The sequence below is a fragment of the Lepisosteus platostomus genome, chromosome 4 (genome assembly GCF_059453375.1).
Source record: "Lepisosteus platostomus isolate fLepPlt1 chromosome 4, fLepPlt1.hap1, whole genome shotgun sequence".
Classification (NCBI taxonomy): Eukaryota; Metazoa; Chordata; class Actinopteri; order Semionotiformes; family Lepisosteidae; genus Lepisosteus; species Lepisosteus platostomus.
Genome location: NC_142614.1, coordinates 1,612,715 through 1,669,934, shown reverse-complemented (window position 1 = coordinate 1,669,934; position 57,220 = coordinate 1,612,715). Strand labels below are relative to the sequence as shown.

Here is a 57,220-nt window from a genome sequence, read left to right as displayed (position 1 = left end):
CCTGTCCACCTGTCCTGATCAAGAGACAGCTGACTTTCAGTTCACCTGTCCACCTGTCCTGATCAAGAGACAGCTGACTTTCAGTTCACCTGTCCACCCACCTGTCCTGATCAAGAGACAGCTGGCCTCCCTGTGTGTGCCCTTCCACCGGAATTCCCTGACTGAACAGGATTCTTCAACTGAACTGGAAGGACCTGAAAACGTCAGATATACAGTATATTTAGACGTGAGCCACATACTGTATCCTCTAGCTCGCTCGCTGCAGCTGACTAATCTCCCCGTTCATTTACTGCGTGCTGACTTCCTGGAGACATTGTGCCCCAGAGGTCCATGTCATTATTGCCCTTTCTACCTGCCCACGCACTCACTTTTTTCTTTCCCACCCCTGTCCCTCATGTCCCTCCTCTCCGTCCTTCACACGCCTGGGCAGGGCTCCCCCAGCAAGAGTGCTGCAGCTTTGGTCCATCTTCTGATTTTGCAGTGTGCAGCTCCCTGCTCTACCTTGAGAACCGCTTTCACAAAGTCAGAGGGGAATTAAAAGGCTTGTGCTCGCCCAGTTACTTTCTTATGGCTTCATGGAAGTTTAACTTGGGGGAAAAAAACAGAGGTGAAAACAAGTTGAATGTTTTTTTTATTTTTTAATAGATTGAAAGTCATACCTGTGTGACACATGGATTACAAAACCATGATTTTCCATGGGTCTGCTCACTCTAGTTAATAAGGTTGTGTGCTTATTTGTGTTCGATTGTGGGAGTCTGGAACCAGCTACCCAGCCGTGTTGTTGAAGACGATGTCCTGGTTTCTTCCGAGAGAGCTGGATAAGATCCTCCGAGTAATTAACTACTAATTTACCAAACGGTAGTATGGTCGATTCGGAATTGGCTTCCTCTTATTTACGTTTCTGTGTTCTTGTGTTCGTGACAAGCTATCCAGGTTAAACCTGAAGTTTTAAACCGCAGGCAGGTAAACAAAGAAAATAAGCCAATTAAAATACAGCGTTGTTAAAAAGGAGTTAGTGCTTCCTGTGAGAAAGTGAACTTTTGTGCTTTTGTTCTCAGGAGAGTCAGCACAAGGTGAGGCCTTATCTGATGATTTTTCAGCTCTGAAAATAGAATCCAGTGAGGGCTGGAAAGTATTCTTTATTTTACATGTCATCACTTACTATGCAAAAAGAAAAACTAGGACAACGTACTGCATATACAGGGGGTAGATAACGCAGAGGCGCCTGTCCTTGCCTTAGGACAGTGTGTGGGGCAGGAGGTTGTTTTTAATAAGAGAGGTGATTTGATGAGTCTGGGTGACTCTTGATTGGGCTTCACAGCATGCGGACCTGTCACTGCTGGTGATACATTAAGCTTTGGAAAGCTGCCCTGAACAGGACCAGGGCCATATTAACATTGAGTGGATAAAGCTGTCCAGTTGTGTACACAGGGCTTCAACTGCATTAATTCCTACTGAATATACCAGAGCTGTGCTACTTTCACTTGCATTTTTTGTTCATATGTTCATTCTTGTTCATTTTACAGTGGTGTTGTCTAATTGCAGTATAGTCTGAATGATTTTAGAGTCCAGTGTTTGTTTCTAAAGACACACCTGCTGAAAGAGTGTGAAGATTCTGCAGGATTTAAAGGTGAGCTGTCTCAGCTATAGCAGTAATTAAGCACTGTTTGCCTCATTCCTTAACCTCTGGATAACCTGTAAATTGTTTTATGAAAGGATTACATGGAGAATTAAAATGCCTTGTCATGCCCAGCTCAGGCTAGAATCTTCCTACCACACACAACACCCATGGCCACGTTTGTCCAAACGCATGAAACAAGCAGCATGAACATTCTGGCTGTTGGATTAATTTCGCAAGCTAGCTTATGTCTGCATTTTCTTGCCAAGAAACAAAACAGGGACTCTGTTGCTCTTAGTTACAGTACTTGGTTATTTGAGTATCAAGTTGTTGCTGCCATGCAGCTCCTGACAGAGAAGGAATGGATTCACTGGCTTGGTTCTGTTCTGTCACACAAGGCTCGGAAGCAGGATTTGAGTTGTGTTGTACTGTACTGATATGCGTCCTTAGTGGGCAAGGGCAGCTGGCGATGAGTGGGTGATTACTGCCCACGCCAGGGCACTGGGACAGGTCTGCGTTTCACTGTCCTTTATTCCACTGTCACGCTGGCGTGAGGGTGGCGTTGGCACAGCTGAGGTGGATAACAACCGGCGATTCAAAAACAAACGGCATACGCAAATAAAAAAAAAGACGTTTGTGATTCCAAAGGGTACTTTAAAAGGGAGAAAAAGAAAAGAAGTGCTTTTGATGTTTTATTTGTTTATTTTACTGCAAGTTCTTTTAAACTGAGCCTCCTGATAAAATCTTAGACTTTGCCTAAATACCCAGGGTGGCCTCTTGCACATTGTGATGCTGTTGCATTGCTCAGCTGCTCTTCTCTTCTAGTTCTTTGAAGCTGGGCTTCTCTGAGGGGTGTACAAGACCAGAGGGATGGGATGTTAACTGTGCAGCCTGGCTTGCAGGTAATGCTCTGCATGTCTGTGATGATGGCAAGCTCACAGGCTGGGGTATGTCTGCACTTTGAAGAGGAATCGAGCACTGCAACAGAATCACAATGTACACACAGTTGCCCTGGGCATGTAACCTATGGAAAGACAGAGCTAGATCTCGTAGCTTGTGTTGCATCTGCTGTGCGGCTGATCAGTGCTCTCATTGCCTTAAGCTCAGATACCCCAGGTGTGGTCATGGGTTACCACAAACCAGCAGCACCTACAGAGCTGGGAAAAGATGCTCCAGTGAAGCCCGTAATTAATTGAAGTGGGGCATTAAGAACTGAGCTGGAATTAAACCCTTCCGGCAAGCCAGCCCTCCAGGACTAGAGTTGGCACCCCATGCCTAAACCACGAGTAGTTTTGCTGGTCAGGAGCACCAATTCCCTGTGCTGTGTGATAGGATGAGACGCTCACACACACACACTCATTTCTTCTGCACCTGCCTCTGTGGAAGCGCAGGCATCCTGTGTTCAGAGCCCGTTATGACCCACAGTGCAGACACACCCCAGCCTTTGTGCCTGCCATCAAAATAGGAAAAAGGTACAGAGCAGAGGCAGAGCATTATGAGCAAACCATGGTGCCCAATTAAAATTCTATCCCTGTAGTTTACCACTCAATACAGGCAGCTTCACAGAACTAGAAAATCCAATATTAAGAAGGATACTTCAGATGTGCATCTTAACGAGCCAGAAAATTAGATTTGAACATAGAAAATGTATAACTGCAGTGAAATAAGCGCATCGGAAATCAGCTCATTTCTCTTTCCCTATTAAAATGAAACATCTGCCAATGCAACTCATTCTTCACTGCGGCTGTCTCAGTCTGGCATTCTCACCAGAAAAAACATTATCCTGAATCTCATCATCACAGGTGTGTTCCTACGTTTGTATCTCCATTTTCGCTAAGTTACCTATTTTTACACATCTATGATTAAGCGTGAAACAATCTGTTATTTTCCATTGTTTTTTTCTTTTCCATAGTAGTTAATTACAGCAAGCTCACAAAATGGGCATTTAAACACCCTGCAGATCCATCACCATCATACTGTGTCACAGACCCGCAGGCGCAAGATTCTGGTACATAACTGGGCCCTTCATTTGGACCTCAAGACATTTGAAGGCTAACGCATATTCATGTCGCACAGCTTTGAGATCAGGGATGGGCTGGGCCACTCCAATCCTCCAGGGCCTGAGAGTTATACGGCTTGTACAAAACACCTGTTCCTCTTCTGTTTAGCATTAGATTCATTGCTAATTGAAAACTATTTGTCATATCATGAAGGATTCTAGATTAAGCACCATTATCTATACCAAGAAAGAATGTTTTATGCAGCTCAACGGGTATTTCTCTAACTGATGATCTGCAATTCTGCATGATGTCATGTTATTCCTGTTTTTTAATTCATAGACTATCGACAAACGGGCAGACAGCAGCACAATCTACAAGTACATACTTGTCACAGAAATCAGGGAATCCAAAACAAGCAGAATGGCAGATCATCTTCAAACTAATGATGGCTTTCAAAAACTGGTTCTGCTCTCACTGCATGTTCTAGAGGTAGAGAAACACAGGGAGCTGGAGAGTAAAAAACAGTGTGAGACATGAAACGCAGATGATTAGTAAAGGAACATGTTTTGGCTGTCGTTCCTATTTCTGTATCAATTTGTTTCTTCATAAGCCTTACCAGTAGGTTGGGCTCAAAACAGATGTTGGTGGAACCCCTGGAAAAAGCTGCAGCTAATTGCAACAAAGGAAGAGATTAAAGAAGAGAATGTTCACCCTGGCAACAAAAGCCATTTGCAGTCTCTTTCCATCTGCCAAAAGGAGCTACAGTTAGTCTGGACCCTGTTTGAGTTTGCAGGCAAAACACTGATATCCTGGGTTATAAATTTTAATGCACCGTGTAAAACTGTTAATGGTTTATTTATACTCAAGCTTACTAATGATCCTTTGTCAGTAATTTATGTGCAGATCCACTCGCTCACCCTTGGCGACATTAATAAAAGGGTTTTGTTTCGCCTTTTAGTTTATTTTGTCATTCTGTGTGAGGATACTAATAGCTGGAAGACCCCTGTAATTCATTAACTCCTCCCCCTTTAAACACATGTAAGAGCTACTACAATGAGATGACTTGGCATTCAACAGAAACCGCCTTTTTGGCACTATCCATGTTTTGTGTCAAGCACATATGGAGAAAATATTTTTTCAGTTAACAACATTAAAATGTATCCTCATAAATTCCTGCTGATGAGGAATTGATTTTATTTAGAAAAGACTCTGATTTTGTGGCATTAGAACTGTTGAATCCTGAATAGCCTCAGAACACATTGAATAGTCAGTTCTCTTGGGAGGAGCACAACAGCTGTGAATACTGTACATCTCTAATGTATAATTTCCCTTTTTCCTAACGGGTTGCTGCAAGGTGATGGAAAGATCAATTTTGGAAAACTTTTTTAGTTTAACCCTAAAATATCAGCCGAAGTGACTTTGACAAAGACAATTCTTCATGCACTTGGAGGTTAAAGCTACTGTACCTGCATGCTTGGTGTCGTGTAATCTTTGTACTGGAAATCGTCTGCTGCAGAGTGATTTAGCAGCTCCTTCAGAGGTTTTCACATCTTTAGGATAAAAGCACCATGACCATTACATGAGCTGTGTGGCTGAGATGTTCCAGAGAACAGTGCTGAGTTCTGCAAGCTGATGGAGTTTCAGCTTGAGTGTGTATGTTACAGGATTATTTCCCTGGTTCCAGAATATATTCCTTCACCTGCAGTAGATAACTGTCATCTAATAAAAACATTGGAGCTGAAACTGAAAGGAAAACATTTGTGTTTTTTATCGAAAATAAAATTCCAAGAAAATACCTATAATTGGTCTATTTGTCTTTGGATTGGACAGCAAAAATAACATTTCAGTACAGGTTTTGATCCAGAGACTTCCTTTGTGCCTTCACCCCACAGCACTGAGGATTAAAGGTTTCAGAGCCCACCAGTGTGAAAAACTGATTCCTGAATCGTTTTAGAGTCGGAGTCGCTACTTTACCCCAGCCATTTCTTCCTAACTCTTCCAGTGACAGAGTTCTCTGGCTGCAGCAGAACGAGAGAGTTTGTGTTATAATGGGCTCATCCCACTCACCTCTCCTGTCCACTGGGACACTGGACAGTGTCCAGATCTTAGCAATTACTGTCCCCATCTAATACGAGGAAGAGGATTGGCAGAAGGCTTGTGGGAGTATGGAGCAGGCTCCCCAGCCATGGTGTTGAACCCGCTACCCTGGCTCTTTCAAGAATAGCTGGACGAAGTCCTCGGGTCAGTTTTCGGACTGTACCAGACGGGCCGAATGTTTCCAAGCTCTCCTGTGTTCTGAGAAGCCAGGTAGCTGGAAGAGGCCTGCGCCGACATCCTGTTTGTTCTCTCCTGGTCTGTGCCGTTAGGGGGCCACGCAGAGTGATAACAAGTCACTTTGTATTGACTGGAGGGACTGTTTAAAATCGTCAGCAGTTCTGTGTAGACTCTGGGCAGCCAGCTCTGCTGTGTCCGCCTGGCTGGTGGGAAAGAGCAGAGTGAGGAAAAGAGAATCCTCTGGAAGACACTGGACTAGCACGATAAAGGAAGTGACTGCCCTTGTTTGGTCTCAATGGAGGTTTCTGCTGCTGGGATGGTTCCATTGTTTTTCTTTACAAACTGCAGGCTACCCTACCTTTGCCAAAAGAATGCGTTTTATTTCTCTTCTATTGTGGAAGCAGAACCTAATCCTTCTTTAGCACTTCAGAGAGACTTGTTGCATTGCTGACACAGGGGGAGGTGAGAGAGGGTGTTTAAAATGTCTGACCTGGGGTTGCTACAAGAGGTTTAACTGCACCTCCTGCCTGCCCCATGTTGCAATGTAGGGACTGTACTTCATGCTTGGAGTCAATAAATTATCCACAGAGCTCTGGTAAAGGCCAGGAGGAAATTTGGCCAGGACACCAGGGTAACACCCCTACTCTTTTTGAGAAACAACCTGGGATTTTTGACCACAGAGAGTCGGGACCTTGGTTTTATGTCTTATTCAAAGCGCCTTTTTTACAATCTCCAGTGGGCTGGGCTCCAGTGGGCTGCCAGCTGCGATATGGCTGCTGACTTGTCGAAGGGGCTCAGTCGTTGGGTTGATCATAATTTGGTCCTCCTTTGTTGCTGTGGGTCACGCAGGTAACAGGTTATTAACTGCCAGTCAGACACTGTGACAAATCTGAATTTGCTCTTAGTCAAGTTAACATGCAACTAGATCTTTTATTTTTTGTAGTTCAAAATCAGCCTTACACCTTACCTGTATCTTAATCAAAGAAGCAAGAAGAGCTCACCCTCTCTGTTTTAATTGAGTAGTAACAGAATTTTGATTGTGCATACAGTATGTGCAGTAGCCTTTGCTGTTCTGGCCTGATGTAACTTTGAGAATCATTCAGGACCATAAATCATTCCTGAAAACCACACAAAGCTGTCACACCTCCACATCATCTCCTCTCTACATTTCTTTTCAGATCCCATCAGAAACTGTCCATTCAGTCTTACCGGTCACAAGAAACCTACAGCAGCTGAGTGGAGGAGTACCTGGAATACTTTAATAATAATGTTTTCCATAGAAATTATTTGCACGCAATTAATTGCTCGCAGCAACCGCTATTAAACAAAACAAACAATCGCATGGCAGCTAACTGCGTAACACAAACACAACAGCCTATAGAAAAGGTATTTGTTTTTCTCTAATAAATAGTAAATAACCATGTTGCTTGGTAATGGTGCTGTGCAGGAATAGTTCTCACGGGGATGTACTCTTGCGAGCCCAGCAGTTAGGAGCCACAGTGGTATTGTGCAGCGATGTCGACAGCGCCTCTTGGTAACCACTGTCCTTACCTCAACCTTCCTCCTGCCCATGCTGTACTCTGTTCCACACCTGAAGGCCAAAACCAAGCCCTGCAGACTGCCTTCAGTGGGGGGAGCGATGTTCGCAATGGTTCTTCTTCAGCAGGTCAGATCTGCTGAACCCTGACCCTTGGAAACGAGCTCAAGGTGGATTGTGTCTTTTTATCGTGTCTTGGTAATGAGCCAGAGGGCAATGTGAACATCCCTGTATTTTCATTAAAAGAGCGCAGACACTGGGGAGCGTATCCAGACTAGGAGCAGTTTGGTCATCTTTAGGTTCCTGTTGCTTCATTTATTTGGATTACATCCTCATTCATATCCTAAGTATCCTCAGGAAATTGGTGCTGCTCTCACCGATTTGATTGACGTTTATTGTGTTAAGCAGTCAAGTAATAAATAGCAGTTTTTGTTCTGAAAGGCTTTTCAGTATTGACAGTAGAAAAGGGGATATGGACCATTAGTCAGTGTTGCACAGACATTATTAGATATAGAAAGAAGGAACCAAGTTAGCTGTAGACTTAAATTCTTTGAGTATAGAATCTGCCAAAAGTAAAACAAAGGTCATCATCCCACAAAAAACATATAACTGTCCGGCACACTTATACATTGGGTGGAGCAGTGGCTCTGTGGCTAAAGATCGGCGCCTGTGGCTGGAAGGTGGCCATTTCAAATCCCATACCCTGCAAAGAAATCCTACTCTGTTGTGCCCCTGAGCAAGGCCCTTAACCCCAACTGCTCCAGGGGTGCTGTACAATTGCTGACCCTGCACTCTAACTGCAGGCTTCTCTCCCCCTGTCTGTGTATCATGGAGAGCAAGCTGGGGTCTGTGAAAAGACAAATTCCTAATACAAGAAATTGTATATGGCCAATGAAGTGATCTCTTATCTTTGGGTATGCAAACAGCAAACAGCTGTGAAAAGACAAATTCCTAATGCAAGAAATTGTATAGGGCTAATAAAGTGATCTTATCTTACATTGCTGCCTGAGCATCTGCGTCAGGCCCTGCATGATGCACAAGGCTGTGCCTTACCAGATGTGGGCTGTGTCTCACTCTTCTTTTTCTGTTGCAGTTTTGTTATCTTGTATTTCGCCAGCTCTTCTCATATTAATTTGGCAGGTTCTGTCGTTATATGATGCCAGTTGATCACAGTGAAGATCTGAAACTGGATATTTCTAAAAAAAAAATCCAAGCTCAGCAAGAGGGGAGGTCACAGACAGATTTGGTGCTGTGTCTCTGCTGTGGACATGTCTGCCAGTGTCTGCTGGAGTAGTTCTCTCTAGCACTGATCAGAGGGGTGAGAGAGCTTCCATATACAGTACACTGCTGTTAAAGACAAGAAAAGACCAAGATTTGACTAATGCAGCATAATCAGAGGACTTGCATCTTATTCCATCAAGATCCTGGAACAGCCCAACGCGTTTAGTTTGTTTCCACTGCTTTCCTGAAATATAAGAGCTGAATTTAATTGTGTTGTCCGATTGGTGGACTAGTCTCTTGATTACTTGACTAGGATCTGCTTGCTAATCCAGGAATCTAGTCCAGGTTTTTCTGGAGGGAAAACACTGTCAGCACCACAGGTGGGACAGCATGCTTTCCAGATGCCAGTAACCTTTTGTCAAAAGAATCTCGTTCTTTTATATCTTTCTTTCTTCATTTCAAATGTGGATGTTTTTACCAGCTGACAATAAACCCTTCAGGAGTCCCGAGAGCAGAGGTCTTTATATAACATGCTGTATGACTCCGAATCCTGTTTTCACAGCTCTGATCTGGGACCGTTGCCTGCGTGATTTAGCTCTCAGAAAATGATGTGAGGACAACATATGTGAGGGAGAGATCATAAGGATCTGCACTGAAGCAGAAGCCATTACTATCCCGGAGATGAAAAGTGGTGCATTAAAAAAGTAATTTACAACAACAGAGCCAGCCGGATTGATATCCACTAATCGTAGCCCACACATTCTAATGGAGCAGGATGCGAATTCTATAATGCAGCCATTTGCTTCATCCTGCAGAAGTAAAAAAGAATTCTGAGTGAATAATCTTAAAGGTTGTGTTCTATATGAACTGTGTAAGATTGGACATTTGTTTTACCTGGTTTTCATCTTTGCTCCAAAGCTTGTGATACCATTGGACACCTGGCATGTATGTGAATATTTTTGTGTTACTTCTTCACTGGTGTTATGAGTATCCATAGCCCCCAAACTTAACAACCTGTCTTTAAATTGAAGATTTGCAGCAGGTTACCGTGGTAAAAAAAAAGTGTAGCCCCGCACTGTGACTGGTTGCAGAGAAGAGACTTGTGACACAATGATTTATGACACAAACCCGTGGAGCCAAGGCGCAGCACAATGAGGGCAGGGAATAATCCTAACTAATACCGCACACGTCGGTAAAAAGCAGCGGTAAAAAGTCAAAGCGCCGGGTGAGGAGGCGGAAGCACCAGAGTTAGCAGGAACCAAAAATAACACAAAAGGAGTAAAAAAATAAACAAAAAGGCAAAAAAACGTACCGCTGTGCCACGAAAAAAAGAACCGTTCACACAGCGGTGACCAGACTGGACTGACTCTGTTCAGCAGGGTCTAGTCTGGTGAGCAGCGCGCGTAAGGAAAAACAAAACAAGACCTTTGTGCGTATAGGACGTACAGTATATAGGACTACAAAGGTGAGGCGTCGCCCTTCGCCCAGGGCTTCGCCTCCACACTGGGCACACCCCCACGTAATGCCACATGAGGTAAACATTCATTAGCATAAGTCAGGGGTTGCCAGTTTCCTTCAGGTCCAGGTCTGTGGTACAGCCCCGCTTCGTTAAATGAATTTGCCTTTGTTTGAACACTTAACACACCAGCCTTGGCAAAACCCTGCAGCGCAGTGGACTGGTGACGCCTGTTCTGGGAGTCCATTGCCCCCGTGGCTGTAAAGCGGATTAGGAGTGATGAGAGGAAGCCACTCTGCCCCTCCAGCCTGTAGCGTAGTTAGTAGCTAATTAGTAGTAGTTAGTATTAGTTAGTGGTGCCCATACCGCCAATTTGCAAAAGGAGCCTGGATAGTGGCTTCAGCCACATGGTTGGGCGTCCTCTTTCACACTCCTACAACCCTTTAGGTAAAGATGTGCCTCCTGTTCTTGGTTTTAAATGCAGATTTACATTTAACAGTTTAGCTTAGCTTTTAAGATAATGGAACAATAACTTGAGGAGCTGCTGTGGAGGGGAGGTGGAGTAATCATGGCCTACATTTAGTTGGAGGGTGATGGAATCCCCAGGATTGAAAAAGCAGCTGTCTGGTGTGATTTGCGGTCACTGCTGAGGGCGCTGGTGCCTTGAATGGTAACGATCACACGTCTGGAGACAGGAGCGCCTGAATGAAATGAGATCCAGTTCGTTTGGATGAAAAAAGGTGGTTATTTGATGTGCAATGTGAGACAGGAGAGAAAGGGCGATGAATCCGCTCCTGACTCGTTCCCCCCACCTGGCTGAGGCACAGACCAGCTTAGGCTGTGAAAGGACGCGTGCAATACAGATGCTTACTGTTAGCATGCATTAAAATGTGCACAGCGTAAAGGTCAATTCATCAACAGGCACTTTACCCTATTTGTTGAAGCAGTAAAAGCTGTACTTCAGTTAGAGCATGTGACTGCTGCTGCCCCCTTAAATACTTTTGTTTCAAACAGGATAGACGAGCTAAATGGCCCGTTCGTCTCTGTGTCCTCAAAGCAAAAAGCCTTGATTCTTCATGAAGAAATATGCCCGTTGAAGAGTATTCCATAGTTTAGGTCTGAGACATCTGAAAGACAGATTTCCAAGGAGAAATGGAGGACAGTCAGTCAGTCTGATGGTTTTAACTTATTTATATTCCATGCTTTCACTTTAAGTTACTCTGCTTTCCTATAGTTCTGCATCATGGTTATTGACACCTCTCTGCGCTTGTGCCATGAACTCAGTGTCTTCTCCCACAGTTTTCTGTTCAACCCCAGATCTCCTGTTTTCACCCCCTCGTCTCTCGGGGCTCTCCAGCCAGCAGGCCGCCAGTGCTCTTGCAGAGATGGGGATGGGGATATTGTCACAATATTCACAGAGTAAGTGTCAGCTCCCTTGTCAGAAGCCACCCAGCAGGAGCAACAAGCTTCACGTTGAGACAGATGCCCTCAGAGACAGCCAGGCTTCTGCAGGGGCCGGACTTGGCTTCTCTCATGAAAACAGGACAGATGCCACACGAGCCTCTTCTTCACCGATGCCTCTGTCTGTCCTCTTTAGTCTTGCCACAGCCACAGTGTGCAGATAAGAGCACTTTCATACAGTGCAGGGAGAACTGCAGTTATTAAAAAACACCTCATTGCTGTGTCAGGTCAAAGAGGGAATGGATCATGGTGGCGCTCAAACCCTGTGTCTTCACATACATTGTCACAACCCACTTCAGCAGAACTGATTACAGAAAGTGTCAAATATTTATTGTAGTTTCTTTGTCCCACTTTCTTTGCCCTTTATGATATTCAAATGGCTTCCAGGCAGCAATAAATCATTCTTCTAAAAGCTTATAAAATATAAGTATAGCACTTAGAAAAATAGGTCTATTTCCAAACAGTGAAGACTGCCCCGTGCAGTCTGTAAATTGATACATGGTTGATTGCCGTGCTGGATTAAAATATCTTGTTCTTCCGAAAGCTGATTGTTTATGTTCAGTGGAATAGAACCAATTCACATTAAACAAAGTATTCCCTGTCTTCTCTTTTTTGAGAAAAACTATTATCTGAACATTACATCTGAAACATTTAGGGCAAAGCGCAGACCAGAAACAACTAGAAATTAATGAAATGAGAAAAAGCTCCAGATTCCCATCACATACTGTAGCATTTTCATCCCTTTCAGGTTTTACAAGATCCTGTATCAATCGCACCGTAGAAATGCACTCAATTTTATACAGTTTTATTTACTTCATACATTTACTATCATGCTGTAGTATCCTGCAAGGGCTGGAAAAATATTTTAACACCTAACTGTCACCTTGTTGACAGTTTTCCGCAATCTCGGCTTCAAAAGTACAAAATTACTCAGTTACAGTAGCTCACTTTTTAATCGCAGTTCTTGTGTACTGGATAAAGGGGTGTTACCTTTTACACCAAAATCCTGAAGACTGTGTTAAGCAGGTGCAGACTTTTCTGTCGTAGTTCTTGGTCCATTTTGAAATCGTTTTGCCATTGATAAAAGAGTTTTAACATCAACTATTTAGCAGACATGACACAGAGGCATATTCTTATTTCTTCAACAGCACCTTTTTTAATGTACTAGAAACTAATAAGGTTTAAAAGTCTGCCAGTGTACCAAAACATCAACATTAACTTTAAAAATGTCTTCTAAGCATTCTGACTTCTCTGTGATGCAATACGGGTTCATTTATAAAAATACCAAATAGCTGTAAAAATGTGCCAGTTTAAGTTTCTTATGAATATAGCCTGAAGTTTTTACCTCACTCTTCTTCTGATCCCAGAGATCAGACTTCAGAGGCATCCCAAATAAAGACATACTGTACAGGACTTTTCCTATAAGAGGTCACAAAACTGCTCAATACTTTGGATTAGCCTGTTTTGATCAACTTTACTGGTACAGTAATCTTCACCCATGTTCTTCCCAAGTTGTTTCTGCTGTTTTGCTGTTCTGAGACTCCAGTTCATGATCTAGGACACATACTGCATGACCAGGGGGCTCATGAAATTGAGAGAAACTCTGAGTGCTCCAGTAATCAGTCTTTTTCTTGAGATGTATTTTTTTCATACTGCTTGCTCATGCTTACTGATGTGTCTTTAGTTGTGTTGGCTGTCTGTTCAGGAAAACCTCCGCCTTTCCCAGACCTTTTGATTTGCATTCAGACAGCAAATAAGGTGACTGTTAAATCAGCTCAGTGCTTTTTGCTGCACCTGAATAAAACAAGCAGTCTAGAGCCGACAACAGAGCACTAAGCACAAAAAGGAGCAGCCACAAACACTTGGCCTTGCACATTATACAGAGAGAAGAAAAAAATGGACTTGCCTTCCTCCAGTCTGCCTCTTCTAGATCACTCTGAAATCCCATTGAGGCTGGCTGAGACATTGACTTGAATGAACCGTTCTTAGTTTTGTTTAAATAATTTAAAATGTTGTTTCTGCCTTTCTCTAGTTTGGGCTAATAAATTTTAAGGGTGCATTTGCCAGCTGACAGTATGTTGGCTGAAGTACTGTATGTAATTGAAGGAGCTTGCTGGTGTGATGTCTGGCAGTGTTTGGGACTAGTGTGGAGGAGAGGTCGGGATTATTTGACTTCAGCTGTCATAAATATGGAGTGTTGAGAGGACGTTGTCAAGGGATGTTGCCAGTTTGCAGTGGTGCCCTGTGTGTGACAACTAGCAGGTGACTGTGGTAAGTGGAGTGTTTCATGTTCAGTGTAAACTGTAGCCCCTTTCACACTGACTACGAACTTGGGCCTTGACAGACTAAAAGAATTATAGACTGTTACACCTGGGGAGCTGGTCACTTTGACATAAACAGGTTATTCTTAGTTCTGTTGCTGTATTTATTGAATGAAATGAGACACGCAGATTAAAAGAATTTCCTGATGCTTTACAGGAGAAGTTTTTTTCAAACCACAAAATAAACAATCAACAAACCTTTGGATGTTGGTGCATTGTAGCAATGGTCAAGAATGACAGCTCCTCCGCCTTGATATTGACATGAAAGAAACAGTCCACAGGTCCAGCAAACCAGAGGAATGATGCTGATATCTGCAGGGAACTGCAGTAGTTTTGTATCACATTTCATTTTTCACAAATGCACTCAGGTGTCCAAACCTACGCAGAGGTGTCTACAGAACTGTCGGATTGCAAGGAATTCAACACAGATCTGAACTTCATCCGTGCATGTTTTATTTTTTGCACGAAGGAAGAAAATCAGGTTGCCGGTGGTGAAGTTATATGACATACAGTATATAACGCCCCCACTGTTATCCAACAAAATGGTGGACTGGATATCTTGTCCGTGTGTGTGATCCTCTCTTTAAGGCCAGTGAAGCCCAGCTGGTTTTGTTGAGACGGCGGGTCGAATCCCACTGTTTCACAACTATCAGCTTCTAATGACATCTCTTACGTGTTGTCGTTCCAGTCTGAAAAGGACGAGTGTTGTTCATGAGCCGTGTTCGTCTTTAGCACAGACGCATTTGTTCTGTGAGCCGGGGAGCTGGGGTCCAGGAGCCGAAGAAAGAATTGTCCTGCGGGGGGCTGGAGAGAAAGGAGGGAGGGAGGTTGATTCTGTCCTGCCCTTATCCCACAGTACCAGTACCAGTACCAGTACCAGTGTACAAGCAGAGCTCAGCACTGCACAGGCCTGGGAAACCACAGAAAAACTCAGAAGAACAGGAGTCAATGCAGAAATAATCCAGAAGGGGGCTGCTTGTGGATGAATCGTGCATGGTCATTCTATGGGCAAATTGGCGAACTGAGAAAATGATTACCTGGGACATCTCATCTAGCAGGTGATTTTAAAGCCTTCGAATGAGGAGCTCTCCCTGGCGTGAGTAGTGCGCGTCGGAGGGAGAAGTTAGTAGGGGGTTAAATGTGTGAGGTTAGAGCTGGCTAAGGAGGACCTACAGTACGAGAGTGGAACAGTCGCAGCGGACAGGGAAGTTTGAAAGGAAATTCATGAGGGCCTCCATAGACCCAGATGAGGCCATTCACTCACAGGAATGGCCTCCAGGCCCATAAAAGGTTCTGACACGTGTTAATAGAGCTTTATAAGGGCAAAGAGCAGTGCTCGGCTTGACACAGAGCCTTCTCCTGAGCTCACTGGAAATCAGGTCCCCCAGTGTGCGAAGGGAGCCCAAGGCCTGCTCAGCAGCTAATTCCACACCGCGGGCGCGGGGGAGGCCGGGGGAAGGGCGACTGGCTCAGCAGCTGCAGTACAGCTCAGAATAAATAAGGAAGTACAGTGCTTCAGAGCAGGACAGGTCATGAAACATTGGTGTCGGGCTCCGCTTTGTGCACGTAAGATCCCGCGGCATGGTGTTGGAATTATAATTTATTATCTTTTTGCAAAGGAGCCCACAGTTGGGCCTTTATTAACCAGAATTGTATGCCATGTTCCACTCACAATGCAGGGACCTAAATAGCTTAATGCTTTACTTAAGGTGACTTTCACAAGGAAATGAATTCTGGGAAGGGAAATGTAGGTACAGTACATACTGTACCATACGTGACAATAATACAATACAGCAACAGTCTAATACCACAATACAAAACAACATTTCAGAACATTGCTCAGGACACCTGCCTTCAGACTGAAAATACATAAAGCCCCCCCACCACCAACCAGATAATGTGTCTGTTTTGCACCCCTTATCTGATGCACATGAGCCATTGGCCCAACTGAAGAACCCACCTCTGGTCCTGGTGGGATGGACTCAGTGTCAGAAACTGGAGTTTCCCTCCTCCTCGGGCCTCACCTTCGAAAGGTGTCTTGGGGAATACAGCACATTCTCTAATTCTTGTGGGTTTCCTAATGTCTGATGTATTCTCCATTTATAAATTCTCTTCTGCTTTCTCTTGCTGGAAAACTGAAGGTCAGTACACTTTCAGCCTTTCATGTTGATGACCCAAGTGTCACGATCGCAAACCCCTCCTCTTAAGGGTGCTCCAGCCCTTCCTCATTAGCCTCATTCCCCGCACCTGTTCCTTGTTCCTACCCCGTTTCAGTTCACCTTTAAAAGCCAGGCGCTTGAGGCTCTGCATCTGATTTCCATATTGTGTGAGCCTGGGACCTGGTTGTGCCTGGCTCTGTTATGTTTTTAAGTTTCTAAGTCTGTTCCTGTTCCCCTTGCCAGTTCCAAACCGGTTCCTGTTTTTAATCCTGCATTTGGATGGATCACCTGGCCATGGACTTTTGCCCGTTTCTTGGATTCGCCTATGGATTTATTCTTTGGATTGTTTGTATCGGCTACACCTTCCCAGATCACTAGCACTCTATGGACACACCCCCTGTCTTTATTCCCGTCTCCTGCATAACTTTTTCCCTTGTTTTCTCAATTTAACCCGGATTGTGTTGTCCGCATAGGGTCTGGAAAGAACTGTACCTGACACCAGGTTGCAGTTAGGCTGAAAAAGACTGCTGAAAACAATGAATTAGTGTGAACAGAAAGTAAAACGTGTTTAGACAGCTGCTTTGAGTTCAGATGTAAACAAGTGTGTTAAGACTGTGGGTGTTTAAGAGTGTGGGTGTTTTTTGAAAGGTTCAGTATTGTGTTTTAATGAATACCCCCCACACAGTCCTTCACCGTTCTTAAATTAACGCTTCAACTTTCTGCAGTATATTCACAGTATCAGACTGGCTCCACACAGCACTCTGCACTCATTCTGTTTGCACTGTTTCAGCTGCTGTGCCCTGTAAGACAGTGTCTGCTTTCAGGGGAGCTCTTGTTTATTGTATTACACCCCAGATTTAACTCATTATTTATTCATTAGAAATGTTTTTCAACAGTGCAACACTAAGAGATTCTAAATTTACTGACAAGTAAATGTGCCACTTAAACACATTTTAGGGGCGGAGAACAATTTAAAAAGGTCTAAAGCAGGCAGCTCCAATCCAAGCCCTGGATGGCCCCATTTCAGGATAATAATAATAATAATAAACTTTATTTTATATAGCGCCTTTAAAGGTGGCTTCTCAAAGCGCTTTACAGGATGACACCTATAATCATACAGGTCACCCGTTTCTAAACTTTGGGAAAGCCCATGAAATATTGATTAATTAAGCTAGTGATCTGTTCAACCCACTCAAACACAGGGGGAGCATACAAACTCCACACTAATGGCACCCCACATCTGAATTTGAACCCAGGGTCCCAATGTTGCAAATCAGCAATGTTTTACCACTGTACAGCCATGCCACCAGCTTATGTGCCTGTAAAAGACATATTTTATCTCTGTTTTGAGGTACCTTCATTGAAAGCTTTGTCACCATTGCAATACAGTTACTGTATGTGGCACTTACTGTAGTTCCCAGTCGCAGTCCTGTTCTGTAATATCCTTGAGCCACTTGTGGCAGAAGATAGCTAGACCACAGTGTTCCAGCAATGCCAAGCCATTGTGCTGAGGAGCACAGCATCAGGGCAAGAATAATGCAGTCTGGTTAAGACCATGCAGTAGATCCACTTGGAAAACGTCTTGCAGCAGTCTGTCAACACATGATTTACTCTGGAGCTCCTTGCTGGTAAACACCAGAAACTCTGCATTATTCTAAGGAATGCAGTAGGATCAATGTAAATCTGTGTAAACAGGATGGGCGCACAGTGCCAGTACTAACCTGTTTCAGATTAAGCCTGTTTTACGCAAAGTGGCACATGACCTTCTGCAAAGAAAACATTTTTTGACTATTTTGAAGTCAAACATTATGTGGCAGGGAAGAAGAAAAACCCGCAGATATTGTACAGATGACCAAAGTATGTCTGCATAGACTTACATGACCTATAGATACTGTACACATTTCCTTGCAGCTGTACAGACCCCTTGATATGAAAGTGAACTACAGTACCTTACATAACATTGAAGGTCAGCACTCTTACAGCCTTTCACTGTTGATGAGCCAGACTGCAGTTAGTTTGAAGAGACTGCTGAAAACAATGAATTATTATGAACAGAAAGTAAATTGCAGAGGCTAGTGGGTGCCCAAAATGCAGAGCACAAAATGTAGTGGACACAAACACCCCAGTATCTGTTTGCTTGTCCAGCATACAGAAGGCTGGGGTTCGTATCAAGGAGACGAAGGAGGACGAACCCGGCTTGAGCCAGTTTACGAGGTGGTCTTTGCAGTTTAAGCAGCCAGCTGACCTGGACCTGAGGCTACAGCACTGTATGTATAAAAGACTGTGCATGTGCTTCTCAGCGAGTTTGGTAAGAGCTCCACTGGTGTATTTCAGACTTGACAAGCTGCATGCCCTTATGTAACCCAGCATCAGATTGTGTGCTGTGGCTGGTTTACATTTATCTATGCAGATGTTCTTTTAGTAAATTTGTTCAAATACATGGAATGAAAATGTATCCTTTCCCTGTCATATTGTCCATCCATCCATTTTCTAACTGCCTCTTCCCCCTCAGGGTTGCAGGGGAGCTGGAGCCTGTCCTGGCAGGAATGGGCGCAAGGCAGGCTACACCCTGGACAGGACACCAGTCTATCGCAGGGCCACACACTTACACACACACCAACCAGGGCCAAGTTTCCCTTAAGCAAGTTAGCCTACCATACTGTTTCTTGCCTTTTGGCTAAGATCAAATGTAATATGTTTTTGGACTGTGGGAGGACTCCCAGAGAAAACCCACAAAGACAGGGAGAACATACAAACTCCATGCAGACAGTACCCCAGGGCCCCAGTACTGCTAGGCAGCAATGCTCACCACTGCGTCCCATCATACCAGTATAATTAAACATAAACTCATCTTGATCAAACTGGAAAAGGAATCAAACAGCTGGGCAATGGGCATTGCTTAGCTTACTGTTACAGAACATGATTTAATTTGCAATGGGATGTACAGAATATCTTTGTAACAGGATTTAGAACCAACCTTCCAGGCTTCTCTTACAGCTACAAGAACACATTAACCTAAAGCTTACCAGGTCTTGACACGACACTTACGAATCTACAAGAACTGCCTTATAATTCTCTGCTTGCTGATACATATTTCTGCTTGGTGCCGTTAAAGTCTTATATTTAGCACTTTCTAGAAGGAATCTCAGTTCACCAGGCTAAGAACTGCAGTTTTGCTTAAACAAGATAAATGGTTTGTACCTAAGTGTAGAATTACATTAATTAAGGGAAACAGGCATTACATTTTTAATTTAAGTTTAAGCATAAACTGGCATGCAGTTCAAACATGCAGTAAGACGTTTTGGTTCATTGTATTATTAACATGTTTAAGTAAAAAGCATAACTTTTAATACAAGTTTTAATACTACTTTTAATAATTGTAGGGGTGTAACCACAGTGTCCTGGCCAAATATTCCCCAGTCATGGCCTCCTAATAATCCCCCTCTCTGAACTGGCTTCATCACTCTGCTCTCCTCCCCACTGAGAGCTGGTGTGTGGGGAGAGGACTGGTGCATCATCCAGGTGGGGCTGCACACTGGTGGTGGTGGAGGGGATCCCCATTACCTGTAAAGCACTTTGAGTGGAGTGTCCAGAAAAGTGCTATTTAAGTGTAAGTAATTGTTATTATTATTAATACTAGTTTTTCATTTTCACTTATAATATTTTTCTATTTATTTGTCTTACCTAGTTTCTTTCCTACTTCCTCAGACTGTCAAGTACTCATTTTGCTCTTACTTCCCTGGTGCCTCTGTAATACAAGATCCTTTACAGAATCAGTCCAAGACTGGTCTCGTTGTGGTTACCAAAGTTTGACTGGTCCCACCTAGAATCACATTTAGGGTCCTACCCCCCAGGACTCAGGTGTGAATAATTTAGTCCACCTATTACAGCAGAGCCTTAGGATTATTGTCACTTTCCATTGAGGTTGTGTCATGGTTACAGGCCCTGCTACTAGTGTTCCGTAATGTTACAGTATACAGTATATTGCTGGTGTTTACATAGGTGGTGATTAGACTTGCAAAGCATTCCAGCAAAAGTAGTGAATGGAAATCCTTCTAAAAGTGCTCAAGAGGAGGACGTGATGTGGGGAACCTGCATCCAAGGCCTAAAAGCTCTGTATTATCAGTCTGCATTTTTCATTTTCTTCGTTCCTCCTGGGAGGCAGCAACCTTTTCAGATTAGACGAGCTCAGTTACACTTAAGGAGCTTTTGATGAAAGCCCAATTCGGAGCACTTTTCAGTACGTTTAACGTAATAAAACACACTGAAAAACACTTAGCCCATAACGCACAAGCATCAGATAGTTTTGGTGCCTGTGCCGTACTTCAGTAACATATAATAACAGAACAGAAAGAAAAACTTAAAAGATTTCAATTGAGATGCAGCCATGTGACCTATCTCGCCTGTTTAGTAATTAGTAGCTAATTGATCCAAGGATCTCATGCCGATGTTTCTTGAGCAAAGCCAGGGTATCAGCTTCAACACCATGGCTATAGGACCTGTTCCACACTCCCACAACTCTTTGTGTAAAGAAGGGCCTTCAGTTCTTGGTTTTAAAGGCAGTTCCCACTTTGACACTTCGATTCATATCTCACTGTTAATTATATACCCAGCCACCATCCTAAGGGCAGCAGGGGGTTCCAGCCCTGCTGGATCCTTCTAGGTCGCCACCAGTGCAGGAATTTCATGGAACTGCTGGGCTCATCTTGCTCAGGGGGCTGTTTGTACTGCAGCCCATCCCATACGGCCATTATGCGGAAAGATGTACTGTAGTTATCAACAGAAACGTGTCTCATCTTAATTTTATCTTCTTGTTCCCAGGCCTCTCTTCATTGCTGAATTGAAGCTGTATGGGTCGTGGGGTGACTGCAAGAGCACGTTTGATAATGTTCTAACACATAAGCCAAGTCCACTCATCGGCTTTTGAGTCTGAGACAGAAAAGAGTTGGTTCCAGTAATAGTAATGACTGTTGTGTTTGTCACAAAGCTCAGACATGCAGCCGATGTAGCTTACTCCTTCAGCCTGCAAATCTGCAGTCATTAGGCTCTGACTCCTACTGCCTGCTGTGCTATTTTCACACCCAGGTCTCTTGGACGATAATCCTAAATTAAGCTGCTTAGAACCATATTAATCTATCAGACAAGCTTCCTTTCAGCAAACAACATTAGGCTTTGGTAACACAAGCCTTATTTAAGATAAAGAGTCAGGGTCTGAGGATGTAACTTGTGAATTTAATTTTCTGGCCTTTCTAACCCTTTATTTTAAAAGGGCTCTCTCTAAATCTGCCTCAGGGCTTGAGAAGAATGCGCTTTTGCTCTCTGCTATGATGAACAATTAATCCCTGTTGTAAGGGTACCAGTCAAATCTGCACAATGCAGCATAGCTTGTTGAACCATCATGAGCAAATATTACAATTCCCCACATCCTACTATACAGAGTCATGCATTCAATTTCATGTTAAAATAACCTTTCAGAGCGAATGCCATTCATTAAAATATAAGAACATATGAATTTATCTGAGGAGCTAATTCAATCATTTATTGGTAGAACCTGACATTGACAGCATGGCTGCATAGCTTGTTCCAGACCCCCACAACCCTTTGTGTAAAGAAATGCCTCTTCTTTTCAGTTATACTGTAGTTTCCATTTCTGTCTTGTGGTTTGTGTTTCATTGTTGATGCTGTGAAAATCCACTGGTGCGACTCTGTCAAAGCCTTTAAGGTTTCTGAACATTGGAATCAGGTCAGTTCTGTGAGAAGCCCTCCAGTCACCACTGATCATTTTTAAGTTTCTGCAGTGTCAACTGATCATCTGTAGGAGCAGCAAAGGTAATTCAAAAAGTATTCAAGACTGGGCACACGCATAACAGATGATTTATAATGTAAACAGCAGGAGTGGTGCAGGCAGGTAGCAGAACCATAAGCTATAAATATAAGTTGTGAATCACTGAACTTAAACTGCCTAGAAAATGGATTTTCTAAAATAAGCAATATAATTGTGTGGCTGTTGTTTCGCAGTGTAACTGGAGCTCATAAAACATAAAGTCATTCCTGAAATGGTTTTAGTTACCTGCGTTTCTCTGCATTGTGAAGGAAGTGATTCATTTTCTGCCACCACAAAACTCAGAGACTACGTGTGAAACAAGAATGACAATTTTCTCTCTGCACAATGCAAATTGATATGATGAGTTGCTGTCAGGTTCGTCTGCAGTCTAAACCTGGATAGTAGCTATGGAAGAACAGCATTTTTTTTTTCATTTTCAGTCTATTATCATGCCTCTGTACCCTCAAGCATTCAAACATATTTTAGATTTAAAAACAAGAATCCTGCCTTGAATTTTCCTCCTTATCCCTGCTGCACTCTTGAAGGTTGGAGGACTCCTGGTTGCAGGGTGAGTGTTTCTGGGAGTGTGTGTGAGAGCGTGTGAGAGGCACAGTATCGCACTTCTGCAATAACCACAGCGACAGCAGGAGGGAAGATTAGAAAACAACTGTTCTTCAACCAAAACCTGTATTTGGGGAAATGTCGCCCTCCAGTGCTTGCGGACATTACTGCATGTGACGGATTGCACTCGTGAGCGCCCTGCGCTGGGGAACCCCGAGTGAGCCAAGGGGCGGCTGCACAGGTGGAGGGGGGGAGGGGCGCAAAAAAGACGAAGAACAGTGGCTTCTGGGTAACGACGTCACGATCACGAGTTACGGGCTCTGGAGGTGAAGGAGAACTCGGTTGGCATCATTCGCTCTGAATCTTTCATGGTGACCACTATTAAAACACATCACTTATTACTTTTAGCAGTAACCCGAAGGCCTTCTCTTAGTACTTTATTACTAAAGCACAGCATGCTGAGCAATAGTAAATGAGTGATACATGATGCGTAACAGAGACCTGCTGTAAACAGTGAAACATGGATTATTTTTTGCCTAATCTAGCTAGGCTCATCATTTTTATGTGCTAGTCTGTCTATCAACAGAGACCTGCTGTAACACACTTCTAAACCCTCAGACTCCTTCATGAGACGGCTGTGGGAAACTTCTCAGTCAGAATCGAAACTGCTCAGTACCAAGCCTGACTCGCATCCGATTACGTCTTGTGTTATAGCTAGATTTTACCGAGTTATTTTTCCTTTCTTTCAGTGCTTCTTCTTCTGCGGTAGTGTTTGGAGTCTCCTGGCTGGGTTCGGATTTCTCTGCCGTCTGAAGTGGTTAAAGGATTCTAAACACGGGACTGTACGCAGTCAGTGGCAGATGTGTGGAGCAGTGGTTGCGGCTGTGGACCAGATGGTTGTGGGTTCAAATCCCAGGTGAGACGCTGCTCCTTTCACCTTGAGTAAAGCTCTTCACTCAGACTGCTGCAATACTGCTCTGTTGTACTGGGTGTATTGCAGCAAATCCATCCGTGGGGGAGCCAGAGACTATCCCAGCAGGCAACAGGCGCACGGCAGGGTACGAACTGGAAAGGTCCATCACAGACAGACACAGACACACACTAACACCAGGGCCAATTTTCTCAGAAGCCAATGAACCTTCCAGCTTTGGACTGTGGGAGAAAACCCACATGAGCATCAGAGTAATAATGGGGAACATGCAAACTCCACACAGACAGCACCCCAGGTCCAGAACTGAACCCAGGGCCCCAGCACAATGCTAACCACCTCGCCACCATGCCCCCCATAATGATTATATTGTTCTTGGTTGATGCATGTGGTTTAATAAAGGATTAAATAAAAAATAACAGTATGAATATGAAGGTCCTATCATTGGCTTGCGCTTGCCCTGCGATGGACTGGCGTCCCGTCCAGGGTGTGCACTGCCTTGCGCAGGCGTGGGCTCCCCGTCTGGGGGCGACTCAGTGAAACGTGGCCTACATTCATACAACAGCTCCACGCTCCGTTCGGCAGACCTGTATGAATGGTGAATATGACAGACAAAACGCGTAACCGCTGGATGTGTCTACAGTACAGCGATGACAGTTAAAGCAGAAAAGCAGAAGCAGTCAACAGAACGTGGCACACAGGACGTGGTTTAGAAAAAGTTGCACGTCCCCCACGCGTGAAGCCTCTTTATGTCAACACAGGAGGCTCACACACTCATTTTCCTAGAAGGCTGAAGTGGAGGCACAACAAAAGTGTATTAATTTGATCAAATGCGTTCAGGTCCTCCCGCTTCACATCGCAGTCGGATATGCTGGACTCCACGTGGGTTCACGCGTGTAGTTCCCCCACGCACAGACAGTAGCTCCCGGGCTTTAGCTTCCCGACACGCGTGCACACGCCACGCAGCCCCGCGACAGTGGTAACACGCTTCACAGAAGATGCGCACGAATCAGAGAGAGCCAAAACGGCAACAAATAAAAGCTGTCAAAAGCTTGTTTTTTTATTAAACAAAAAAAAATCGAAACGAACGGCAGCTCCTTTATTTATTGAGTGGGGTGATGTGAAAGCTTTTGCTCCTGTGAGCCACGTACCGTGGAAGAAGAAAAATAAAGTCCCGGTGGTGAGGCGGTTGCTATAGAAACGCGAAGCAGGGAGAAGGTGGGAGAGAGAGGAGCCGAGGCGGATGCGCAGACGGAGGGGGAAGAATTGGATTTTAGGGAGGTGGAGATCGGGGTGTAGACGTTCGGGAAGGTCTGTTGATAAAGAGGGGTGCAGGAAAGGGGGGCGAAATGGCAGAGAGGGTATCGTCGTACGGCAACCTTTATGACACCTCTTCCCTGCTCCAGTACTGCAACGGTAAGTTTGTAACCGGGCCGGGAAGCTCGCCGCCCGCACACCGGGAGCGGAGCGCTGTCGGGGCGCCGGGCCGCGCAGGTTATAGAGTCTGTGCCACCCTGATCCGTGCGTGCGTGTGCGATTGATTCGCCCCTCCTGACCCCGAGGCGGAGAGGGGCTCGACCTTTCCGTGCGCCGTGCTGGGGAGGACGAGGCCGGCGGCGATGTAAACACGGCGAGGCCGCGCAGGTGGGCTCATAGCTTGGCGATGCCAGCACGGCGCACCGGTGAAAGGTGTCATGCATGTGGTGGCAGATATCACTGCGCCCGGTACAGTATGTGTTGCATCCTTGAGTAAAACCTTAGGGCTTCTTTGCAATGTACATGTAAGACACCTTCAGAGGTACAGGTGAGGCGTGCAGAGGCTGCCCCAGTGCTTAAATTTAAGCGTAAATTAAAAACATTGTTTGCTTTATCTTCCTTGAATTCAAAGTTATTGTGCATTTCAGACCTACAGTACTAGTACTGTATATGATAGTTAAAACGTTGGTTCTACGATGTCTTGCGCGAACAGTGTGTAATCCAGTATTTCGGCAATGGAGCTGTCCTTAATGTTAAGTAGCTGAAGTGTGCTACAGTATGTACAGTAACCAGGTCCGCTGAGCTCTATAAATGTGGAAGACTGAAGAGAAGGGACTCTTGTGGGTCTCATCGCTGTTGTCTTGTAGAGAGAGAAAGCAGGGCTCTGCGATGCAGACTATTACAGAGTAGTGGGTTGGACTCAGCTCAGGGTTGGCTGGTTGTGGGTTCGAGGCCCTGTCGCAGGCAGGGTTGTTGTGCCTGAGTCTGCCCGTGTGAATAGGTGGGGACCCTCATTGCAGGGGGTTAAGCTCATCTGGTGGGGCAGGCTCTCGGGCTGTCAGGAATGGATCTGATAGAGGATGAAAACAAGTTCATCATCAGTGACTCATTTTTAAGTTTCACCACAGGCTCAAGTGACATTCCTGCTTTGACTGGCTGTTATTTGTTTGGCTGTTTCTTTCCTTGGCTTAAATTGGTAATTTGCTGCAGGTCGTATCATCCGTAAGGTTGTAGCAAAGTGACAAACGGAGAATTTAAAGCAGCGCCTCTCAAGTACCAGACATGGCTGGAATACTTTGGCTTCAAAGCAGCACCGTCTTTGAGAAGGAGCCTCTTTTCTGGCACCTGTGCCTTACCCACGCTCCTCCGCCAGCTCTGTGTCTCCCTGCAGAGCAGCCGCTCCTGGCTGCGTCATGTGACTCCAGTCTGTAGCAAGGAAAACAAAGCAGCGAGTGATGTCATCATCAGAGGCAGCAGCAGGTCCGTGCGCGGTGCTGTACAGTAACCTGGGCTCCGTACTGCTGTGTGCACTGCCCCCTTGGAAACAGCTGATGAGCACAGACAGCCCTAATTGCTGGGTGATCATCCAGTTACCACAATTTGATCTGCCAGGTCCGCCTCAGAGAGCGGTTTCCCAGGTGTCACCGCCACCCAGCCTTCTTAGAGAAGCGAGTGCATCTGACCCAGATGGGATCGGTATTTTCTGGTCTGGATTTACTGCTGCCATCTCTCCTTCCTCTACCTCTGCCTAGAGGACCACCTTTGCCTTTTTAAATCAAGACGCTTCAGTGGAGTGGTGAAACATCTGGGCCACGATAGAGAGTGCAGAGCAGACAGCCACACACCTGCAATTGCTAACTTTGATCTGTGGCTATTGCGGAGCTTGATGTGGATTTTATTTTCTAACTTTTATTAGTTATCATCATAAGAATATGGTTCACGTACACTAGCTAGCTTCGTTGAGTGTTGAAGAAGGCTCCACAGACGGAACATTGTTTCTTTTCTTCTCTTTTCAGCACGGAATAAACCTTTTCTTGTTCCGTCATAGGAATATATACTGTACCATTTCACCTCACATGGAGGATTAGATCATATTTTTTAGTGTTTTCCCACAACAAAACACAAGGTTTGCATTTCTCTGGTGAAATTTGTGTACAAGACATGTTATTTCTGCATTACTCTAATGTGTAATGTACTGTAGTTGTTCACTATTTAAAACATTAATTTAACAAAACCTCACCTCCCTTTCTTTGGGGTATTATATGCTACATGCACACTGGACTACCTCAAATAGTAGTTCTCTCCCAGAATGTTAAAAGTTCATTTGTAGATCTGGGGAAGAGAAAGATAAAATAGAATCAGACAGTTATGACCAGAAAGACTCAGATGACCTGGTTTTAATGGAGGAGCAATGGAACAGCGAATCTGCCAGAGACATTTAAAATGATATTGCTCAGATGTTCAGGAAGTATTACTGATTGCTTAGAATTATTACTCTGATCTTTAAAGAATTGCAGCAGGCAAGCATTGTACTGTATGTCATTCTGTAGAACTTGACAGACTTCTCTCTCCTTAGAGGTTAGATCCCAGCAGAGGACCCAGCCCCCTACATTACCTGTGTGGTAGCAGAGTTTTTACTTCTGTCTGACAACAGCAGGGCTGCCTGAAACACTTTGAACAAAAGCAGCTCTTTGTCTGTCGAAATGAATTTGCTGCAGTGTTTGGGGATTTTGTATCAATCATGGATAATTGAATTAAGCATTTTTTCTTCCTTGCTTCAAGTAGGAAATTGTGAAGAATGTCTATTTGAGGGAAATAAATTGACTACTCATGTAGCACTTATTCGTCTGTATTTTTTTATGAATAATGTAAAAACCAGTCCGCTATGTGAAATGTTCCCACACCTCATCCTAAAGTGTGCGATTGACTGTGACATTTGGAATGTCACATGTGTGAGATATGTTTGGTGTTCATGCCCATTTTGTAACTCTCTCCACGAAGAACAAAAGGTAATTCTCAGACTCTTCTCAATCAATATTCCCAATAATATGAATACACAACAGCAGCAAAAATCCTAGTATGATTGAAACTTAAGTCTCCGTCTGATGATGGAGGGATGTCTGATGTTACCAGTGTTTTTCCTCTGGTTAGTTATTTATTGATCTGTGACGTGTCTGGAAAACAGCAGAAGATCTTAAGGCAGCAGATACAGGGGAGCACTGCAAGTGAAAACACGAGACAAGATGGGCCTTGTTCTGCTGACCTTCAGTTAAATGTGTAGCCCAGGTCCTGTCTTATGCACGTCTTATGATCATTAAAGTTTCATGGCTCTGATGTAGAAGAAAGAGTAAGCAGATTACCTACTAGATCATAGCATATAAAACCCCCAGAACTGTAGCATTATAGATTCTCGTTATCTTAGTTACAGATAGATAAAAAAGGATGCTTGAGCAGCTGAATTTGTCTCAGACTGTTTCAAATGTATCTTACAGTAACTGCATGTAAAATATTCACTGTAGATATTTTTTACATCCGTGTCTGCAAAGGGCTTTTAAGGAAAATTCCCTCTGCTCTCCCATAGTTTGCCCGTACCATCCCGTACTTTTTTTTTCCTTGTACAAAAGCTTTTACTGCCCGCCTCTCTTCTCCCGGTTCGGCAGGCTGATATTAGCACTGAAGGTGTTTCGGTCTCGGCTTAGGTGTTTCCAAGTTCAATATCGCTGCTGGGAGAGCTGTTTTCCTCCTGCCGGTGACATCGGTGTTTGTATCCCTGGAAAAAGAAATGTAGGTGGCTGAATCCATTCCAGGCCCGCGCGGCTTTAATTTCCCCTGAGACCGGTCACAAGGGGGCAGCTCGGCGGAGGCGGCCGGCCAACCCCAGCACCATCAGAGGCGTTATATGTGCAAATGCTGCGTTTGCATGAACTACGGTCTTTGTAAGGAGCAGGGCAGACCTGTTCCTGGAAGACAGGGCTTTTGATTAAGGAGCAGGTTCGAGAGAGGCTGTTGGGGAAAGGCTGTCTTCTGAAGGGCACAACAACCAGCCTCCCGACGTGCTGGTGGTGACGACGAGATTCCTGCTGCTTTGTGACGTCTTTTCAAGTACCAGCAGAGGTCACCCATGAAATAACCGTCAGGGAAGGAAGGGTGGGAGATGGTTGACTGCAAAGGCAGTTCTCACTGTTCTGCTGGTTATGACAAGGCCACAAAGTTCCTGTTCTGCTGTAAATAATTAATGTGAGGACTGAAACCCAATTCCCTGCTGAAAGCGTAGGTTTTATACAAGATCTTTATTATTATTGAGATTGTTCTGGGTAATGTGTGAGTGTTACTATCAGCAGTATACTATACACTTTTAGAGGATGTGATCACACAACTTTAAAACCTACAGTGGGACAGAGCAGTTATTTTCACAGGAGATTAAACAGCATATCTTGGTCAGAATCTTAAATGTTTAAGATAATATGTAAAATAAGAAACTTCATTGTATCCTAGGGGCAATTTGATTTTATGGACACACATTGCTTATGTACATATGAATACATGACATCAATGGCACATGCAAAATGCATTACAGAAAAAGTCATGACATACTGTATTGCCTAAACATATGCAGATATAGTTTAGTTTTACTGCAAAGGAAAAGACTAAATGTGAGTTTTACCTTTGCGAAATTACGGAGGAATGTACTGTAGTTGAAGGTTGCTTTTATTAAAGGAGCATGCAGGCCTGTTTTTAATTCGTTTAATCTGACTTTGCTTGTGCTGGCTGGACAGTGTCAGATGACACCGGGGACGCTGCCTCTTTTAAAAGATATTTGCCATGTCAAAGGGTGGCTGCAGTTCTCGCTGTAGACTGTTAGTCTCAGCTGACAAAATGTGGATTAGAGCCTGCATCTTCACTTAAGTCGTGTTTCCCCCAGGCAGTCCCTCCCCTCCTCCCCGGACAAAGTTCTAATTTGTAAAAGAACCTTTTCTTTCCTAAATCCTGAAGAACCTTTCAAAAAGATCAGGAGCAAGGAAGTTGCTGCTCTCTCCGCCCGGCTTAGCCTCCCTCTCAACTGGGTGTCTGGGATGGTTGAGTGCGTGTCTGGGCCCGAGCCAGCATGGAGCAAAACGCTGCATCAGGGAGTCTGCAGACCGGCAGGGCAGGGCAGGGCAGGGGTTTCCGATTGCGGAACGCCGTGCTCCCGTGTGCCGAGGACAGCTGGCACGCGAGCTGGTGAGGAACCCCAGGGGAAGGACCTGAGCTCCAGACCGGCTGGGGCTGGACCTACAGACTGACAAGCAGGATGGCAGGTAAGCAGGCGGTGAGGCAGAACGTCAATAAATATTTAATCCTTCAGCAAGCCGACTGCCATGGATGCTGCTTGCCATCCTCTTGTCCTGTAGCATCCTGGTCCAGGTTCCCTGGCTTTCCCCTCCCTGTCTTTGCAGTCGTCTCGTTTTGTTATCATCAGATTTTCAATAAAGGCTCTTCAGGCACAGTCAGCGGCTGGCTCTCCCGGTGCAGTCAGATCGTGATCATCACTCTCCAAGAGTGTTGGATTCATTTCTTAAAGCTGGACCAGGGGATGCCCCAGGCATCGGTAGCCTGCTATCCGAAACGAAATGAAAAGGGGTGTTTTTGGTCTGGGCCCTGTGACAAGACCCGCGTCAATCGTTTTGGAGAACGTGTGAATTTTTGAGCGCGAAGTGCAGGATTTACAGTAATTCCACTACAAATCAGTTCTGTTGTGTCACACCTGTTTCTGCACTGCAAAATAGGATCGTCGGTGTTGTCCGAGCAAGATGCCGCTTTGTCATAGGTAATTGTATTTTACTGTATCTTTTTAGATAAGATTTTATTGTCCCCTGAGGGAAATCTTTTATGGACACCCAGCACTCCTGTACATTTAAATAGAATGCAAACAAAAAAAGAAGAAGAAGAAAAGACAAACATTGCATATTGCTCTATTTGAAAAGTGTGGCTGCTTGAGGCCAGGGGCAGCCGTTCGTTTGGGAATCTGCTGCAGGCTGTTCCCGGAACTGCTTCTGACGATGAAGAGACTCTGAAGAGTCAGTGCTTTGCATCCTTCCCGGCCGGTAACCAGCGCAGTTAGTACAGTACCTTCCTAAAGACGTCACTGCCATCTCAGTGCGGGTTCCCCTTTGTAGTTTTTGTTTGTCCACAGGAGAAATAGGCTAAATTGCTACACTTTGTAGTTGGTTTGTGTTCTATGCAGAAGTCGGAACCCTTGGATCCATATTAAGGAAAGAAAGTAGTGTCTGTTGTGCACCAGCCGGAGAGCCTGAGTTTGTTCTGTTTGATGTATATGAGCGGAGTGGTGGCTCTGTGGCTCAGGATCTGCACCTGTGCCTGGAAGGTTGCCAGTTCGTATCCTGCGGCTGGTAGAGGAATCCTACTCCGCTGGGCCCCTGAGCAAGGCCCTGAAGCCCAGCTGTTCCAGGGGCGCTGTTTAAATTGCGGATCCTGCGCTCTGACCCCCAGCTTCTCTCCCTGTCTGTGTGTCTCATGGAGAGCAAGCTGGGGTCTGCGAAAAGACGAATTCCTAATGCAAGATCTTCTCTTCTCTACATGCACTGCGTTGTTCCCCTGCGCCGGGCAGATGACAACCTGTCGGCCAGCAGCGCCATGGAGGTGGACGACCGGCTGTCCTACCTGGAGCAGCGCGTCCAGCTGCAGGAGGACGAGATCCACGTGCTGAAGGCGGCGCTGGCGGACGCGCTGCGGCGCCTGGGTTGCTGCGAGGAGCAGAGCCAGCTGTTCGGCAAGAGGGCGGCGCCCTCAAGAGGTGGGGGCCCGGGGGGCGGGGTGCAGTGTTCCCCTCGAGGGGCGGGCGGTGCCCTCCGTCCCAGAGTGCATCTCTGCGTTGCCAGCTCCAGGGGTAGGGACAGGTGTCGGAGCTGCCCCTGGGGTTATAACTGCAGGCGCCAGAGTGTTTATGGGAAAGGCAACAGATGTGGGCAAGGATGGGGAGAAGGTGAACTGGTAAAAGAAAGACATAAATTTTATATTTCCTATACCTCTCGGCACTGGTACTGTAAGTCAGGGGCGGGCATCTGCTTCTGCTGTTTCATTGACATCAGAGCTTCAGTTCTGTCCTGTTCACTTGTATCTGAATGCCTCTGAAAGCATCGGTGTTCAGCTTCCAGACAAGCAGAGCTGCTCTTGTATTACCCATGAAATGCTCATGTATTGGACGAGTATATATAAACTCCGGTTTCCTCTTTTTTCGGTTTCAGTTCGTCAGCTTCTGCAAGCCTTGCCATCCAAGCCCAACTTCAGCAATGGGTACCTCCCGCAGAAGAGGCTGGGGGGCTACCCCTCATCTCCGTCCTCCCCCAAGAAAGACATGCTGCAGTCTATCAAAAAGTGAGTGGCTTATTGTTTTTAAACAAATAGGATTTATCTGTGTGAAAATGTCAATATGCATGTATAGGATAGATCTTCTCCTTTCTTCTTCTAATCCCTTTTTTGTGAGGTGCTTTAGAAGACGTCTTAAATCGTATTAATGTTTTAATCTCTTTCACTTGGATCTTCTGAAAGCTTGGGATCTGGCAGCCAGAAATGCATTCTCATTTTTTTGCCAGTAGAGGTCAGTGTATCCCTTGTCTGATATGATACTGTTAAATGAGAAATATCTATGGGCTGTTGCCGCTTACAATAAATTTTTATACGAATATGGAATGTGGATGTACAGTGCACGGTCAAGGATGTTGAGAATAGACCTGCAGATCTGCATTATTCATGTCAATTCAGTAAATTCAATAAAGTGTCGTAATCTAGCAAATGCATTCTTGAGGTAAGCACTAGTTCTGGAAAGGCAGCTGGTCCTAGTATTTTTGTTATGCTGTATTGTTACAAATAAAAGCAATTTATGGGTGCATAGCGAATTCCACTTGCAGTTTTACATTAAAAAGTGAAGTACATTAAGGAGACTTCACTGTTAAAGATGGTAACATTGACAGTAATTTACATCTGAAGTGGTAAGAAGTTGCCAGTTGCCTTTTGAGTTGCCTTTATACAAATAAAATACAGAAATACGTAAGGTGAACAGGGTTGATTCATTGATAAAATAAACTAATTTAAAATGCACATACATTCCTTTTTGGTCCTCAGATTATTTAGTAAACCACATGTACATAACAGTGTTGCCTTATTATCACAAAAATGATATAGATAACATTCAGTGTTTCCTCAAAATAAAATCACAAAATCCATCCAAAAGGGACTGCTTTTGAGATGTGTAGTTCACAAAATTAACTTAGTAAAATATCTGCAGTTACACAAAGTAGTTTTCACAGTCTAAATATGCACATGCCCACATTTGAGCTGGAGTGTTCACAGTTAGTGCTGTGTTAGACTGCCAAAAGTGCGGCATTTACCAAAAACGGCACGATCACAAATTTTCTGTAGAAATACAGGAACTTTGTCATATTAACATTACAAAGAGAGACAGGGAGTAAAACCTTGTTTTGCTTGGAATTCTCTGCGGCAAGGGGGTGGGTGCTGAAATCCCAATAACCTTGCAGCCTGTGTAGCATAGGCTGCTAGGTTTCAAAGTGACTTTGGAACAATGCTAATGAATTACTGAAGAATGTCAGGTATGTGTGATGAAGTGATATTATGTCTATCCCTCGGTTCTGCCCGGCAAACGTACAGGCAGGGCAGCTTAGCTCTCACAAACCTAAACATGCTGTTGGAGTGTAGTTAGCACTCTGGCATTGTGGCCAACACTGCTGCCTCAGAGCTCCAGGGTCCTGGCTTCTGGTCTGGTCTTGGATGTTCTGCCTGTGTGGAGTTTGCGTGTTCTCATACCCATTGGCGTAGGTCTGCCATAATGACTGAGGCTCTGGTGTCTCTCTGCTCTATGTTCGATATCGACCAGCTAGTTACAGAGACAGTTAACTTGAAATGTTTACATTAAATCCATATGAAAGTGTTGAGACTGCAAAAGACAGGGCAATAAAACCAGAAACCACACAGTGAAATACCCCGTGGGTCTCGTCCCTCTGATTTAACATTAAGCTTGATTAACGTGTGAAATGCAACCCACTCTTCAGCTGTGCTTTCAAAAGACACCACTCCAGATTTCCTTTTAGATGTCCTGCCTGTAGATGGCCTGCCTGCTATCTTAATGTGCGTTTTCTAAGTGTCCTGGTAATGTATTAGTCAATAGTGTGGTTTATTCCCATTCAGAGAAAGACAAGCTATAAGCACAGAACAAATTACACATTTGAAACAATGCCATCTCATACTAACAAGTGGCACTGAATAGGATTATTGCATTGACCCATAGTTTGGAATCACATTTTATTTTATATTTTTTTCCACAATTAAACATGATCACTCCAGCTTTTTAAAAGCTTTACAGTTTTTTTTAATTGATATATTTAAATCCCAATTCGTTTACAAGTTAAGAGGCCCAGTCCACAAATGAACTATTATGCCACAAAATACAGAAACATCCATAAAACATTCAAATATTTTACCATCCGCCAAAGTCATGGTTTGTAGTATCTTTTTTTATTGAGTTGTGGAATGACAGGATACACAAGGTATATCAAAGACCTTTGATATTTATACATTTGCTCACTACTGTTTTCTTGGTGGTAAAAATTAACTGTAAACAATTCCCTGTATAAAAAAACACAAGAAAGACTACAGCCATATAGCCCATGTAGATCATTTAGTAATCTGTAGCTAATCTGGGGATCTCATCCAGCTGTTTGCAATGAACCAAGCGTCATCTTATTGTAGATACCCACAAACCTTTTTTGTGCCTCCTGTTCACAGCTTTATTATTGTCTTCTCTGGATTGATAGTGGAGTGTCAATATTGTATTGGCCTCATGGTGACCTTAACTGAACACTATTCTAAATGAGGCCTCTCTAGTGCTTTTAACTACATAGCATTCTTGTCCTCACATATCAATGCCCCCTTTCATCTAGAATAGAAAAATGTCGACAATAAACACCCTTGGCTTTTTCTTCGATCCATTTTGGAAGCTCTGTGTTTCTCATCTTGCGTACATAGTTTGTTTCTGCAACCTGTATGTAGTACTCTGGGTTATACATTTTCAGGTTATTTTAACTGAATTATATTTAAATACCATCACTCAACGTGACTGTTTTATCAACTATACCATAATCTGGATAATTGCTATAGCTCTAGAAGAGCAGTGCTTCCAATACAGATACCTGAGTTAATTACAGTACTCTAATTTCACCCTTTACCTGTATCCTTTTTTTATTTTTAATCCAAATAATGCTTTACAGTGAATGCAAAATTAAATTTGGAATTCATCTTTACTAAGGAATTCTATCAGAAGCCTTCTGAAAATATACGTAAATAATACCATATCATGTATTCTTTTTGTATCCATATTGGCCGTCACTTGCTCAAAAAATGACTTAGTCAAGTAAGACCTGCCCTTTGAAATGAGGCTGATTATCCCCTAAATCCACACTGATTGTCCTATAATCCCCTCAACATGTGACACTGATGACGTAGGTCTCAGTTTCTCTCTTCAGTCAAGGATGGTGTAATTATTACTGAGATACAGAGATATCCCAGAACCCTGACACCATATTTGTTCTGAGCGCTGGGCTGTGGCGTTGAGTTGAATGGGGGGGGGAGTGTCCACAAGTGTCCACAAGTGCATTGTCCATGTTTCTGCACCTCCGGCCGAGAAGAGTAGGGCTGACTGTTGACGCAGTTGCCATCCCGGGTCCTCCGCCCAGGATCGCCTCCAGGGCTCCGGACAGCACTGGTTCAACAAGGAGCTCTCCATGGAGATGGGGCAGTCTTTTCAGAATTGTTCATTTTATCCATTGAAAAGGTTTGAGATGGGAAAAATGACACATTGTTCAGGAGGGCCTGAACAATAGTAGCTACAGTACTTGCAAAGAGAGTGAGGAAGGCCTCCCTCTGAGAGACGTGCACTGTGAGATACTGTAAATATCTAGAATATAGGGCATGTTTCAGGGTTCCGGTGTCTGCTTATTTTAAGCACAAGCAGTTGCTGTGAATTGTGAATTGAGAATTATGTGTCTTTTTAGACATATTCGCTTCCTTGTGGCGTGAAACAGTTAGAGATTTCAGTTAACAGTTACAGTTAACATAGTAAACTGTATTCAGTATGTAACTGTAAGGTATATACCTTCAGAACAATTTACTATGTCAGATTGACAATGAACTTTTTTAGAAGGGGCCGTTTTTCTATGCCATGTATTTATTTTATTCACAGTTCCTCAATTTCTATCACCAGACAGCTCTGTACTGTACTGTGATTTCACTTTCCTACTACACTTTACCCTGCTTTTACAATGGCATATCACTGTAACCCATGATAGAGGCGCAGGTTTTTTTTATATTGTAAGATTAGGTTCTAATTTTTCTCGGATGTTAATTTTAGAGACTAAAATCTAAACGGGCAATCTGTTTATGACTCCTGGGCAAGACTAGTCTGATGTATTGTGAATCCCAGTAGTTGAACAGGATGCTCTGTTTCTCCCATTTACTTTCATCATAAGAATTCAGGTTGTACTGGACACATGCAGACCTGTATGTAGTAGGTTTGTAATGCGTTTGTGTGCTTTTGGACGGTTAATCTGTTTCTCAGTACTTAAACAAATACACTCAGATTCATATCGATCAAAGACATTGACAGTATTATTCAACAAAGTTTGAACAAAGGCTTTTTGTTAACTAAACACTTCCTATTTTTTCCTGCCTTCCTCTTTATTCAAAGCAGGCCATGGTTTTGTGTGACCCATAAAGAATCCTGAACTGTATGGTACTGGGGGAAAGGTAGCAGGGTTTCTTAGCGTCTGGGCGTGTGTGTACACATGGCGGTGAGGAACCTGAGGAGCTCTGCTCTGGCCGGGGGAGGGGGAGCACAGCAATGGTTAGCTACTGGCCAGGTGAGCAGAACCTTGACTGCTGGAACTTCACCTGTCACATTTGTAGCAGAATGTTTTTTTTCCTTTTATACTGTGTGTGATGACAAATTGAGTTGGGTCCTTCGTGCAGCATTAGATGGTTCTTCTTCCTCACAGCATGGCTCGACTGAAAGAAACCAGTAGGCCTTTGGCTGCTTGTTGTCTTCCTCAGAGCCGCAGTGAGTGGAAGGGGAATCGGTTTCTGTTCCAGATGTGTTGCACAGGAAAGCGATGATGATGATGATGAAAAGACTGAGCATGATGGGTTTTGTTCTGGTCTAGCTACGGTACAGAAATGCTGCCAGAGGTGATCTCGAACGCCCTGCACGGTTTCCCCCACAAACACAAAAGCTGCTCGTTCGTTTCCCTGTCGAGCCGAGTGCTAACGGGCCTGCCTCTCTTCCTCCCAGCATGCGCAGGAGCAGCTCCACAGAGCGCCTGTCCTCGGTGCGGAGGGAGGTGCTGTCGGACTCCAGGAGCAGGACCACCTCCTCCAGCAGCTCGTCCAGCGGGAAGAAGGACAGGTGACTGACCACCGGCCTCCTCTCCGGGCAGCCCGTACCCCGCCGAAGGGCAGCGGCCTCCGCACGTCATTTCCTGTTTTATTAGACAGCAGATGAGGCACAAGCAAGAGCCAGCTGACCCTTTCAGGAGAAATGGCTGCATTAGCTTGTTTGTTAGTGAAAGCAGATGGTGAAGAAGACGCTTTAGCTCTTTCAGTCTTCAGCAGTGAACGTCAGTCGGTGACTTCAGCCCCGTCCTCCAGGAAGTGAAGTGCTGTAGTGTTGGGAGCCATAAGCCTTCTACATGTACTGATCAGAAACAGGCACACCTTTCTGTGAGCAGGGGGGAGAGGTGTTGGGTGCTTCACAGTTACGGACATCTGTCTTTTCAAGGACAATGCCCTTCTTCCAGGGTAGTGTACTTCTTTTTAAGCAAAACGCGATATTCAAGGTTCACAAAATTCACATGTAAAAAATTTAAATGTAATAATAATTATTATAATGACAGGTTACTATTACTATCCATGTATCCATTTTCTAGCTGCTGTATCCAGTACAGGGTAGTGGGAGGGCCGCACTCCATCAGGACAAGCAGGAGGCACAAGGCAGGGACAGCCTGGACGGGAGACAGGGCAGACACAGATCCAGACACAGACACACGCTTACTCACACCAGGGCCAGGTTTCACAGGAGCCAACCGACCTACCAGTATGTCTTTGGACAGTGGGAGGAAACCAGAGCACTCAGAGGAAACACACGTACATGTTATTATATACAAGTGTTGTGAGTCGCAGAGTGATTATGGCTGCTGGCTATAAAATCACAAAAGGTATGCCGACACTTCAGTTGCCAATATTCAAATCTTTTCCATTTTAATTGTGTTCCCTGAGCTCTGTTTCCTTCATGGGTGAATTGTTCTGCTAAGGCTTTTAGTCATGGGTGGCACAGGGGGTGAGAACTGTGGGACGGTGGCTGTTCAGCACCTAATTGACTGTTGCTCCCAGCCCACCAGCCCAGTTGGGATATTGATGACTGGAACAGTTCTCCAGGGCACACAGACACAGGGCAGGGTCATACTGGGCGAAAGCACTCAGCACACGGAGTGTAAGAATGCATACTGGACATGGACTATAGGCTCGTGACGCATAGCCACTGTAAACCTGCCCTTGAAAATCCAGTTATTTTGAATTCCTCGCAGTGAGAACAAATAATGCAAAAATGGCAGAGTGTGCCCTAACAAAAGATTTGATAGAGAGGAATGATGGGAATGAATGACGAGAGCTAATATTCATTCCCATAATTCACAGACGCAGCTTGCTCTTAAAAAGACACCTTAACTCTAAAAGGAGTTCTTTCATTGATTGATTGATTGCAGTTTTAAAGGCATGTAATAGTAAATCTACACCTCCACCTTCAGCTCACAGAGTCCAGCATAGTTGATAGTTAATTCATCCCCTACCACCTGGGTATTGTTGCAGAAATAAACAAGACAAGGCAAGGCAGCCATAATCATGCTGTATTACGTTGTAAATGAAGTTAGATGTGAGCTCTCTCATGAGCCGGCCACTCCCTCCCCTGTCCTCATGAAGGCAGGCAGACGGCCCACAGAGTTGCAGGCAGTGGGAGTGGCGTCAGGCAGGCAGGGTTAGTCAGGAAGTGGCCTGCTATTGGCTCACAGGGCCATGTGAGCCTTCTATATATATACTAGGATCTGGAGTTCACTGAAACAACAGGGAAGGCTGAAGCAGTCTGTTTGAAGTTCTGCTCTTCTTTGTTACACTACACCACTCGCCATGAAAAAGGGATCCAGGTAAATCTCTTGCCCGTAAACTTTTTGTCCTTTTGCTAAAGTTGTGGGAAGAATTCATGTGTATGTAGCTGTGGAGCTCATTTTTTTAACTTGCATTTGCATGTCAGAGGGGTTCTGTTTTACACAGTCTAGCTCTGTGTACTTTTGAGAACATCCTGGTGTGGTTTTTCTGGTTTGTTTGTTCTAATGAGCTCGCTCTCTGAAGCTGCAGCTAGGCCATCAGCGATGAAGTAGAACTCTCTCTGTGTGAGCTTGCACAGTAGTTTAATCTGCACTTAATAATTATAACAGACTTTAAAAATCATGATGGGTTTTGCTGAAGTATAGTCATGAGGAGAAGTAGAAAACATGGTAAACTAATTTCTTTAACATATGAAGTAGCAGAACTAATAATAGCAGCATCACCACAGCTGCTTGTTTTTAAGTGATTTGTGTGACATTTTGTAGTAAAAAGCTGTGCTCTCAACTTTTACTATGCTTTTCTAAATATATATAATTATAGTGTTCCACAATGACATTAGAACTTTAAACCTACAACCTAAGGGATTAGTGTTATGCAATGGGGTAATTAGTTTTTTCAGACACATACTGTTCAATATTGTCAGTGCACATTGATTTCTTTCATCCTCAAAATGAATCCCAAGCCACAGTGGAAAAGAAGACAGAGCTCTGGACATGGTGACACTGCATGACATTTGTTTAAGCGTTTACATAAATGAAAATTTCATGGGAACTATGTTGCTTGCTCACATCAAATCTCTTGCCTGAACTACTACTAGACTGTTCTTCCTTAAAAGCTTAACCACCACTTTATTTTCTGATTTCTCCTGTATTGAGTTTTCACAGCTTTAGATGACATTTTAATGATTTTGTACATGAAGATACTAATTCAAGGCTCCCATGAGTAAAGGAAATGTCAGACACTGGAAATCCAGGTTTAAAGTGCTTGCATTCTGAAGCAGGGAAATGAGAACATGCTGTGTTGAGTTTCTGTGTGTCAATTTAATATATCAAAATCTTCAGTTAGTAGGTTGGATGTTGTCAGCTGGCTGACACATTATACTCGCAGGTCAATAATGCTTTATTGTTAAGGCACCTATACAGAAAGATAATTACTCGTGACAGTAAAGAAAAAAGGTAGTCGTGTCATTTATGTACTGGAGACAAACCTTTTTATTTGTTCTGGAAAAGCCTGCGGGAGGGGAAGGATAGGGTAGATCTGGCTCTCAGTTCTGCTGGGACCGATCCAGTCGGATGAGAATGTGCTCGTTGGGGAAACATGCCAAGTTTTCTTGCCCTTTCAGCCCTGCGATCCCTTTGAAATTTGGTTTCTTCCCTCCCTCCCTTCTTTTACTGCAATACAGTCCTGGTGCTTCCTAAAACCCACCTTATCAGCTTTCTTGTGCTGTGCACAGGATCCTGAATTTGCGTCCAGCAGTGTAGATTATCCAAGACTGTTTAAAGCAAAGATCCTGGAATGGCAGCACACATTTCACATCATACAGTACTGTCATTAGTTTTTTTTTAAATGTTAAGAGTAGCTACTTTCGCTTCCTTTGACTTAGAAGGTTGCACAAAATATATTAAGCTTTATTGTTCATTTAATGAAAGTGCACGAGCAATGAATTCAGAGAAAAACAAAGAAACTGCTGAAAAATACTTTCTTTGTCACAAGCATTGAAAAGAAAAGTAATTAGATACAGTAAATAGATGGGAAGAAAGACCTCTGTGGAGTAGCTTATGGATGCCCCCCCCATCTCTGATTGTAATACATTTAAAAATTCCATTTCCTGGCTGTATCGATCCTGAAATTGCGGGTTAATGGATCAATGGCTTAATAGTGCACAACAGGACAGTGGGCTGCATGCAGACCTGGCTGTTTTGTAATCCTGTGTCCAGACCTTGAGTAAACACTGGATTAAACTTTCAGTTTCTAAGTGAGACTTATTTTTCACTCCCTTTTTACAAAATCAATTCACACTTTTTTAAAGGTGGAAACTTGGTTTCCAGTTCCTTGATTTCCTTTCTTGAGGCGGTCTGCTGTGCGTTTCTCCCGAAGGAAGCTGAACTGAAGTTCAGTTCTGTCTGCTGGTGTTCGGCTCTGAGCTAGTGGACTGGTGTTTCTGAGGACGCAGTGAGCACACCGTGTGGGGCGTCAGCTGTGGAGAGAGACCTGGAGGGAAGCTTGCGCCATTCAAAAGGCTGAATCGGCAGCGGACAGCCAGCGCTTCTTCCCAGTTTGCTCCTTGTCTTCCTGCTGCTGTTTGTTTTGCTGTGCAATTAGTGGTTTTGGAACTGTAGATTCCACGTCAGGACAGCCTGCCTCCCACTATTCCTTAAGGTTGCTCTAGTCTAAGAAAAGAGAAACGGGTTCCACTCTGCAGACTTTAGAAAAAGAAAACTAGTCACTGGCTTTTGTTTTGCCCCGTTTAAGTCAAATCTAATTACTGGACACATACTCTGCTCTGGAAATCCATGTTTGATGCATCTCCTGTCATTTATTTGCTTTTGCTTTGGAAGTGTTATCCCTGCTTGCGGTGGTGTAGCTCACGATCCTGCTTGTGCTGTTACAGGCGTACAAACCGAGCTCGGGCTGAGGAGTCCACGATGGGTGGGGGGGTTAACGTCTTATCTCCTGCCAAAGGGAAGTCTGAGTAGTAAGATGGCCTGTAACTAAATATGTAGCTTTGTAGTAAAATAGGAGAAACCGTTTTTGGTTTCTTGCCAAAACACTGTTTGGAACAATATAAACAAATGCCTTTTCCAACCCTCCTCCCTAGCACTGTATCGAGATCTGTTACAGAGCGTGTAGATAATAGTGCACCATGTTAGTTCACACTCTAAACTCTGAGCCTGCATTTTCTTCCAGGGCTTTTAAAGATCTGGACACAAAACATGCTCCTTGCTCTATGGAAGCGGTAAAAACAAAAATCAGGAAGAAGATACGATATAACTTATTACCGCTGAAATATTTTAGCCTGGCTCTATTTGGAGAGAGAGCTCTTGCAGTGTTAGAAGTTATTAAGTTAAGCCACAAAGCTCCTGGGTTTTAACTGAAGTGCGGTCAGGGTAGAAAACAGAAACAAGGGAGCTGATATTATGCAGCTCCATTAAGCCAGAATGTGTCGTCGAAGGAAGAGTTGCAAAGGCACGCAAAACTCAGTGGCCGGTAAAAGCATTTTCCGGTCAGATGCTTGCAAACAACCACAGTCTTTCCTCTGGTCTGTACAATAAAGTCCTTCAGACTCAGACCTGCACGTGACTGAAGAAACACTGTGCTCTTGTGGGATTTTCAGTAGGTGTGGTCACTGCTTCTGTTTGTAAATCCTACCTCAAATATGTAATTGTGTAATATGTAATATGTGCTATGCTTCCACAAGTGTTAGTTATGTGACAAAATATTTCTTACTTAATATATTAAGTAAAATCAGGAAAGCGAAAATGCTACCTACAAATCCTGGCTTCCCAGCAGTCACCACAGACTGTGGCCTCTGTAGCCTTTAATGTTGGTCCTGTGTCCTCATCCCCCTGCATGTCAAACACACTGACAGAACCACATGGCTTTTAAGCTGACGCCTGGGCGATTTTTCCATGAGCAGGTTATGGGAAATCGACATACTGTCTGCCTGGCCCTGTGGGATTTCATAGATCTTTATAATTTGCAGTGTAGGCGCGCACACTCAGCCTGCTCGCAGAATTGCATTGACAGCAGTCGTGTCATTAGTTTTCTCCAAGCATCAGAATGGCTACTAATTAAAAGTTTGCCCCTCCATCCCCCACCCCCAGAAAGAATTAAGAGCAGCCGGGCAAACCTAAACTGCACATTTTCTGGAGCAGGGAGGAAATTGGAGCCTGAGGAAGAACCGCAGATGGAGCATGCAAGCTCCACACAGACATCCCCCAAGCAGGAAATAAATCTGCTCCAGCCACAGGGCGGTAGTGCTGACGACATGCCTGGCGCACGCTGCTTTCCGCACGCTTTGTTGTCTTATCTCATCGGTTCTCACATGAGCTATCTTCGGGAAGCTCTTTCCTTCCTCTGATATATTGAGCACAGTCAAATTTAATCCAGATCAGATCTTTAAAAAAAAAAGAATTCAAAATTATCTTTAAAAGATCCCCCATTGTTGGTTGTAACTTCCTTTTCCTGGTTTTGCATCTTGTTAACAGTTCAAAGAATCGGGTTCTGTACACCTTAACTGTGAAAAAGCCAAATCCACACAGGCACACGTGAGCACGACCATTTTCACAGATATTGGCCAGATGGTACCAGGCTCACGTGTCTGTCAGAATTAGCTTTTAATGGTGTCTGTTAGACACGTGTTGTCAGTTCAGTCTGTTTTATTATTTTATTAACTGGCTGGGTAGAGTCGAGTTTCTCTGTTAGATGTGGAAGATTTTGAAATGTGAACCGTAGGGTTAGGCAGAGCATTCAGTCTGTCGTGGGAACATTCTGAGGACAGTGCTTCTGTGATTAATAGAATTTGAAGTACAAAATAATGCTGCATTTTCCAAACAGTGCAAAGGTCTTTTTCACTGTGCTCTTTCCAGGCACTTCAGAAATAATTTCCAGTGCAGCTTTATTAATATAAAGATGGTGACAGGACTGTGAGAACGGAGATGAAAATGAATTCCCACCTGCAAGTGATGCTCATATGGAGGATTGCACTTGTACAGGGGGAATGGCGAGTGCACCATTAATCCCTGTCTGTTTTTTCTCTCTTTCTCTAGCAAATCCAAAGAAACCACCTTTAGTGCTGGTAAGTTTGAATCGCGTGGCTGGAGAGTTACGTTGCCTCGCAGGTTCGCGCTCTGCTCTGTGGAGTCCAGCAAGAAAAACAGAGCAGCAGAAGAGGAATGAGGATGGCAACGGCACCAGATTACTAATGACGCCTGCAGCCCAGCCGCAGAACTTGAGAGGAACACGAGGAAAGAGGACATCACTTTGACAATGAAGTGCATTTATTTCTGTTCAGTCTGGGGAACAGTGGCACTCCCAGTCATAGTCAAAGAAAAGCAGTCCATAGTGTTTTTGTAGACCTAATTTGCTTCTATAATGGAAGCCTCGTTCATTTTTAATGACCCAATTATCCAGGACAAAGCCTTCCGAGGCTTTCCTAGGCTCTGGCCGGCACAGACCATGGAGGGGGGTGAGCAGAGCTGGAAGTCATGAAGAATGTTTTTTTTTTTCCCTTCAGGAGCAGCAGTCTGCCGGCCGGCCAGTCTCTATTGAGAAAAGTGGAGCAGGCGCTGTATGGGCCCTGCGCATTTCCCTTGTCTAGTGCGCTGGTCCTGCTAACAGTCAGATAGGTTTTCACTCATCATGTATCATGTCACCTTGAAGTGTTTAAATACAAAATTACTGGCCCTTAAAATAATAATAATAATAATTAATAATTGCTTACACTTATATAGCGCTTTTCTGGACACTCCACTCAAAGCGCTTTACAGGTAATGGGGACTCCCCTCTACCACCACCAGTGTGCAGCCCCACCTGGATGATGCGACGGCAGTCATACTGCGCCAGAACGCTCCCCACACATCAGCGATCAGTGGGGAGGAGAGCAGAGTAATGAAGCCAATTCATAGAGGGGGAATATTAGGAGGCCATGATTGGTAAGAGCCAATGGGAAATCTGGCCAGGACACTGGGGTTACACCCCTACTCTTTTCGAGAAACACCCTGGGATTTTTAATGACCACAGAGAGTCAGAACCTCGGTTTTACATTTCATCCGAAGGACAGCGTCTGTTTACAGTATAGTGTCCCCGTCACTATACTGGGGTATTAGGACCCACATGGACCGCAGGGTGAGCGCCCCCTGCTGGCCCCACTAACACCTCTTCCAGCAGCAACCTTAGTTTTTCCCAGGAGGTCTCCCATCCAGGTACTGACCAGGCTCACACCTGCTGGGCTTCAGGGGGCTGCCAGCTGTGAGTTGCAGGGTGATGTGGCTGCTGGCTGAAATAGTGCAGAAACTAAGGTTAAAGATGCAACATTTTGCAACAATGTTGAATATGAAAGCGGCATTAAGCGTACATTTTCCGCAAGGTGTCCTATGCAACCTGCCGTTGTTTGTGATGAATGTGAGCACTGCAGGCGGTGATAAACACGGGGGAAGGCTGCAGGAGCGGGGCTGATACTCCCTGCTGGCTAAGCCAAGGCGAGTAGCCATGCGACAAAGAAAAAGAAAACCTCGCACAGGACACGGCAGCTTGTGCGAGGCTCTCATGCGGGGGCTGACTCAGAAGGTGGTGTGAGGGGGTGTGGCCGTGATGTGGGGGATCTTCTGCTGTGCTTGTAAGGGTGCCTGTGTTACTTGGCGGTGCTCTGTGCACCTCCTAACTGCAGAGTGACATCCACCTTCTGAATAGCCTTGTGTGTGCCCCCCCCAGACGATGGCCACGTGAAGATGTTTGTGCGCGGCCGCCCGGTCACCATGCACCTGCCCGACCGGCTGAAAGGCACCTACAGCCTGGATGGCAAGCAAGACCTGCCAGAGCACAAGCTCAAGATGCAGTGGGTGTATCCTTTTCCTGGTTGAGGCCGGCTCTGCTTTGGCCCTCTGCTAACTCAGATGCAGCCCTCTATTTCATTACAGAACACTATTTCTCCTTGTCTCATGAGTAGATTTTGACCTTTGAGCCTAGCCAGAAAGGTTGGAGCAGATATCGCAAGAAGCTTTGACAATCACCCCTTGAGTTTCCAACATGTGGCGTAATTGAATTGCGTATGTTGTGGTTTGTGTTTTTAGTGAGAGCTTGCGAAAAAGAGGTGTACAGCAGACAGACTGCATTTTCCTCTGTGTGGGTTTTGCTTTCATTCTTAACCAGCACCAATAAATGTAAACTGCCTGTAGCCTGGCAAGTGCATTAAGCCTGTTGACCTTTGACCCCCTGCATAGGTGGATGTGAGTTTTCACGCAATAATCGCTCCAGAAGAGGATTAATAAAGCCCCTGAGAAACAGCCAAGGTCACTATACAGCATTAGTGAGCCTGTTTACTGGGGTCGTTTAATTTAGCCCTTGGCTCGTAATCAAGGCAAAAGGCATTTCTCTGAACCAACAGGAGGAATCCCAGCAGAACTGAGTTGCTGTTGAACTCCTGTTTTTTTTTTTAATGGAGGGACCAGGCTAAAATGACTTTCACAGCGTGCTAAAACCAGAGAGCAGTGTTATGCCCCTGTGTGTGTGTGATGGCACCAACACTGCAGCACATCTGAAATACATGGTACAATCTCAGTATTAAAACAATTGCACCCACACACAATGTTCAAGTTCTGGGGAATCTGCCCCTCGCCGTCTTGCACTGCAGCATTGGGTATCATCTTCCTATCTCCCTGCTCTTATTTTTGTGTTTCCGTTGTGTGAGAATGAGAAGTGGGCTCCACACTATCCGTTTTTTAAGAATCGCCAAGGTACAGGTAATTACGAGACGTGAACAAGCAGCCTTTTGTTTTCTCTCCTTTCACAAGGGCTACAGTCCTTATCCGCGCAGAGGCAGATTGCAGAAGGTACAGCACTTTTCATAGGACGGTTTTTCTTGTCAGCCTCATTTGTACCCTCGTCTGATCTGGCCGAGTGTTTCTCTAGAGCATTGTCGGATCTGCCTTGACTGGGTGCACCCAGGTATGGATACAGAGGCAGAGACTGTCGCTCCAACCTGTACTTGCTGCCCACCGGCGAGGTCGTGTACTTCGTGGCCTCTGTGGTGGTCCTGTACAACATGGAGGAGCAACAGCAGCGGCACTACCTGGGCCACAACGATGACGTCAAATGGTAAAGTTGGCCTGCGAGACGCACCTGAATCCCCAGTTTTAACTGGGCTAGCGAGCGCAGCAGTATGTGGCAGTTAGTCTGGGGCCCATTCCCTTCTGTGTGGAGCTTGTGTGGATTCTCCACAGGTGCTGTGGGTTCCTCCTGTCTCCCCAAGACACGTGCGTGTTATAATTTAATAAGTTATCCCCGCCAGGCCTTCATTTTCTGTGTCCTTTCCATTCATGAATTGCAGCTCTTTGCTCTGCTCGGCCTTTCCCAGGCTGTCACGTGTTTTACCGTAGTACACTGCAGAAGCCACTTAAAGGGCTTTACGGTGCTATCACACCTTCTGTTCTTCAGACACTGTGTGTCAGTGCAGTGTGGCTCCCGTATGTCTGAGAGCTAGGGAACAGGCAGCCCTGTTCTTGCCTTCGTTCTCAGAGCAAATATTCAGAAGGAGGGTGTGCAGTGTCTGTGTACAGAAACAAAAAGGTGCTGTTGGGGAAGTCACCCAGCAGGGACTCATTCGCTCAGCAGCGTACGTTGGAAATAATCAGTAGTTCCTCTCTTGCAGTTTGGGGGTCCATCCCGATATGGTCACCGTAGCAACAGGACAAATTGCTGGAACGTCCAGAGATGGCAAGGTATTACACTCGGGGGGTCAGTTAGTAAGACTTTTTCAACACGCTGTGCTTCCCAGGCCTATTCTGGTCTGGAGGGGTGTCTGTGAGCTGTACGTGGGCCCCCAGCCTGGGCTGTTAGAGATGTCTCGCTGTGCTTCCCTGGTCACGGCGGACGCAGTCAAACTGTGGAGACTCGGGGGCTGTCCAGGCTGCCTGCCAGTTATATTTCGGATTCTGTTCGCAGGCCCGTCTTGGGTGATGCTTCATGAGAACATGGAGCAAAATAAACTCCGATGCCAAAAGACATCTGCAGTTCTGCCAAATGAGAAACAACCGCCGTCCCATGATTTCTAGCAAGAAAGCTGGCGGATGGGTCTCACTTGAGTTCCTTCTAGGCTTCTGTTACTGACCATGACTCCGGTTTTCTTTCTCCCTTATCCCCCCCCCAAGCTCTTGCCCCCCCATGTCCGGGTGTGGGATTCGGTCAGTCTCAACACTCTGCACGTGATCGGGATGGGGGTGATCGATCGGGCAGCCACGTGTGTGGCCTTCTCCAAGTCTGTAAGTCCTACAGGTGTAACTTGATGTTTATACCAACATTAGCCTTGCCAGGACATTACTGAATACCTGAAGTGGGTTTGTTTCTATCTCTTGATTAGTAGAAGTCAAATTGTTGTTTAGTTTTAGGCCAAGTACTTTTTGCAGTCATTTACAGTCATCCATACTTTTGAGAAAATAACAGTTCATCTATTGGAACTAATTCCAATTTCATAATTAGATTTCAGCTTTCTGACTTCTCAAATTTCAGATAACATTAATGAATAAATATTTAGGTGGAATAAACCACAGCGTTTCATAGCAGCTAGTAGCTTACTGTTGCTCAAAATCATTTGTTTATCTTTTTGACTTATTAAATGCTTTAAAATGTGAATAGGTTGTTATGAGCATTAATTTGATGTATTGTTTTGAATCTCCTACAAGATTGTGTGGTCTGTTCATTTGCTATTTCAGCTTAAGGAGGGAACCAATGATACTGTTTCTTTTCATTTACATACATACTGCAGGCAGCTGATTGTTCTGTACAGTGTAAGGAATCACACTGTACTGGAGTTAGCATAGATCTAGGTGAAAACTAATACAAATGCAGTTGGGAGTGTTGACTCTGTTCATTTCTCTTCTCTGTGGCCCAGAATGGTGGTGCCAATCTGTGCGTTGTGGATGATGCAAACGACCACATCCTGACTGTGTGGGACTGGCAGAAAGAGAAGCAGCTCGCGGATGTGAAGGTAAAGTTAATGAGACACAGGCTCCAGGCTGCTTGAATGACAGTGTTCACCTGTAACTCCTTAAGCATGCCACCAAATGCCGGAGCCTTCCCAGTTCCTGCTAAAAAAGTAGAGTAGAGGAGTTTATTGCCATATGTACACGTGCATTGGAATTCTTCGGGACACACACAGTACAACAGACAACACCACACAGTGTAGACAACAGGAACCATAAATATGCTGTGGAAAAATCCATATGTAGTAGTGAGACCAAAAACAAACAAAAGAAATACATGGTAGACAATGCAAGACGTGCGCAGTGCAGATGTGTGTTTGGGCCCTGCCGTTAGCTGTTGAGAATGCAGACTGCGGTGGGATAGGTGACCTGCTGTATTTTAAAAAGGCAGCCCTGCTCAGCACAGCCATTAGCCGAGTGTGACTGGGATTCCCCAGGCAGCGCTGTGCGGTTTGTGAAGCACCAGAACAGCTCTGCCGTCTGGCACAGTGCAGTTCGTCGGCCACTCGGCACGCTGAGTCGATTTCCAGGTTGGGAGAGTAAACGACAGACAACAACGGTCAGTTCGATCCAGCAGCTTTCCTAAAGTCAACAGCTTGGTATTTGTGTTTCACTCGTGTGACAGTGTTCCAATGACTCTGTCCTGGCTGCTGTGTTCCATCCCATGGAGGCCGGTCTTATTGTGACCTGTGGGAAGTCGCACATCAACTTCTGGACCATGGAAGGCAACACGCTGACCAAGCGCCAGGGCCTGTTCGAGGTAGGATTCAGCCCAGCGCTTGGCACTGTCTCTCTGCACAGCTCCTGAAAGCTCTGTTCTGCTCTGAGACACAAAGGTGCTCTTGGCATCGTAGAGTGGGCTTTGAAATCCCGTATTGATTTCAGTTTTCGGTTATTTGAAAAAAGCTGGTTGACGCGTCCCAAGAAGCAGATTTTATAGCTTATTCTATTGGAATCTCTGTATTTGCTAATATTGGTCAAATCTACCATGTTTATTAATGTAACACACCTTCATTCTAATAATGTTACGTTCTAGTGAATGAACTATTCAAATACATGAGGGAATTACTGTAGTATCCCAGATCCTGATGAGTAAGAGAACTAGGCTCATTTACTTTTACAACCACTATTCTGTGTAATGTTAATTCTCTATAACTGAGCCTGGAACTATTGTGAAACTATACCTGCACTTTTATGATTGCTGTTTAATACTGCAATGCGCCTAAGCATCAGTACCTGCTATTTTAATCCTAGGATTTTATCGTGCCGGTTATTTTTTGTTGTAATTTTGCTTCAGAAACATGAGAAGCCAAAGTACGTTCTGTGCATCGCCTTTGCGGAGAATGGAGATGCCATCACTGGGGACTCCAGCGGGAACATCTACATATGGGGCAAAGGTGGGTTCACTCTCGCACCCCCACGGTCAGTGTGCTGCGTCCGTGACGCCCCTGCAGATGGTCAGAGCAGTAATTGCCGGCTGTTGGGAAAATCGGCTTGCCACTTGCTCTCGGAAGCTGTACCTGAAGTTCAAGAGCTACGGATCATCTTTCGTTGACAACGCGGATCCTGTGACGTTTGTTTCCGTTCCCTCCCTTGGCCTCTAGTCGGTGCAGGGTGCTCTGCCAGATCTGGACTCAGCCAAGAGGGCGAATGCCTAATCTGTATCCAACTGCTCTCCCACCAGACTGCTCCGTTTCCGGGTTTCCTCCAACGTCATTTACAGTTCTCAGTTTCAGCTGCTTTTTACTGCAGCTTGTGTTTTGCTTTGCAATTCATCCTGCGCTAACCTGGGCTTGACCTGAGCATGTTCAAAGCAGACTGGGGCTGCAGACTGCTCATTTAATAGGTCATTGCAAACGGGAACATAAAAAAAAAAGCTTGATGGAAACATCCGTGCCTTTTTAAGGTAAGAAGAATGTTTTTGTTGAGATGAGGAATGTTGGTGCTGGCCTGGCTGCAGAGAGGGCTCTATCTCGCTCACTCGCTCACTCGCTCACTCGCTCACTCGCTCACTCGCTCACTCGCTCACTCGCTCACTCGCTCACTGTGTGACGGTCAGTGTGTGATTGACAGGTGGGAACCGCATCAGCCAGCTGGTGGCAGGGGCCCACGAGGGCGGGGTCTTCTCCGTGTGCGTGCTGAGGGACGGGACGCTGGTGTCGGGCGGAGGGAAGGACCGCAGAGTGGTGCTGTGGGACAGCGCCTTGCAGAAGCGCCAGGAGCTGGAGGTGAGGGGCCCTCTGCTCTTTCCGTTCATTCTGGTGCCTTTGGTTTTTCCTTTGTACCACTTCAGAAATGTTCTTCCCACAATTTCTTATTGGGAAGTTTGTTTTATCAGCAAAAATGAATATTATACAGTGTTTCGATTTTTATGTTTTGCCTGTATTGGTGTGCGTGTCCGTCGCCGTGTACATTGGGTCTCGTCTGACTGGGGCCTTGAACACAGATGGCACCGATTCTCTGAGGTGACTGCCGGGAAATAGAAGTGAAAGTGAAGAACGCTCAAAACTAAACAGCGAAAAAGCGATGGTGTGTCGGTTTGTTAGCTTTTGCAGCTTCGAGCAACGCTTTTGAATTTCCTGGAACTCGGCTTTGACACTTCTTACATGACATTTATTTAGTGGAATAGAAAAGGTTACAAGCCAGAGGAGGCCAGAGGAAAGCCCATCCAGCCCATTCGGTAGTTAATTGTTCTGGAGGATCCCATCCAGCTGTTTCTTGAAAGGAAGTGTGTATCTTCTTCAGCAGCATGGAGGGGTAGCTTGTTCCACACTCCCACCACCCTTGGTGTGAAGAAGTGCCTCCTGTCCCAATTGGAGGGACTCATCCAGCTGTGTCTTGAAAGAAGCCAGGGTCTTGGCTTCAGTATCTTGGCTGGGCGTCTGTCCTTGTGGACTGGAGTTCGCGATCTTGTGTCCTCGCTGTGCACCCCTCTCTGGGCTCCCTGCACTCTGTCCCGCATGTCGGCTCCTGTCTTACTGCCGGCCTGCCGCTGCAGGTGCCCGAGATGTTCGGCCCAGTCCGCTGCCTGGCCGAGGGGAAGCAGGAGAGCCTGTTCGTGGGGACGACGCGGAACTGCATTCTGCAGGGCTCCCTCTCCGGGGAGCTCCGCCCCATAGTGCAGGTGAGAGCAAGGCTTTGTGTGAAGTGGTGAAGCTGGGCACCGCCCCCTGCAGGGGCTCCCGGCAACACAGCTGTTGTCTTCAGTAGCAGCACTGTGTACTTGTAGTAACTACAACGCAAGCAGGGTAACAGCAATGAGAGCTGTTGCTGAAGGTACATTATAATAATAAACTTTATTTTACATAGTGCCTTTAAAGGTGGCTTCTCTAAGTGCTTTTTGTAAAAATCAAATACACTAGATATACACAATAAGAAGAGACAGTAAAGGGGGGTAGTAGGAGAAGAGGGGTAAAGAACAGAACCAGTTAAGTACAGGCTCATCTAAAGACATGTATGACATGTATACGCCTACAGAATCATTTCCTCCATCTGCCCTCCAGTCTGGGCTACTCTCTGGACACATTATAGCTTCCAAAACATCTTATAGGAGAGTTAGTGCTGCAGGAGTGTCTCGACAGCTGATATCACTGTAGGGTCACCGGTGCTGAACAAGTCCCATGAACTGAAACCACTTTCAGCTGAAAGCCTCCAACCAGCTAATCTGAGCCCTGGTCATCAGTCTCGTCGTCTCCCTCCTGCCAGGGTCATACCGATGAACTGTGGGGGCTGGACGTCCACCCCAACCTGGAGCAGTTCATCACCTGCGGTCAAGACAAGCTGGTGCACCTGTGGGATGCTGTGTCCCACCAGCCCCTGTGGAGCAAGTACATCGAGGTAAGGTGCTAACTCAGCCTGGTTCGTAACTGGACTCATACTGTAGGTGCTTTCGTTCCTGATTGTCAAGCACTTTCACGTAAGAGCGTGCTTCACCCAGCAGTGACCTGTAGCACCCACCTGGGTTGTGCCATTCATCACCAGCAGCCCCACTACACAGAAATCAGAAAATGCTTCACTAAGGGGGATTTTAGAAAGGGTAAACTGCACATGCCCAGGGTGGAATTCATCCAGGACACCTGGGTTAACATCTCTCTTCTTGAGAAACGGTACTGTGGGACCTTTAATGACCCAGATGGCACCACCTACAGGACAGTGTCCCCTGTCACCATACTGGTTATTGGTTTGGAAATTCCACTTCAGAGGAAAAGGGGCCACCTACTGGTCCACCAGCACCATCTACAGCAGCACCCTGGTTTCCCCTTGGGTCTCCCACCCCTTGGAAGTCTGGGAAACTGGTTGTTCTGTTGGGTTTCTGTAATTGTTTGGTTCCTTCTGTATAACTTTAACAAGCCTGTAACATTAAACCTCTTAATTGAGTGTTTCTTGAACACATTTGCATTCTGCAGTGTATTCAATGTGACAAAGTTCATTCTATTACTCTCGCTTTTACAGTTCTTTTGCTGTTGTTGTCCTGGAAAAAATGTATTTGCTATTGCAATATTGTTTTCCCCAAAATCTTCCATCCTCCATTTTCTGGAGGATCTTAGGGTGTTCGCCACAACAACATGGCAGGATAGCATTGATTAAATAGTACTATTCCCTTTAGTCCAATAAAAGTCGACAGAACTTGTGTATATCATAATGTAACTGCAATGGCTTGTCTGTGCCAAGTAAATGACGCAATTTCTGGTGTATGAGGAAACATGCAGCTGGCTTGCTGGGGGGGGGCATGTGGTATAAAAGTAACGAGAAGTGGAAATTGTACATGGAGTCGACCATTAATTTCATTTTCTGTTGTGTCAGAAATCATGCCTTTAATTTCTAAGGAACGGTCTGCTCCACCTGCTGCTCTCTGAATTTCTATTCCGCTCTTTCACAGGAACCGGCACGCTCCGCTGGTTTCCATCCCAGCGGATCAGTGGTCGCCTTGGGAACCATGACAGGAAGGTAAATCATCTACCTTTCACTTTTACTGCTCGAAGCGCAGTCGTTCCACAGCGTGGCAGGGTGTGGAAGGCGGCGACGGTGACTCTTGAAGGGAGCATGAGAAAAGCAGTGTTTCCAGTGCTTCTGAGAGCAAGCCCTTCCCGTGTAGTTGTAGTGGGACAGAAGAGAGTTGCAGGACACGGCTACTGAAGGATATCCAGCGCTTAATCCTGCTGAGTGTCACAACATCCCATAGCCCGTGCTGGAAGTGTATGGAGGAACTATACCTGGGACAGGGCGTCAGTCCTTACCAGGGTGAGCACACATGTGCCCACGGGGGTGATTTAGAAGCCCTGAGGGAACTGGAACGCACTTCAAAGCTCGGGTCCGAATCTGCTGGTTGTCATGTCTCCTCTCTGTTGGTAGGTGGCTGGTGCAGGACACAGAGACTCAAGACGTAGTGTGTGCGCACACGGATGGCAATGAGATCATCTCCATTGTGAAATACTCTCCAGGTACTGTACGTGCTCTTAGAGTGAACACATCCAGTAAGTCAAAGTACCACAGACACAGTGTGGTCCAGCCTAGAGCATAGAATCCCCTCCTTTTAAAGGCTCCAAACCTCCTTCAATCACATGTGTTTTCTTCTAAACTTCTAAAAATGCAAAATGCGCCAAAAGGGGCTTTTTTACTTGCAGCCTAAGCACACATTTTATTTTAATATCTAGCAATGTGTCTAGTCTGCAGAAAGCTGCTTTGACTGGGGAACAGTTTCTTTCCAGCATTATGGAAATCCATCCCTGAAAACAGAATCTGTGCTTTGTCACCACATATGGAGTTTTGCTCGGCGATCAGGGCCTTTAAGTGGCCACGGCGAGGTGCGCTGGGCTGAGCTGGTCAGAGAGCTGACTGATCTCGTCATCTGCAGATGGAGCCTACCTGGCCGTCGCGTCCCACGACAACTTCATCTACCTTTACGCGGTGTCGGAGAACGGCAGGAAGTACAGCCGAGTGGGGAAGTGCACGGTGGGTCCCAGATGAATATCCTTCTCGCTTGCGTAGCCTCTCCCGCTGCATTCCGCAATCCGGGAAGTCCTTTCATCCCTGTCTGGTTTGCAGGGTCATTCCAGCTTCGTGACCCACCTGGACTGGTCCGTGGACAGCCAGTATATCGTCACCAACTCAGGGGACTACGAAATCCTGTTCTGTGAGTTTCCTCTGGAGGTGCACCTCCCTTTGCCTACAAAAAACCAATTAGGAAGGTTTCTCATGAGAGGGAGTGCAGAAAAAACAGTGAAGGCCAGAATGTGACCCAACAGATCAGGTTAAATAGCATCTGAAAATAAACGTCTGCTGAGGTGTTTCATAAAGAACTCTTTAAAACAGGTCTCTTTCTGAATTCCCTGTGAAATGTAACCGTGCACTGGTTGGAGTGGTGCTGCAGAGGTGAGCGTTGCTGACTCGCAGCTCTAGGGCCCTGGGCTCGATTCCTGGACGCCTGTGTGTGTGGAGTCTGTATGTTCTCGCTGTTAGATAATGAAGCTGTTAGATAATGGAGGGATGTAACGGTGTACAACGACACTCGCGTGCATTCTGTCAGTGTGTGTCCACATGTCTTACAATCTTTTTGTCCACTTACTATGAGAAATATTTAGATTGCTCATCTTCAGGGCCCTAATCGAAAGGAGATAAAGATTTACTGGGGGGGGGGACTGTATGTCCCTGCATGCATGTAAAAAAAACATTTTGTGGTCTGTAGTCCTTGAGTCAGCACGTTTCCAGGCACCAGCTGTCATTTATAAAGAACACAGGAAATCATCCTATGGGTCTCTCCCTGGAAGTGTTTTCACTTTCATTCTTTCACAGAACCGAGCAGAAAAGCTTTGTAAGGCTTTTATTTTCATTCTGTATTTTTTTTTTTGAAAGAACAGAATTGTCAAGTTGCCCACATAGACTGTTTGCTGGTGTTGGCAGTTTGTATGTAAGCTTATTTCAAGATAACAGTCTCTCTTGGTTGAGGGACTGTCTTGAAATCCTCATATATACTCTAGCGTCTGTATAAAAATCCTCCTCTGTCCGAAAGGGGAATCCTCAAGCTGTAAGCATGTGACCAACGCAGACGCTGTCCGCAACCTGGACTGGGCAACCTCTACCTGCGTCCTGGGCTTCAGCGTGTTCGGTAAGAGAAGTCGGCGGAACTGGACAGCATAGCTATACAGTAGCTCTGGCTATTGTTTCCTCTAAGTGTATTCTGCTGGAAGCCGATGGCTCCAGTTCATCACCCTGTAACATGGTGATTGAGTAACAGTAATGTGATTCAGTAACATGGTGAAAAGCTCTGTAAAATGTTGACGATTGATAGAGACGCCAAACAGGGCTGTGTGACTACAGTACTAAGTTGAACCCCAAAATCTTAAACCAGGCTCCTTTAACTGAGCGTGTTTTTGGTTTCTCCTTCGTGTTTCTCCAGGCATTTGGCCCGAAGGGGTGGATGGAACGGACATTAATGCCGTCTGCAGGTCCAACAGTCAGAAGCTCCTGGCCTCAGCGGACGACTTTGGCAAAGTGCACTTGTTCTGCAACCCCTGCTCCCATCCCCGGGTGAGAGCGCCGAGTCTCCGAGTGCAGGTGGCTCTACCAGCTCGGGGGAAGAACAGCCCAGCCCCTTGTTTAAGAGCTCATCCCACCAATTTCATTTTCTAAAATATCTTGGCAGATTTGGGTTTATGCCACCTTCGGCCTTGGGGAAAATGTCTCTCTTGTTTGAGTAGGGAGCTGAGTCAGCACGCAGCATAGGCTGCAAAGGAAGAGGTAAAGGTTTATTCCCTTTCTGAAAGAGATGCAACGTTTCAGCTGTGGAGCTTTCTTCAGGTGTGAGGGAGAGAGAGAAGCTCTCGGTTAATGAAGCATGGGATAACAACTCTTCTTCTCTGGTCTTTCCTCTTCCTCTAGGCTCCAAGCCATGTCTATGGTGGCCACAGCAGCCACGTGACCAATGTTGCCTTTCTCCATGATGACAGCTACCTGATCTCCACTGGAGGGAAGGACACCAGCATCCTGCAGTGGACCGTTGCCTAGGCAACACTGTCCAGTCTTAACACTGCAGCCTCCTGACCACCAGAGGGCAGCAGCCCTGCTGTGCCTGACCCTGTTTGTAACCCTTCTCCACTAGTCAAGGGTACACAGCATTGCAATGAGCTTTGCAGCCACTAGAGGGAGGCACCGCCTAACAGAAAATAAGCATGTTGAGAAAACTTTATTTAAAGATGTCTAAAGAAAATTGTAGATGCTGTAAGTGTTGTTGCGATACTCTGTAAGAGAAAGATTAAGATTTATTATTGAATGGCTGTGGAGGTTAATTATTTCATTTTGCTGTAGCACTGATGACTTTGGTACTTCAGACCTAAGTAACTTGTATTTAGGCTCACCTCTTCCTCTTTTTTTTTTTCGGTTAATAAAGTTTGTACTTGGATATGTGCTGCAGTGGCATGTCTCTGTGTTTTCTTACTGTTTTTATTGCTTTGATGTGGGCATGATCCCCTTTTTCGTTATTCCAGCTTTATTTTATTTTCGCTAGAGTGGCAGCCCTGGCCAAGATGAGCCGTCAGGACACAGGGTTGGCACAGGCAAGGCTGGATTTGCAGCCTTCCTGCAGCTACAGCCAGGAGCTCATCCCTCTCCTGCTGTCTGCGCTGCCAGGATCATGCAGAGGTTTTGGCTGTAGCTGTAGATTATGGTTCAAGCACTGTTAGCAGGAGG

The 57,220-nt window shown here is 45.2% G+C and overlaps 1 protein-coding gene across 3 annotated transcripts; it reads left to right on the top strand.

The window, feature by feature from the left end:
• Positions 1–24,590: 24,590 nt before the first annotated feature.
• On the top strand, positions 24,591–56,944 carry eml2 (EMAP like 2). 3 transcript variants are annotated; one of them, XM_088627399.1, is made up of 23 exons: positions 24,591–24,776; positions 31,225–31,410; positions 31,862–31,991; positions 36,735–36,869; positions 36,973–37,086; positions 43,607–43,635; positions 45,270–45,399; positions 46,503–46,652; positions 47,206–47,275; positions 47,705–47,815; positions 48,445–48,540; positions 49,161–49,295; positions 49,833–49,932; positions 50,609–50,763; positions 51,534–51,659; positions 52,241–52,372; positions 53,415–53,482; positions 53,888–53,976; positions 54,390–54,487; positions 54,581–54,668; positions 55,545–55,640; positions 55,932–56,062; positions 56,414–56,944. In XM_088627399.1, the coding sequence occupies exons 1-23, from the start codon at positions 24,710–24,712 to the stop codon at positions 56,537–56,539; spliced, it is 2,562 nt and encodes an 853-aa protein (XP_088483525.1). In that variant the 5' UTR covers positions 24,591–24,709; the 3' UTR covers positions 56,540–56,944. The 3 variants fall into 3 exon arrangements, with proteins under 3 accessions (XP_088483525.1, XP_088483526.1, XP_088483527.1); XM_088627400.1 differs by lacking the exon at positions 36,735–36,869 and having other exon boundaries at positions 24,593–24,776; XM_088627401.1 differs by lacking the exons at positions 24,591–24,776; positions 31,225–31,410; positions 31,862–31,991; positions 36,735–36,869; positions 36,973–37,086 and adding an exon at positions 38,727–38,875.
• The last annotated feature ends 276 nt before the right edge of the window (positions 56,945–57,220 follow it).

What these genes read in the sequence shown, in the direction of transcription:
- eml2 (XM_088627399.1), top strand. Translation starts at nt 24,710, where the DNA reads ATGGCAGAGAGGGTATCGTCGTACGGCAACCTTTATGACACCTCTTCC. An exon ending in AGCAGCTCGCGGATGTGAAG is followed by an intron (nt 48,541 to 49,160) that starts GTAAAGTTAATG and finishes CTCGTGTGACAG; the next exon opens with TGTTCCAATGACTCTGTCCT. An exon ending in TGTGGAGCAAGTACATCGAG is followed by an intron (nt 52,373 to 53,414) that starts GTAAGGTGCTAA and finishes GCTCTTTCACAG; the next exon opens with GAACCGGCACGCTCCGCTGG.